Genomic DNA, 68,103 nt, shown 5'->3' on the forward strand with positions numbered 1-68,103 from the left:
TTGTTCCAAACCCATGTATTATCCTTTGTGTATGCAAATGTTAATGGAAAAGCCAATGTAACAGCTTCTAGTATTTTTTACAAACAAAGAAAAAATGATAAGCATCTTCCTGTTTACCGCAAGAGCAATAAGGATTGTCGTCAATGATATTACGTTTGAATAAGTCTTGGTTCAATACACAGTTGTGCCTTAATTTAGTATGAATAATGTAAGTAATACGTTTACCAAACAAAAAATATGTTGGTGCTTTAGAATTATTATCACTTATAATCTTACGAAAAGAATTGACTGAGATGGCTTCCCTTGTATCTGTATTCAATAAATTCCATTTTCTAACAGCATCAGGTACAAAAGATTTGTTAAATATTTCTAACCTGCCCCTTGGGATAGTTAATTGATCCTTATTTCGTGTATTGTATCTTGATGTGTGTTCTCGTTTCTTTGGGACTATATCTTGTATATATTCCGGTACATCACAATTATGAATTTTGAACATTGTAATCATTTTAGATTGGTAACGACGGTTTTTCAAAGGGACCCATCCTGTTTCAAAATAGAGTGATTCTCTTGAAGCTAATATCGGAAGACCAGTAACTATTCTAGCAGCCATTAATTGTACTTTTTCTAGTTTTTCTACATCTGACAAAGAGCAACCATCCCAGACAATTGAAGCATATTCAAGTGTAGGTCTTACAAATGTTGTATACAATAGAGAGAGATTTTTCCTACCGATTGAAAATTTCAATTTTTTTAATAACCCCAATTTCTTATAAGCATTATTAACAATACTATCTATATATTCAGACCAGCTCAGATTTTGTGACAACAATATACCCAAATGGCGATGCGCCGATACAAACTCTAGTGCATTGCCTTGAAAATACAAGTTAGGTAAAACAGGTGTATGTTTCAAAGAAAAAAATACAACCTTTGTTTTTCCTGGATTAAATCTTAAGAGCCATTTACTCGACCATTTATCTAAAACATCAAGATCATGGTTTAACCTGTATTCTATATCTAGTACATTATATGATGCATGTTGCAGTGAATTGTCATCAGCAAATAATCTACACATTGTTAGCATATTTTCAGGAACATCATTAATATATATCAAAAATAAAAGAGGACCAAGAACTGAGCCTTGTGGCACACCTGCATATATACTGAGGTTGGATGATAGCAGATCTTTATATATAACTTTTTGTGATCTATTTCTCAAGTAACTTGTAAACCACATTAAAAGATCACCAGATATTCCATACGTTTGTAATTTGAAAAGAAGACCCGTGTGCCATACTCTGTCGAATGCTTTAGATAGATCGCAAAAAACCATACAACACGATTTGCCTTCATCTATACTTTGTACAATACTATGATAAGTTTCTAGGAGTTGGTACACTGTAGAGTGACCAGGTAAAAAACCCGCTTGATATCGATAAAATAGATTGTTAAAATGAAAATAATTATACACGTGTTTGAAAATAATTCTCTCCATAATTTTGCTAACGCAGCTTAACAACGGCACAGGCCTATAGTTAGACACTAAAGACGGATCATCCTTTTTAAAGAGAGGTAATACATGAGCTACTTTCCACATGGACGGGAAAACACTCTCTGACAGTGATTTATTAAATAACATAGTAAATGGTTTTGAAACAGTAGAAACAGTATTTTTAAGCATTTTGTGACTGATGCAATCGGGACCTGTGGCTTTATTAACAGGAAGTATTGAAATAATGTCAACTACCTCTTGTTCATCAATTATAATATTACTTAGATTATCACTACATGAAGAGTAGATTTGTGGTAGACTATGGTTTTGATCATCAATACAGGAGATGGATGAAAAATAACTGTTGAGTGCTTCAATTTTATCATGATCAGAAAAGGCTAAGCTATTTTTCCCATTATCTGTAGTAATTTGTAATGGAGGGATATCATTGAATGATTTAACATTAAATGTGTCCTTCATTAGTTTCCAATATAATTTGTTGTTGTTTTTGTTTGCGTCTACTAGATGCATTTCTATATTATCATAGTAATTAGCTATAGCATATTTTTTCATGTTATTGAACGTGTTCCGAACTTTTTTGATTTCAGCCCAATCCGAATATTTCTTCGTTCGTAATGCTGTGTTTCGTAATCTATTTCTAAGTCTTAGAGTTTTACGCAGAATGGAGTCCATCCAAGGTTTATCTCGTGGACGAATAGTAATTGTTTTTTTTACAAAAAGATTGTCTAACACAAGAGAGAAATTTATTTGAAAAATTGTCGGTAGCCGAGTCTATATTGTCGGCATGATTGATATATTTATCCCAATCACAATTTTGTATTAAGGAATTTAGTTTGTCAAAGTTACCATTCTTATAATCCCATACCTTTCTTTTGTAAGCGCGATTGTAATTTATATTCTATGCTAGTGCAATATAAGTTGCTTTGTGATCACTAAAAGCTGGGTCAATTTCAAGGACACCCGAATTATGTACCTGAATATAAAGTGAAGTGAAAACTGGGTCAAGAAGCGTGCGTGTATTGTTAGTAATTCTCGTCGGTACGTGGATGTTGTTGACAAGATTGGAATTTGAAACTATTTCACGTATCATGTGTGTTGGAGGAGTATTTAACAGATCTACATTTATATCACCAACAATTACGATTTTACTCGAGGATTCTCCTACAATGAAGCGCATTGAAGTGGTAAAATTTTCCATTGGACGAAACGTTCTGAGTCATGTTTTGAACGTCAATTATAACATAACGACACGCCCATTTCTTTAGAAACGAGAAAGCAATATTCGTCGTAATGTTTTAGGACACTACACTTTCCGCGACAAGCAACACGAGTTACACTGAAATGAAGATTTTTAAATAAGAAAGAGCTATGTATAAAGTTCCCGCTTATGTAAAACACGCATTGCAACGGTTTTGTTCATTTTATGATTTTATCATGTTGATTGGAGTTACTATAACACATGTATCGGTCGAACACGTGCTTACTCGGTGTTTATGTAGACCGTCAATTTCATTGGCTGTTATATTTATAAAATACCTGTTCTACAGGTATTCGATTGAATCATTTGACCGAATTTTCCTTTCTAAAGAATTGGGCGTGTCTAAAGGTAGCTCAAAACGTTCCATCCAAACAGAAAATTTTACCACTTCAATGCGCTTCATTGTACTTTATCAAACTCCATGAAAGTTTAGTCCAGAAACTGGCATCAGCGTTTGGAGGCCGATAAATACAGCAGAGATAGTATTTACAGGTACGGTTTTCGATTTTTAACCAAATACACTCTAAATTAGCTGGTTCATAGTCTTGGCGTCTTGTTACATGTATTTGATTTGATAAATATATCATACAATAAAGCGCATTGAAGTGGTAAAATTTTCCGTTTGAATGAAACTTTCTGAGTCATGTTTTGAACGTCAATTATAACGTAATGACACGTCCATATTTTTAGAAACGAGAAAGAAATATTCGTCGTAATGTTTTAGGACACCCTTTCTTCACGACAAGCAATATGAGTTACACTGAATTGGAGCTTTATAAAGATTAGAAGAGAGAGTGTTAGAGACTCCCCGCTTCTGTAAAACACAAATTGGAACGACTATTTTTGAACTTATCATGTCTATTGAAGTTACCAAAACACATGTTTCGGTCAAACACGTGTTTACTCGGTGTTTATTTAGACCCTCAATTTCATTGGCTATTATATTTATGGAAAACCTGTTCTACAGGTATTCGAATAAACAAATTGATCGTTTTATCAATTTCTAAGGAAATGGGCATGTCATAAGATGACAATAAACGTTCTAAAGATAGCTCAAAACGTTCCATTCGAACGGAAAATTTTACCACTTCAATGCGCTTCATTGTAATACCTCCCCCAAAACAATTTCTATCTTTTCGTATTATATTACTAAAACCATCTAATAATAGATTATCATTCGATATGGTATGGTCAAGATGGGTCTCAGTAAAACACAATATATCGAAGTCATGGACGAATGAGTTCAAATAACCTAGTTTGTTTCTTATACTGCGAATATTTAGGTGCAAAATGTCAAGGACACTTTCGATAGTGGGTCCTGGATTGACCTCAATATCACCACAGGCTAATAATATAAACGTAAAAAACTGCAGGTAAAAGTTAATATACACTAAGTTTTTCTTATACCGTGTCGTACATCTTAATAATGTTTTGATCGTACTGTAAAGAACGCGCAATAGGAATTCACAAACCGAGATATGGAATGAGTAAGACTTGCATACACCTCTACAGGACAGATAGAAAAGACCGATTGCAGCACGGTATTGTTCAACAGAGTCACCCATTGTCTAAAATTTGGTGAAAGTGTACAGTAGGAAACAAAAAAGGTGCTGCAATGGTGTTTTTAGATAAAAGTAACATACAGAAGAATGGGACAAAAAATACAGAGTTTGAGAGATGCAGCGGAATACGCAAAGCATGACAATTGAAATTGTAAGAATTATAAAATGAAACACAAAAAAATAATACAACAAAAAATTGAACAAAGAAACATACATTGAAAATAATAACAAACCAAAGAAACAGAAAACAAGAATATTGTGTGTAGAAAATATATACAAACACTGTGTTGTACACACAATAGTTTTTACAAGTTGATGTAACATCACAGAAGTTTGAGGTTGATTTGACCTCTAAAACTTGAAATGCACAAGTAAGTTGAACTGCACAAAACATAAGACATAGACTGATGCAGTTCATCTTGATTGAGTTCTAAAAAGAAAAAAAAAACTGGTGTGGTAGGAAGGTTCATATTATACAATTTATATTTAAACGCATTTGAGATTACTGTTTTGTTTGTTTGTTTTTTTTTAAACATTTTATTCAATTGCCATTACGTGTCCAAAGGGTACTAGATCTGCCTCTTCTCGAATGAAGTGAGATTTATTGTCCCGATCATATATTTTGATTTTTCCATTAGAGGAAGACACTGATTTTATTCTTTTGTTTCGACATAGTTGTCTGCCCAAGAAGATGATCCTGTCACGATATTTCGTCAGATCCTCAGTGATGGTAATACCAACAGTCTCCTCAATTTCTGCAAACTTTTTTGAATTTTTTACGAGATGGAATTTGAGATCCACAGACCTTAATCTAGCGATTATTTGTCTAGGGCGTGTTCGGTTTGCATCAAGTTTTCCAACACGATGAGAAACAATGATATCCTCCTGCTGGAGAGGAATACCAGCGGCTGTAACGGCACCCATGATTTTGTCTGATGTATTTTCGTTCATTGTTTCAGGAATGCCAGAGACTCGAACCAAGGGTCTACGACCATATTGTTCTAACTCATCAATTTTAAGAAACAGATCTTTGTTTTGTTGTTCTAGATTTTTGATTTTTTCTTGTAGGGGTTCAGTTGCTTTCATTACTTCGCTTTTAACAATGTTTTGTATTTCAGATGTGAGTGATGCTAGGTCGGTATTGAGTAAGGTTTTAACACTTTCTGCAATCTTTTGTATATCTTCACTACAGATTGTGATGGGCCCTGATACAACAAGTTGAGGGGTAGGGTAATGAGGAACATGATTTTGCTCACTTGGATCATCTGTCGCATGTGTAGCACATTTGATATTTTCAGGGGTAGATGTTTGAGTGGGAATAGGCTCCTGTTCATGAAACTGGTCAGATAGTGAGCCATCCCGAGACTTCTTTGTTGACTGGATCACATCACTGAATGATCTTGACATGTCTAGCGAAAGTTCGCTAATACACCTTTTATTTGTCGAGTTTGTCGAGTCTTTGTTACTCATTATGGTTTGATTTGATATGGTTGCAAAGCTAATGATATGGCAAAAAGCAAAGGAAAGCAAAGATAGTGGTGATATTATAAGTATTCAGTTTTTTTTTCAACTGTTCAATGGTGAGTTCATCTCATAAACAAAAACTGCATTTACTGCAAAATGACAGTCCAATATCACCAAATTCCATTCGATAAAGTATTATATATTTACACATAACTTCTGTAACTTACAACCGATAACTTCCATCTGTCCACACTCGTTTTCCTAATATTTTACATCTATCGGCTCTGCTCGATAGAAACACTACCCACCATGACAAGGGCAGGTAACAGGAAGATGCTTATCATTTTTTCTTTGTTTGTAAAAAATACCTTAATGCTCGAAGTAATCTTTTTGACTATCTTTTTCGACTTGATATAGACATCATAAATGTACACCTACTGCTATGGGGCAACGAAAATCTTTCAATTGAAGTAAACAATGGCATTTTTGCCGCTGTTCATAAATTCATAAATGAATCTTGTAGATTTAGCTAGATGTATTATTGACTCTTATTTGTACAAGTTTTTTTTCTTCTACTTTTTGCATGACAATTACTATGTGTTTATGTTAAGGAGAAGAACTAGTAAGTTGTTAGAACTTGTTTCTTATCCTTTTGCTTGTCAATAAAATATGTTCAAAACAAAACAGCTTCTAGTCAATGTGAGCGTGATGTTTTGATTTTCACTTATAATTTGGATTTCTCGGCGTTCAATAATTGTGACGTCAAAATAAAACATTCTTTAACCTTTTGATTCTCTTTCCGAATTATGGTTTTTGAATGCCATAGATTTCCATACGTTTTATATGCAAAATAAATGTGTAATGTAAATGTTGCTTTTCGACAGGGATCGTTAACACAAAAATGTCATTTATTTTAGGAATCGAACTGAAAAAAGCAGATTGTCATGGATTTTCAGTTTGCTGTTGATTGCGCTTCTATTCTATATCATAAGTCTGGCGTCTCCATACTGGGCCCAGGGAGAAATTATTGTTTCCAACAGAGAAGAAAACGTCCACATAGGAATATGGCTTTCCTGCACAACGTTTGATGGGAAATCTCAAACTAGATGTAGAGATGTAGTCGATTATAGACCGTTGACAGAACTTCAGAAGGGTACACATAATATTGATGTCAATTTTTAAACTAAAAAAAAGTGAGCAGTTGAGGCGAGGCGAAATATTGTTTCGGGGTTATTTGATTGAAATCGTTGTATTGAAACAAAGAATTATTGAACACCATTATGATAATTGGAGAAATTTTGGCAGCTACAGTCTTTATCAGAATTCCAACTATATTTTATAACAGACTAGAGATTTTTTTTTTTACTGCATGGGAAGGAAAATCTCATCTCCAACTCTGTTGCACCTCTTTATCATTTCACATCGTGACAGAACGGCACTCTTATTTAACAACTAATTCATAGTATTTTTCTGAATATATACTGAATTACTAATCTAAGTGAATTTGAGTGTTTAGTTTCTTTATAAATTATAATATCAAATTTGAATTTCTGTATCCATTGTGATAATAATATTCTTTTCATACATACTATTTTTAGTAGAAAAAAAACTCAATATACTTTTCCAGGCTTGCTTCGAGGCCTTCAGGGGGGTGCGACTGTAGCGTTGCTTTTATTGATAGCTGCAATCATCACCATTGGCTTCAAAATCCACCGAAAAAGTAACATTCTACTGAAAGCTAGCATGATTCTCAATGGTTTTGCAGGTATGAAAGTGTTAACATTTGACCAATTCAACTTTTATATATACACAGTTCAACATCATTCATTCGTCTTCATTATCTAGAAATGGGTTGTACGACAAATTTTCAACTGAACTGCAAATCTGCTTCTACGATCCGCATATGTGTTCTACATCAATATAACCAACATTTTTTTAAAATTCCGAAGCATAATTATTCCAAGATATATAATAATACCCAGTTATAGGAGTATACAAGAAATGTTATCCTAAAGATGTGCTTTCTCATTCTTGAAGATATCCACTGGTTTGTTTTCTTTAAAATGCTAATTTTCTTTAGTTATAACACATTTTCTCTTGAATTGATTAATAGGTATTGTAAGTTTTTTCTATGTACAAATGATTAATATTTGGGTTTGCTTAGGTTTCCTTCCTAAGAATCACGTTTTTATTGAATCAAAGCAATCGTCAATAACAATCCTGTCATAAGTAGATCAACATGAATAAAACAACATATTAAAATTCACTATATATATATATATATACTTTTTCCTTGTTCCTATCTGGATTTTGATTGTCAAACTAAATAATAACGAACTATAACAAAAGAATTACTAATAACCAAACCAATAATCAAATCTATAACATATCACTGTAGCTGCAGAATGAGTTGTAGAACGAACAATTCCGTTGTTTCCCGACACAGTCTGCAACTACCCAAGAAACACAACCTAAAACCTAAAAAGTCAGCGAGACACCTTTATTTCAAGTCACCAAGAAACAGACTAAAATCACCAAGACACTAGTCACTGAGTCACTAAGGAACTAGATCCCTGAGCTGAGTGGTCTAACAATTCTGTTGTTTCCCGACACAGCCCAAGAGCCTAGCCCAAGACGGCCAAGATGTGTTATTATAGCAATGAGTAACAACCAAGTAACCGGATACTATGTGGGAGACTGTATTTATACCTTTTCTCCGATGCCTCATTACTACTGATTGGTAAATAATTTGTTAACTTTGATTAGTTGTTATTTAAACAATGATTGTTTAAATATAAAATGATTCGATTGGACGACATTTTGATTCACCATGATTATTCTATTTCATTACAGTATACTTAAAAAAGAATAGTGTCTCAACTTGAGTAATAACAATACAATGCACAATGCATTGCAATATTAAGATATATATTCTAAATTCATGTTTATACCCATAAAAATTGACCATGTTCTTGTAATCAAATAAAAATATGATTTTACAACATTCAAAATAAAGATGCATGATTTCACTTTTGTAGATTTATTTTCAGAAAAATATATTTTTTTCCTATGACTTAGAATTTTCGACCATTCCGCTTGTTAATTTGGTAGATATTTTAATATTCCTTCTCTGTGACAACTTACTTAAATTGATTCCAAACCTCAAGTTGATCTTTCGTCGTCCAAATAATTCCACGAAATAAGCAAATGCATTTCTGTAATCAATATATCTATCAGTTTGAAATCATTCTTTCATTGAATCATATCGTTCACATGTTTGTTATCAATGTTTATTAAAGGATATTAAATATTTGTTAATGTTCCTTCAAGAATTTTAACTCATATTGAGATTTCACAACTTGCCAGTGCAGAAGTGCAAAAGGGCATTTGATGATTTCTTCCATGCCAACTGCAGTTTATATGGTCTCATTTTGAGGACCGTCATCCAGATAACACAATAAAATCAAACTCGAGACCTATGGATAAACGCCTTTATCCGGGGCTCTCACAACAAAATTTCTAATGACTGTGCCACGCGGGCGACTTTCAAATTATGAGATAGCAAGCATGCAATGCACATAAAAAAGGTAAAGAACAGAAAGCAATCAATATCATCAGTATTAAAACATAAACTGTTACACAGACTCCTGCGAAAACTTAGGTGGAATTAGGTGCGTAGTAGGAGTGAGCTGCCCCTGTCATATTCGTAGTGAGTCCTATTGCTTGGTAGGCGTGGAAATCCGAAGTAAAATTAAGTAAATATTTTTAATGGTTTGAAATATGTCATTCAACTCAAAGATAAGCTGAATTTGCAAAGAAGGTCATTCTAAGGACAACAGAAACAGAAATATTATGAGATTCATTTCGAGTTTACTGGGATATGGAGTCGACTTGAATGAAAGGATGAAGAGTTTTATTTCTTTCATATTGGAATTTTTGACTTTTTTATTTAATACATCAGGTTCTCGGTCCCTGCGCCGCATTAATCCTGAAACATTGTTTCTTCGTCATACACCCGGCATTAGAGTTAAAAATCACGGCTCTTTGAATTTGACTTTTAAAACGTTAGAATCATTACACGCTATAGGACAGGCGGTGACATGAAATCATCCTCACTGCTCAAAGGCCGTGCTGAGAGTGCGTCTAATTTTTCATTGGTATATTATATATGGGCGTAAAAGAAGCAATCGATAAATCAAGATCTCAAAGTCAGTAACCCTGATATGTCACAAAAACAAGTTTACTATAAATCTTTTAAGATCTCATTATATGTAAGCGACAGATTCAGGTCAAAGTGATCCCTAAATGCCGCTCAGCATGTGACATAATAAGGTTTGCCCCTTTTTGCGATGGCCATATTTGTATCATTCATTTCAAATAACGATTTTTAATGTGTTTTATTTTATATTTAGTTCGAGATGTGGCAAACTAATTTCGATGTGTTTCGACAAAATTAAATTATAGTATTCTGTTCAGAAGATAAAAATTTAAATATCCTTAATGATTTCCTGATTGACTCATTAGATAACTTTCATATAATTTTAAAAAAAAAGGGGGGGTTACACGAGTGTAATTCAAACACGAAGGCGCAGAGAAAAAAGGTTTATTTTTCATGTTGACTAACAGATTTTCTGAAAAGCATGTTTTATTGAACTACAAACTTTGCATACATATAAGTCTTTTTAAAATAAATTTTAACTTCCATTTTAGCCCTCCTCCTTCTTGCTGGTGTATCTGCATACGCTGCACATTTGGACCAAATCAGAGATCATGTTCCAGGTGAAAAGTTATACTTTGCCTATGCATTTTGCGTTGTTACAGTGATTTTTTGTTTTATTGGTGAAGTGTTAATGATCAGAGCAATGTATATCATTCGAATAGCATCTTTGTAAATTGCTTATCTTGGCTGTCTCTGACGATACTGTTTTTTTTCTTTTAGTTTGACGCTGCTTAAACTAAATATAAGGATTATTCAATAATTATGATCATCTGAATTTTTTTTCTTTTCCTGAAAATGAAACACCCGCTGTACCTGCCTATAAAATGTGGCAAATGATAACATTATAATATGGTATATTACTTTGTAAAAATTATACTGGTGATAGGGCTCAAGATATCGAGGGAAGAACGATAGGCATCATTACGTAATTTACAAATGTGAACAAGAATCATAAAAAAATACTAAATTGCTCAATCAAATTAGTTATGTATGCGCAAAGAAAATTTATGTAAAGTCGTCTGAAAGAGTATTATTTATTTATTTTACTCAGACAAGAATGGGTCGTGTAAATTTTATATTAAAGTCACAGGAATTTCATGTAGATTCTTTGTAAGAGACAAAACAGGATATTTGATGTTTTGAAATTTATGTAAAAATTTCAAGAGATTTTAACATAATGTTCATATGAATTTTAATGAAGAACATATAGCATCAATATCGTGGAAATAAAAATTCACATGAAATTTATATTAAAAAAAAACATTATGAATATCATACTGACCAATTCACATGATATTTGCATAAAAAATATGAATTGAATTTTGAAATTTTTTGGCATCGTTTTCAATAAAATGAAATTCACATTGATATCATGAGAGTCATTTTTTATGTATATAAAAATTTGACAAAATATCAAGCTAAAATTTTCAGCATCGCTTAAACATTTGTTTTAGTTTCCTTTAAATCTTAATAGGCATCGTCCATATAGAACTATTTTTTTGGCACATGTCCATTAATTTTGATACCCCTCGTACATGATGATTAAGACAATCAACTTAATTGAATAGTCTGTATATTACTTCAACAATTACCACTTATTGGTATCTCGATTGCTTTTTAATTTGCATAGAACCATTTGCATACTAAATTTCATTGCAATTCATACTGTCAATTAGCATTACCGCAATTCCTATGCCTTGAGGAATGTATAACAAAACTCATAAGTTCATTTCACATTTATTCAACTCGAAAACAGTAGTATTACACCAATTATTATAATCACAACATTTTCGAATACAACGATTGTCAACATTCACTGTAAAGTCACTGTAAAGTCTACGGATAATGGACATAAATGGGGTTACGGCCGAAATACCAACACACAAAGGTGCATAACGGGCATGACGGAGGCCTTGTGTTGAGCACAAGTGCCAGTGAAGTCCCAATGCTTGACAACTAGCATGTGAACGGGAATGGCCTGGGACATATCTGTTTACCCTGTTTCCAGAAGATTGCTCCCTGGTTCGATAGTACTTACTGACACTGAGTACTCCAGACTCTGAGCCTTCCATCCTTTTAAAAGAGGTGAAGGGGGCACCAAGTATGGCTTAAACTTGTAGAACCCCAACTATAAACTACATAAGGGGTAATACTTTCCCCACAAACAACAACTGCCCTCTGTCTTAGTTGACAGATGGGGGAAACACAGGCCAGAAATTCCCGAAACCCCCCTTAGGTCCCCCCAGACCCGCCATAAAACATTGATATAATGTTCCTCCATCTACCTATACAGTAACATACTTAAATCATTGATTTGTATTATAAGAATGGATCTAATGTAGACCTCTATGGAAATTCCGTGGCTGTTTTAGACAAAAATGATGATAGCCCCCCCCCCCCCCCCTGGAGATTATGAAGATACAAATGGTTTCCCGTCTCTGAGAGATGTGTCCCGTCGTATCTGAATAATTCTATAGATTTTGCAGATATGTTATGGTGAGAAATAACAGATCCACCCAGGTCCAAAACAAATGATCTGATTTTTCTGTTTATCTTTTCCCTTTTCTTATCGATTTTGCCTCCGCAGTTGAGTGGAGCCCCATGCCAGTAGAGGCGGGGTAATATAGAAGACCATACTAATTTGGTATTGGGTAATAATGCATTGTAGCGTAGGAATGTGCACTGTATTTCTTCTATGAGTTTTTTACTAGTCAAACCTTCTGTTGTCAAGTCATTTGAACCTAGGTGAATAACTAAAAGTTCAGGGGGTGTGAAGTTTTTCAGCAATTTCAAGATGTGAGGGTCAAGTTGTTGCCAATGCAATCCCCTTATGGCATGCCATTTGATGCAGGCTGGTTAGGTTAAGGTTCCTGCCACCCAGCTGGGTGGCAGCCAGCTCTCCGGCCCAATAAGGGATTGAGGATCCCACTATCCAAATGTTTTTCAGGACACCTGAAAAACTTTGCTTGGATTAGAAGAAAGTTTTTTTTTTGCTTAACTTGTTACAAACTAATTACATTCTGACATAAGAGGAGTAAACTTGCGACTTCCACCTGCCTGAGGCTTTTATGACTTCGTCTGACACCCCATGTAGGGCCATATCTGTTGCCCTCCCTATTCTGAAACTATGGGTACAGAAATGCCCCTGTTTACCTGTAGAGACAAGGGCTTTCTGAAGGACTGTGTTAAATTGATATCTTGTTAAAGGTTTTGAGTTAATGTGAATGAAAAAGGGGTCTGATGGTGATGTTGAGGGGCGAATATTCAAATAACTGACAGCTCGAACTGGACACAAGACAGTGTCCAACTCTTTGTAAATGATGAGTGTTATTTTATGGGCTTTTTGATCTGTCTTTGAGTGAGGGATAGTTACTTTAATGTGTGATTGTGTGTTATGTACTGTTACATTTTGAAATTGTATACAGTGCGAGTACTTCGCTTTGTTTGTGCTGGTAAATTCCTGAGTAAGCCAAAATAAGCAAGTGAAAAAGCAGAGGTGAATAACGTGGCTTCATATGGTGAGGAGCATATTGCGGGTAGAGATAAGATTAACTCTCTAAGCAGAGGGCGGGTGATTGGGGAGCGAGTATCCACTGCTCTACCTATTGTGCGTTTGAGACCTTCAAGTGCTTTGGCTATAAGAAATGACTTAGTGGTGTCTTGTAATCCTTTTAGCTTGTGGTAAAAGGAAAGTGCCTGTACATAGAGTTCGACTGTGTTTGCGGAAAGCCCTTGTATTGACAGATAAGCAATAAAGTTGAGGATTATGTCTGTAGGTATGGGCCAAATTTCTTTGAGATTGTATGATTTCAGAAAGCCATGGAATTTTTTAAGGGCTGCATTATAAACCTGTTTGGAGTTTTGAGAGATAGATTTTTGAATTAGGCGCTCTGATTCGGCTACCAAATATACCATATCTGGGGTGGAAGTTGTGTGGGCCACTGTTCTGCGTCTGGTGCCAGCTGGTGGAATTTTGTCCACTGTGAACGAGAAATACAGTCTGCTATAGAGTTTTGTTTAGTTGGGATATGCTGTGCTTTTATTGTGATATTATACTGTAGAGCAATTCTGGGACAATTTTCATTACTTTGTTAGATTTGGATGTGGAGTTGTTCAAAACCTGTACCACGGCCATATTATCTATGTGGAATAATATATATGCTTGTTTGCTAGAGACTCGTGCCAGATCAGAACTGCAACATATACTGGGAATAATTCCAAAAATGTCATATCTCGGATGATTTCAGATTGCACCCAATCTTGTGGCCATTTTGAATAAGCCCAACTTCAAGAGAAAAAGATTCCGAACCCCCCCCCCCCCCATTTTGCCCCCCAACGCTGTCAGTAAATAGCTGTAAGAAAGTATCTGATGTCCAGATGTTGTTTGATATTACCGTGACTCCATTGTACTTTTGTAGGAATTTCAACCAAACTAGCAAGTCGGCTTTCATTTCTAAAGTGACTCTTAACTTATGATGCGGCTTCCGGATGCCTATGGTTGCATCGATTAGCCTCCTGCAGAATGCTCTCCCAGGTGCCACTACTTTACATGCAAAATTAAGCAGGCCAATGAGGGATTGTAGGGATTGAAGGGTGATCTTTTTGCTAGACAAACAAGTTTGGATGGTATGCTTAAGATTGGCTAACTTGTCTTGTGGGAGTTTCATTACCATTTCTATCGTGTCTAGTTCTATACCCAGGAATATTAAACTTGTGGCTGGGGTTGTAGTTTTTTCATGTGCTATTGGGACCCCCAACTCTTGGCAAATATTTTGAAATACAGATAGAGTGTTTGCACACTGTTGAGAATGCGATTTGCCTGCGAATAAGAAATCGTCAAGGTAGTGTAAGATATTTGGGTTACGAGAGATATTCTGGGTTATCCAGTGCAATGCAGTAGCAAATTTTTCCCAGACTGCACAACTGATAGAGGCACCAAATGGCATCATTTTATCAAAATAATATTCGTCACGAAATTTAAAACCTAGCAAATCAAAATCGGAGGGGGCGACTGGTATGAGTCTGAATGCTGACTTGATGTCTGATTTAGCTAACAATGTACCTTTACTTATAAGGGCGATCATGCCTGCTGCATCGTCAATGTGGGAGTAATGAACTGAACAAGCTAATTGTTCTATGTAATAATTGATGGAGTCATTTTCTGGATATGATAAGTGGTGGATAAGTCTGAAATCCCCATCTTTTTAGGAACTAGTCCTAGAGGTGAAATCTGAAGTGTAGGGAAAGGGCATTGCTGAAAGGGGCCACCTATTCTTTTCAGACCTAATTCTTTGTTGATTTTTGGTGAGCAATATCAGGGTGCTGATATGCACTTTTTAGATTCTTAGCTTCTCTGGGTCTTCTGGGGCCATTGTATTGTAATTGAAAACCAAATTGAAAACCATTTATCAAAAATTCTTTCTCTTTGTATATTTCTAAAAATGTTTGCAGTGGAGTTATTTTGATTGGTATGCTGCCCAATGTGTATACATTGGTGTTAGACGGGACTGGGTAATTAGTGGTTGGACTGTTGTTTTCTGCAGTTGATTGCTGGATGGGTCCCGCTGCACAACCTGCAAGAGTGTTTGAACCTACAATTGGGGGAGAATTGACATTTTTTACCACTGTTATAAATGTTGCAATAATGGGTAGTCATTTGTAAATTTGACCTGTTTTGCTGATTGTAAGGGAGCATACGAGATTGGGTGTTGGCTCTGAATTGTATGTGACAGCAGAATTGGTGATCTGATGTAACCAAAATTCACTATTGATTTGGCCCCATGATGAATGGGGGTCAGAAACCTTTCTTAATCTAAACTGTTCATCGTACCTGAACCAACCCGCAGACCTTGATGCAGCGAGATGAATGTCACGCATGTATTTTAGCAACTCTTGTGTCCTAGTGCGGTATTTCTCCAGTAGAACGCTGGCGAAAATGATAAAGGCAGACATCCACTTGTCTATAGACAAGTATGTATTAGACTTTTGTTTGATTAAGCACATTTTCCCATCCCTAATTTGTAATTCCCCCTTTGAGTCCATCTCATTAGCCAATTCCCCGGCGGATTTTAACAGTAAGGCCAAATCAATGAATTTTTTGTTTCAGTTTAGGTAGAATGTGACCACTAAGTGGGTCAAAAGTAGTTTGAGTTTGAACTGGCTGATATTCATCTACGTCTAGAGGTGTAAATTCTAGAGTCTGAGGTGTTGCTTCCTCAAAAATAGTTGGTAGATTCATTATTGACTCACCGTTTGCGTTGTTGGATTCGTCTGTTGAGTTGGCGAATTCGGGTTGGGCAGCCACATTAACAATGGCTGCGGACGTTGATGTTTGGGAAGCGCCATCCGTTGTTCTCCTTTGATTCCTAGGGGTCGTCCCCTGAATGGTGACACTTGCTGGGTTTCAATCTGTCTTCTTGAGAGTGTCCGTCTTTTTGTTCTTACTGGAGGCATCTTGCCGATGATGGTAAATTTTTAGCTATACTTGGAACTAACAATGTGACTACCTCAGCGGGGAAAATGTGAAGAGGAAGTTGAGGAATTTGTTAAGTTGTACCACAGTTCACTTCTTGTGGGTGTGCTTAAACAAGTTGTACCTAAGTGATTCTTCTTTCCATATGACTTGCGTGTAACTTCCGTCAATTAAGATTGATTATTTGTATATTTCATAATATAGTCTTTATTAATTTTGATACCCCTCGTATATGATGATTAAGACAATCAACTTGATTTAAAAATAAACATTTTCAAAATAAATTCTTTGTATACGAGATATGTTCAAAATATTTTGGAAAGAAAATTCTAATTTTGAATTGTCTTAGATTTGCATATTGTATACTGAATTATTTGCCATCAATGTAAACGTCAGAATTATTTGTTTTGATCATGTCTGTCTCAACTTTTGAATGAAATATATGGAGATAACGATCACCATTCAAGCTCCAAATTCCATTAAACAATACAAAATAAGATCAGAGCAAACAAAGACCTCCAAAACATCAGAAGAGTGATCGGGTGCCATGGAGGAGAGGGCATCCCCTGCCTACCGTTCAACCAACCGTATACTTTTTGTCATGATTTAAGGAATGTTTTTAAGTTTAGTGTGAGTTATTAGTGTGTGAATCACGCAGACTAGTCACGTAGGCATATTTCATGAAATGTGCCAGCGCTTCATGAAAAATACATTTACATTTTCCATGCCTTAAAGCATAAAAAATATACTCAATATTTGAATTTCTTGCTGCCCTATTTCCTAACATTTTTCTAACGTCTCTGTAGCCTCATTGTGAAGTCACATTAGCACACGTTTCTCCGTGTACATTTCTACGCGTAAGTTTACACGAAAATTGTATTCAAATCAGTTTCAATGTTGGCTTAGTATAAAAACACAGCAAATGTAAATATTGGGAAATAACGGAAAAATCCGAGGACATTTGAGAGTTTAAATGTAAATAATGGTCTAACAATAAGCTTAAAACACGTCAGTCAGCATTTGACTTAATGCTAAATTGTTATTGCTGAAAATGTTCATTGTATCGACCAAAGAACCTACGAAATGATGACTTTAAACGAGTCTATTGATATTCTTGTTTCAGCAACTTGTTTGTCAATAATTAACTTACCTCGTTTGTTTCATTGATTTATTTATTAAATGTTATTTAACGTCCCTCTAAGAATTTTTCACTCATAAGGAGACGCCACCACTTGCTCGTGGAGAGCTGCAATTTTTGTCCTATACTAAGCACTCAGGGCCATTGTGCAAGGAGAAATCTTTTTCATGCCAGCACCCACAGTGGGATTCGAACCCGCGACGTAAGTATCGACTCCTTACTTCGCGACTCTAGAGATTTACGTACTTTAAAAACTGTTTGTCCATAATCTTATCAGAACAACTTATGAACGGTAAGGACCAAGACTTTTATTTTTCACATATGTAATCCTTGTGAGAAGACCTTTCATTGGATACCAACGACTCTGATCCTTTCAGCTTGATCTTGGAGTTTGACCTAATTTTAAAAAACAAACTTTGACCATAACTCTTGAAGGTTTAGGACTACGGCTTTCATACTTTATATACTAGTATTTAATCCTAGTTACAAGATCTTTCATTGGATACCAACAACTTCCATCATTTGACCTTGACCTTGGAGTTTTACCTACATTTTATACTCTTTAATCTTGGCTATAACTTTTGAACAGTGAGGTCTAGGGCTTTCATACTTCACATATGAAATCCTTGTGACAAGACCTTTCATTGAATACCAATAAATGTTACCCTTTGACCTCAATCCTGGAGTTTTACCTACCTTTCAGAAAGTTATCCTTGGCCATAAGGGGCATTAGTGTTTCACGAACACATCTTGTTTTGTATTATGTTATTGTCAGTCATATATAAAGGGATTTAAGAGGCAATAATGTTATTTATGCATGGTAAGTTTTAGTTGACAATAATAGGTCCGATTATATCAAAGCACAAAGTGTTCATTTGTTTTACATTTTTTCTTTTATCGATAGAATAGCTATTGGTTTTTTGCCTAACAATAAATGACGCTTGACAAATTCATTTTTGAAGAGAAACTTCCTTGTTTTCATCGTAGTGCAAGGATTTCAAAAGAGAGAATTATTGAAACTAGAGATGGCAAGTAAAGGGTAATGTTTTGAAATTAAAACTTTTTTATTTGCAATTTGATCAAAAATATTAATTAGTTCAACTAATGTATATTCATATATCTTAATTAAAAAAAAATCTTTTTGTGTTCCTTTAACTTTTTAAAAATATACTAGATTCCTTAAGCGCTTTTAAAATCATTTTCAAAATTAACGAGTTTTTTTCTTTATCAAGAATGAAATATATGTAGATAACGAAAAGTAATCAGGCTCAAAAGTCCATTAAACAATATGAAATTAGAGCAGAATAAACACGCACCTCCAAAACATCAGAGGTAGGATTAGGTGCCATGGAGGAGTAAGCATCCCCTGCCGTCCGGTCACACCCACCGTGTGCTCCTTGTCATGATCGGTAAATTACGGAAAAATCCGTCGTCAATTTAGTGTGTAAATAATGGACTAATAATTAGTATCAAGATTGTTAGTCAACATTTGACTTAATGATAAATTGTATTTGCAGAGTGACATAGCCTTTGTATCGACCATAAAACTTACGAAATGATGACTATAAACTACTTATATTCTTATTTCATCAATTTGTTTGTTAATAATTTATCTCGGTCTAGACATTCTACATACGTACAGCGTGCTCTTGCGTATCGAATCAACTGAGAGATATAAACTCAGTATGCAGGTGATGAAGGTATATTGCTGCATAGGTTTACAAGGGAAGTTAACGATTGAAAAGTTAAAGCCATTACGTTTATCATAGAGCTTGGTTGTTAGATTGCCATTAACGTATTTTTCAAGTAAAATATCCAAATGTGATACAGATATGTCAGACTCTGTGGTATCTTTTATCTCAAGCTCGCCGGGATATACCGTACAAGTATCGGCATAAGAATGGAAATAACCATTGTTAATTGACAATACGTCGTCTATATATCTAAATGTTGAGTTGAAGACCACAGCAAGTGTTTTCTTCTGTTCACGCAACAACAATTATTAGAATAATAATTGTATTTATGTATTTAATGCGATAATTTGTTTGGAGGTTTTCGGAAACATTTACGTTGGTTAATTGTGAAAATTCTCAGATCCACGCCTTGCCTAATTGTAATGGAATGTGTAAGGTCACGTGGTCAGCTCAGCGAGTCATTCACACTCGCGCGCTCACCACCGCTAACATGAAGCACGTCTATTTTGAAGAAGGCTTTAATGTCAAAGAAGTAAAAACAAATATACAATTGGAGATCAGGACCCATTCTTTGCCGGGAATCCAATTTTGGCGTCATAGAGGTTTCTGGCATGACCTAAACTATCTGGGTCCTGATGGTGTAAATCTGTGCTGCACCCCCTCGCACGACCAACCTATGCGGAAGTTCCTTTGAAGTATAAGGGATGCAGTTATTCAATCGCCAAGCTTATTAAGGCCAGTATAACTTTATGTCTCATTCTACATGAATTGCACACTGGGGTGCTTATGTTTGTGGTAGGCTACCAAGTTTTAAGGTCATAAGAGAGAATTAATTGCTCTGTCAGTCAGTGCTGTTCGTTAAAGGCTAGTTGATGACTTGATGGCTGTTTGCTGTTAGGCAATAAAATCAATGTTCGAAATATTTAGAATCATGCATGCATGTTAGGTGAACTTGTTACTGACGAGACATATTCAGGACCAGGTGGCTCATAATGACAATGGTTTCGTCTTATGAAGCAGTTATTTATCTGGGCATTGTTTCGCATTATCTCGTTTCTTTATTGTTTATTCTTTCGTACAATATAGGTAGGAAACTAGAAGTCAAAGTATATATTCTGTCTGATTATTAATTACAATCGGTATGACGTTTAGGTCTTATGTACTTATCGTTTGGAAGTAGAGGTACACAGTCAACATATGAACCTACCCACGTGTTAAGCAATAGTACAGAGTAGGCCGCATATAAGTACTCATTGTATGGGAGTCTAGGTGCAAAGTTTATCTGTGCTTACCCATGTTTAACAATGGTACGGAGTAGGCCGCATATAAGTACTCATTGTATGGGAGTCTAGGTGCAAAGTTTATCTGTGCTTACCCATGTTTAACAATGGTACGGAGTAGGCCGCATATAAGTACTCATTGTATGGGAGTCTAGGTGCAAAGTTTATCTGTGCTTACCCATGTTTAACAATGGTACGGAGTAGGCCGCATATAAGTACTCATTGTATGGGAGTCTAGGTGCAAAGTTTATCTGTGCCTACCCATGTTTAACAATGGTACGGAGTAGGCCGCATATATGTACTCAGTGTATGGGAGTCTAGGTGCAAAGTTTATCTGTGCCTACCCATGTTTAACAATGGTACGGAGTAGGCCGCATATATGTACTCATTGTATGGGAGTCTAGGTGCAAAGTTTATCTGTGCTTACCCATGTTTAACAATGGTACAGAGTTAAGGCCGCATATATGTACTCATTGTATGGGAGTTTTTAGGTACAAAGTTTATATGTGCCTACCCATGTTTAACATTGGTACGGAGTAGGCCGCATATATGTACTTATTGTGTGGGAGTTTAGGTTCAAAGTTGTTATGTACCTATCTATCCAAGTATTAAATAATAGTACAGAATTGTAGTCTTCCTTCATGTTTTTTTTTCACCAGTCGCACTTGATTAAATGGTTTTGTCTATCAAGTTTCTAAACTGTGCTTATGTTTATGGTTTGTGCCTAGGGATAAACATTGGATTTATAAGTTCTATATTGTTTTATTGCTAATGATTGTTTGAGGAAGTTCAATTGCGATTGCACTGTGTGCTTCACTTAAGTAATTGTTGATACGTTACCCAGTGTTTAGTGGAATTAAATTTTTCATTAATTTGCACATATCGTAAGGCGACAAGATATATAAAGTGATTGTTGGGTAACAGGTAAACATTATAATCAAGATTCCATCATTTTGGTATGTTTTACACGATTTTAGTATTGTTTTCAGTTAGCAATAGTACAGAGTATGCCGCATATATAATATGTACTAATTGTGTGGGAGTTTTTGGGTACAAGTTTATCTGTGCCTACCCACAGTTTTAAGCAATAGTACAGAGTAGGCCGCATATATGTACTTATTGTGTGGGAGTTTTGGGTACAAAGTTTATCTGTGCCTACGCACGGTGTTTATCAATAGCACAGAGTAAGCCGCGTACATGTTCTTATTGTGTGGGAGTCTAGGGTTCATTATTTATTTGTACCTATCCACATGTATAAGATAAGAACAAGGCTAAGGGTTTCTTTATACCAGTAACAGTTTATGTCGTGTTATATTTTTTTGATTTGGAGATTTTTTAAGTTAATTGTGGTCGAAGAAATGAAATTTCTCAAGATCAATGGCTTTAATTCGTTGTGCATATGCATACCTATGTTCAAGGAGTTTGTTCCTGGTATCCTTGTAGATTTTACATATATACCAATAAGAGGTAGTTATCCATTTGTTTGCACTTTATGACATTTGCGTCTAATGTGGCAGGATTTCATTTAGTGTAGAGTTATCCGTACGCTTGATGTTCATGTTTTGTGCGGAGTTTATATGTATGCATATGGGTCGAAGTTATCCATACTTTCACTGTTTGGTTTTAAAGTATATATGCCCTATTACATCTAAACATAGTGGCAACTTCATTTCATGTTCATTGCAGTCAATTGCAAGAAAGAGTATCACAATACTTCTTAGTTGCTACAATGCACGTGTTACAAATAGTGGTATCTCCTATACATGTGACATTTTATTCTTTTGTGATGGAGTTAACATATTTATTCTGATTTATCGACATTTCTCTAATTTGCTATTTGATAAAATTGGTAGAATCATGGAATATGTAGAATTTCGTCAAAGCGAATCCTCTCAGCAGAGAATTAATCGATTATTATCAGTATGATTGTAATACAATATATATTTGCTATAACGGTTAGTCTACAGGAGGAAATTTACTCTTTCTGTTCAATGTTGCTACATTTAGTGTTTCTATGAGCATGATAATGTACATGATGTATCACTTTGTTTACAACTCAGTTGTTGGTTTTTGGCGTCCTTTCTTTAAATGACACCTTAGACTTAAAAGTATTCATATAATTTTCATGTTTAAGTTGCAGATGCCTTTTGATGAATTTGCCAGTGTGCAAATTTGCTACATCCTAGCAGCCCGAGTGAAGAGGAAGCGTAGCTATAACTGTTAATAGCCCAGAGAGCCTAGCAGAATTGTGCCGGATGCCATGAATGTTAATGACACAGGTTTGAACTGTTTAACAAATATTGACTCAGCGAGCGGTTCTATCTAACAAATTGCATAAGATACCAACAACCGCACCGCCGATGCTTGCATAATGTCCTAAACCAGCCCGTCCACTAGTGTTTTCTAAATACATTTTGCGTTGAATTTCTCGATAAGATGAGATGTGATTTTGACTGAGATATTCGTTAAAAGAGAATGACATTAAGTTTTCCTTCAATGAATTTAAAGTTTCTCATTTTTATCACGATTTTCTGAACATCTTTTGTTCAATATGGCTTATAAAAATACCCCCTCCTTTCAAGACGTAAAGCATGACAAAAAATAGCATTTTGGCCGCATTGCGACCCCTTATTACGTAAGATATGGCCAAAATTTTATATTATATTGTTGCAAGTCGTTAAGATGTATATCTTTGCTTCTGTAATGTATCACAAAATATTGATCATTAAAGAGGTACAGATGCAAGACTTTTGGCCCCTTTAAGCCCCTATTTTAAGGTGTCAGCCCCTTTTTCTTGATATCAAATGAAAGGTCTTGTAATTTCAAAGACTTTTTGTTCAACACCTATTCAGAGATTTCTTTTCGTTGTGGAGATATGCTTCATATAGATATTTAGGGGCCACCCCTACAAGTCCTTAATGGGGCCATTTTTCAAAAATTCAAAGTATGCATATTGTTTAGAATATTATTCTGACCATCTTTTGTTCAATATTGCTTATCAAAATATTCCCCATTTTCAAGATATGAATCGTCAAATATTTAGCATTCTGGCCCTTTGTGACCCCTAATTACGTAACATATGATCCAAATTCTATCATATATTGTTGCATATTGTTAAGATGAATACCTTTGCTTCTATAATGTATCACAAAATATTGATCATTTAAGAGTTAAAGATGAAAGACTTTTGGCCCCTCTGAGCCCCTAATTTGAGGGGTCAGCCCCTTTTTCTTGATATCAAATGAAAGGTCTTGTGATTTCAAAGACTTTTTGTTCAACACCTATTCAGAGATTTCTTTTCATGATGGAGATATGATTCATATAAATATTTAGGGGCCACCCCTACAAGTCCTTAATGGGGCCATTTTACAAAAATTCAAAGTATGCATATTGTTGAGAACATTATTCTGACCAACTTTTGTTCAATATTGCTTATCAAAATATTCCCCCTTTTTGAGATATAAAGCGTCAAAGATCTGACATTCTGGCCCCTTTTGACCCCTAATTACGTAACATATGGTCCTAATTGTATCATATATTGTTGCAAATCGTTAAGATGAATACCTTTGCTTCTATAATGTATCACAAAATATTGATCATTTAAGAGTTAAAGATGAAAGACTTTTGGCCCCTCTGAGCCCCTAATTTGAGGGGTCAGCCCCTTTTTCTTGATATCAAATGAAAGGTCTTGTGATTTCAAAGACTTTTTGTTCAACACCTATTCAGAGATTTCTTTTCGTTTGGAAGATATGCTGAATGGAAATATTAAGGGGCCACCCCTACAAGTCCTTAATGGGGCCATTTTACAAAAATTCAAAGTATGCATATTGTTTAGAATATTATTCTGACCATCTTTTGTTCAATATTGCTTATCAAAATATTCCCTCTTTTCAAGATATGAAGCGTCAAAGATTTAGCATTCTGGCCCCTTGTGACCCCTTATTACGTAAGATATACTTAAAAGTTGAAAATATGTTGTTGCAAATGGTCTAAAATTAATAAAAATCGAAAAATCGAGCAGAAAAAGTAATAAAATTTTTTGGACACACGGGGGATCGAACCCGGGTCGCCCGCGTGACAATCCAACGCGCTAACCATTCGGCCATCGGGATCGCCGCTTCGCGTTTTCAAATGCAAATATCTCGAGATTGGCTTTTTCGATTTTCAAACAAATTACATATTTGGCTTCTGCAAAAGGGTCTCTATTCAATTCTAAAACAAAAATATTAAAAAAGAAAAGTTGAAAAAATACGTTTTTTAAATTCGCTTCCGGTTTCGACCGGAAGTACTGACGTCGCACGAAAAGGCGATTCTGCAACGCTATAAGTCATGAACTATCATCTCCAATTAATCTTCAGTTCATATCTAAAGCAGTTTTCGCTACTAAATCAAGACAAAATTGCATTTTAAAATCAGAAAATTGTCCATATCTCACGACCGGAAGTGACGTCATCAACGAAAAAAATTTCCAATAAGGTTCAGATCAGTACCTATCAGATGTTAAAGTTTCATGAGAATCGGTCCAGTAGTTTACGAGAAATCGCGTGCACAAAATCGGTAAGAATAATAATAATAATAATAATAATAATAACTAGAAACGATCTCGTTGCTAGCAACGAGAGGTCTTCCGTCCGATTCAGGAAAAGAAATCTCGTATAATCGAGCTGAAAAGTTATTCAAAATTTTTTTCGCAAAGAGGATTGAACCCATGTCGCCTTTTCTGTTTTGTTTTATCCCCAACGCGCAAACCATAAAGCTTTTGGGAGTACTGCTCTCAATATACTTGTGTCTATACTTTTGCAACAGTACACCTGTCTAAGACTCATAAAAGGCGGGTCACTATCAATAATTTGCGCCAAACGCCACGAGTAAATATTCGTGCATTTTCATACATTTTATTTGCTAAAAACTCGACTCTGCAGAACCAGAGAAGGTTTTCAGAACATTTTGTCCATTCCCCATCACTTATCAAAATACCTTACCTGCACATTGGCACCATGTGTATTACCCGCGCAGCCTATTTATGAGAAAATGAAATGAATATTTTTTAGTGTTTAAGAAAACGTTGAACCTACGCTTGCGAAAGTTCTAAGACATTCAAAGATATTTAATTTCTTCTTTAACAAATCAAGAAACTGATTATACGTTAAATCAGCAAATAGGGGCCTTTACAATGCCATGAATATCACAGAAAAAGATTCAAAATTTTGGTCGCAAAGAGGATTGAACCCATGTCGCCTTTTTCTGTTTTATCCCCAACGCGCAAACCATTAAGCTTTTGGGAGTACTGCTCTAAATATACTTGTGTGTATACTTTTGCAACAGTACACCTGTCTAAGAATCATAAAAGGCGGGTCACTATTAATAATTTGTGCCAAACGCCAGGAGTAAATATTCGCGCATTTTCTTTGAACTTTTATGAAATAAAATAAATAAAACGTTCTAATCGCCTTTATTTTATTTCGACGTTTAAAAAGTCTTTGTACACATTACATATATCGTATCTAGCCCAGTTACACTTAAGTAGTGAATCGGAAATTAAGTGTAAAGATCGACACTGAATTGCAACGTACTACTACGTGAAAGTCCAAGTAGTTTTGTTTACATTTCATGCATTCGTATGTCAGAATGGTTTAATCAAACGCTCAGCTGCCTCCATAAACCCCAATTGCGAAATGGCGGAATTGACAAAGACAGCTGCCATCTGGGGCCCGCTTCAGATTTTCAAATATTAATATCTAGAATTCAGATAAGCCAATTTTCAAACAACTTAGATAGTTATAATCTAATTGTTAAGATGAATACTTTTGATCAATAATGTATAACAAAGAATTGATCATTAGAGAGTTATACGTAAAAAACTTTTGGCCCCTCTTAGCCCCTAATTTGAAGGGTCAGCCCTATTTTTTTAATATCAAATGAAAGGTCTTGCGATATTGAATATTTTGTCTTCAATATGTTTTAACAAATTATGAACAGGAGTGAAGATATGAGACAAAATGCGTCAAATTTTGTGAGATATTTCTGAGACATTTTTTCGGCCCTACCGAACTTCGGTGCCTTTTGCGCTAGAAAGATTTGGAGACCCAATTACAACTCACCAAACCTTCCTCTATTTTCCTTGAAAATCTCAAGTCCATATGTTAAGTCGTTTCGGAGGAGTTTCCCGGACAAGCCGACCCTCTGAAAATCAGAAAATCGTCCATATCTCACGACCGGAAGTGAGATAATCAAAAAGGAAAAAAACCTATCAAGATCAATTGAATATCTTTCAGATCTGAAAGTTTGGTAGAAATCGGACGAGCCATCTCTGAGAAATCGCTTGCACAAAATCGGTTGGAAGAATAATAATAATAATAGGGAAAAAGAAACCGAACGAAAACAAGAAGGTCTTCCGTTGGAGACGGAAGACCTTAATGAGATCTCGTTGCGAGCAACGAGTAGGTCTTCCGTTGAATTTCTCGATAAGATGAGATGTGATTTTGACTGAGATATTCGTTAAAAGAGAATGACATTAAGTTTTCCTTCAATGAATTTAAAGTTTCTCATTTTTATCACGATTTTCTGAACATCTTTTGTTCAATATGGCTTATAAAAATACCCCCTCCTTTCAAGACGTAAAGCATGACAAAAAATAGCATTTTGGCCGCATTGCGACCCCTTATTACGTAAGATATGGCCAAAATTTTATATTATATTGTTGCAAGTCGTTAAGTTAAGATGTATATCTTTGCTTCTGTAATGTATCACAAAATATTGATCATTAAAGAGGTACAGATGCAAGACTTTTGGCCCCTTTAAGCCCCTATTTTAAGGTGTCAGCCCCTTTTTCTTGATATCAAATGAAAGGTCTTGTAATTTCAAAGACTTTTTGTTCAACACCTATTCAGAGATTTCTTTTCGTTGTGGAGATATGCTTCATATAGATATTTAGGGGCCACCCCTACAAGTCCTTAATGGGGCCATTTTTCAAAAATTCAAAGTATGCATATTGTTTAGAATATTATTCTGACCATCTTTTGTTCAATATTGCTTATCAAAATATTCCCCATTTTCAAGATATGAATCGTCAAATATTTAGCATTCTGGCCCTTTGTGACCCCTAATTACGTAACATATGATCCAAATTCTATCATATATTGTTGCATATTGTTAAGATGAATACCTTTGCTTCTATAATGTATCACAAAATATTGATCATTTAAGAGTTAAAGATGAAAGACTTTTGGCCCCTCTGAGCCCCTAATTTGAGGGGTCAGCCCCTTTTTCTTGATATCAAATGAAAGGTCTTGTGATTTCAAAGACTTTTTGTTCAACACCTATTCAGAGATTTCTTTTCGTTGTGGAGATATGATTCATATAAATATTTAGGGGCCACCCCTACAAGTCCTTAATGGGGCCATTTTACAAAAATTCAAAGTATGCATATTGTTGAGAACATTATTCTGACAAACTTTTGTTCAATATTGCTTATCAAAATATTCCCCCTTTTTGAGATATAAAGCGTCAAAGATTTGACATTCTGGCCCCTTGTGACCCCTAATTACGTAACATATGGTCCTAATTGTATCATATATTGTTGCAAATCGTTAAGATGAATACCTTTGCTTCTATAATGTATCACAAAATATTGATCATTTAAGAGTTAAAGATGAAAGACTTTTGGCCCCTCTGAGCCCCTAATTTGAGGGGTCAGCCCCTTTTTCTTGATATCAAATGAAAGGTCTTGTGATTTCAAAGACTTTTTGTTCAACACCTATTCAGAGATTTCTTTTCGTTTGGAAGATATGCTGAATGGAAATATTAAGGGGCCACCCCTACAAGTCCTTAATGGGGCCATTTTACAAAAATTCAAAGTATGCATATTGTTTAGAATATTATTCTGACCATCTTTTGTTCAATATTGCTTATCAAAATATTCCCTCTTTTCAAGATATGAAGCGTCAAAGATTTAGCATTCTGGCCCCTTGTGACCCCTTATTACGTAAGATATACTTAAAAGTTGAAAATATGTTGTTGCAAATGGTCTAAAATTAATAAAAATTGAAAAATCGAGCAGAAAAAGTGATAAAATTTTTTGGACACACGGGGGATCGAACCCGGGTCGCCCGCGTGACAATCCAACGCGCTAACCATTCGGCCATCGGGATCGCCGCTTCGCGTTTTCAAATGCAAATATCTCGAGATTGGCTTTTTCGATTTTCAAACAAATTACATATGTGGCTTCTGCAAAAGGGTCTCTATTCAATTCTAAAACAAAAATATTAAAAAAGAAAAGTTGAAAAAATACGTTTTTTAAATTCGCTTCCGGTTTCGACCGGAAGTACTGACGTCGCACGAAAAGGCGATTCTGCAACGCTATAAGTCATGAACTATCATCTCCAATTAATCTTCAGTTCATATCTAAAGCAGTTTTCGCTACTAAATCAAGACAAAATTGCATTTTAAAATCAGAAAATTGTCCATATCTCACGACCGGAAGTGACGTCATCAACGAAAAAAATTTCCAATAAGGTTCAGATCAGTACCTATCAGATGTTAAAGTTTCATGAGAATCGGTCCAGTAGTTTACGAGAAATCGCGTGCACAAAATCGGTAAGAATAATAATAATAATAATAATAATAATAATAATCGAAGTAAGAATAACCTTATAGTATTTCATTCTTGACATCTCTTTCCTGTCTGACGATAGCAATGTTATAAACTCATTCTTGTTATCAAATTTATGGTTAGATCCTAGGATTGCGTTCTTTGAATTTGCTATGCTTAGCTCTACCTAACAGTGTGGTAAATTAATGTCTTACGGATTCCCTATGCTCATGAAATTTTCTATCCTTAATTTTAATTGGCCGGTCAGTTTGAAAGTAGGCAGAGTTGTCAAAGAACCGATTTGTGAGTTTGTAAGGAAGGCAATCTAGGAACATTATTGTGTTATTCAGTTTTGTATTCTATCTACGAAATTTGTTCCAAATTTGTGAAATTTAGATTTTTATACTTACAATAAATTCTGAACTTTAGAACCAACTTTTCAATTGACACAATATTACATGGTGAATTTAGTATAATCTAGGAATGTTACACTCTATTCAAAACGCTTAGGAACATAATGATCGATTAACCTTCATGTGTAAAACTTCTTTATACTTTTTGGAATAGAAGTATGGTAGATTCCGCCATGAAAAGGGCATACTTCATGGAATTAATGGATACAACCTCTTGGGTCCGACAGTTCCAAGAGAAAGGGCTGTTATGCAAATATTTTGGGGTTGTTTATATTTGTTGAATTTCTGATACAAATTTTTGAAAAATTGCAATTTGGAAGATACTCTTAAAACTGGTTAAAAATAATAAAAAAAAAATAAATAAATAAATAAAATAAACACTCGCATAGATATAAAGTTAAATAATTCAAGGTTGTAATAAGTAGAATGATATCTGACCGTGTGTCCTACTCATGAGCAATCTCCGCATGATTCTCTTTCAATCTTCATAATTCTCTCAATATCAATTTATTATACCTGTTTTGTGGAACTAAAGTATGTACAGTAATTTAATTGTACGTTGATCTCAAATGGAGAGAACTACAATATAGGTCCGAAGATCAAATATTGGTCAATGTTAATTATTGTTTTTTTTTCCACTTAAAAAAAAAATAAATAAATGAATAAAAAATAAATAAATAATTATAAATGAATAAAAATAATAATAATAATAATAATCTAGCATTTAATTGCTGTGTTTGTTCTACCCCCATTAGTTCGATTCTAGAATTTAGTTTAATTGCGAGTCGGTGTTTAACTGCAGTTCTGTTCTATTCATGATAAATAGTTAGATACTGTGATGTAGTTTAAATACAGGTCAGTGATTTAACTGCTGTTTTGTTCTACTCGTAAAAATTAGTAAGATATTAGGATGTAATTTAAATGCAGGTCAGTGATTTAACTGCTGTTTTGTTATTCTCACGATAAATATTTTGATACTCACTAAGTATGTAGTGTAAATACAGGTCAGTGATTTAACTGCTGTTTTGTTCTAGTCATGATAAATAGTTAAATATTAGGATGTAGTTTAAATACAGGTCAGTGTTTTAACTGCTGTTTTGTTCTACTCTTACAATTAAAAATACCGTAAGGAACATGTTCATTCCCACATTGACAGGTCAATGAATAACTGCTGTTAGATATCTAAATACTCCTCGTCTGACTTTGCTTACTTGCTGGCTCAATAAACAATATTTTTCGATATGTCATTTTCTCTGAAATTAGTTTTCTTCCATACTTACATGTATTACTCAATATTGTTATTTATTAACATTGCTCGGATATTATATTAATACCGGTATTTCCTCCATTATTTGACCTGTAACTACATTTTAGTGATAACTGGTAATGGAATAATTAATGAAAGGTAGATTTTTGTTTTTCATTTCATTACTTTAAGATGTTTGGAGAGGCCAGTGATTAACTGCCTTCATATAGAGTTGATGTGTGCAAGCTCACCTTGGATGGCACGGATGTGATTTGCATGTCACATCTTACATGGATGTGACCTGCATATCACATCTTGTGGCCTATTTTATTTTGATGTGCCATCTATTTGCTAACTTTTTAATATGATGTTTTGATTGTCTTGTCTTACAGATACTTTTTTCTAGTCAGTTTTGGGGGATCAGACATTATCATATTTTACGTAACTGATAAGCAAAGCTTGTGAATCTGATCCCCCTTCTTGTTTGTTAAATTGTTCACATTTATACCGTCATTTTAATAAATGACATTTTTCATCAACATCAAAGTGTTTTATTTGACTTTTACAAAATTAGCAAAAACAAGCTGCGGTGATCTTGCCTATAAGCATTAGAAGACATAAAACAACAATTATTAGAATAATAATTGTATTTATGTATTTAATGCGATAATTTGTTTGGAGGTTTTCGGAAACATTTACGTTGGTTAATTGTGAAAATTCTCAGATCCACGCCTTGCCTAATTGTAATGGAATGTGTAAGGTCACGTGGTCAGCTCAGCGAGTCATTCACACTCGCGCGCTCACCACCGCTAACATGAAGCACGTCTATTTTGAAGACCCACCTCCACCCCAACATTCCTATCCCTTAATATGATCATTAATGTGTCATGTAAAATTTATATTATATTATAGTTTTTACTCGATTGTTTTACGCTTTCATGTATTTGGTTTTGATTATGATCTTTTTGCAAACTTTTTCTTCTGAGGTTTTGATTGTGTCTTTGATGTACCATCTTTTTGCCAACTTTTTCTTGTGATGTTTGCCTATTTTATTTTGATGTGCCATCTATTTGCTAACTTTTTAATATGATGTTTTGATTGTCTTGTCTTACAAATACTTTTTTCTAGTCAGTTTTGGGGGATCAGACATTATCATATTTTACGTAACTGATAAGCAAAGCTTGTGAATCTGATCCCCCTTCTTGTTTGTTAAATTGTTCACATTTATACCGTCATTTTAATAAATGACATTTTTCATCAACATCAAAGTGTTTTATTTGACTTTTACAAAATTAGCAAAAACAAGCTGCGGTGATCTTGCCTATAAGCATTAGAAGACATAAATAAGATTTTGTGCAAATTCTGCTTCATATGAATACAAAAAAGGTCTGCTAATAACGGGGTGCAATTAGTACCCATTGGAATTCCAATAGATTGTTGGAAGATCTGGTCTCCAAAACCACATAGATACTGTCAATCAGAAACTCGAGCAACTTTTTGAGTACTTGTATGCACAATCAGAATGTTTTAACAAAATAATTGTTAATAACCATTAATTGACGAAAATATCAGTATCTATTTCACGAGACATCATTTTTATCTCATTAATACAACATGTATGTGATTAAAATCCAAAGCAGAACATCTTATCGGTGACTTATTAAATAATTTATGTTGACAAAAAAGTGATGAAGCAAGAATAAAAAATAAATATTTTGTGGGTTATCATAGAGTTTTTGATAACGTGCAAGTCAAAATAAAAAAAATAGTTCCCATATTTTACGTGCAATGTACTTATTTGGTAATGTTTGTTATTTGATAACATTCGCGCAGCTTTTATTATTTTTAAAGTTTATTCATTTTTTTTTTTTTTTTTGCAAAAAAAGTTTTTATAACTTTAATGATTTCAATTGCATAATGTAGTAATTTTCATGATTATTAATATTAACTTCATATGAATTATTAAAATTCAGTTATATGAGTATTAATATTATACTTACCTTTTCGTTCATTTTCGTGCATTATTAATAAATTATGATATATTATATTTTATTATATTATGCATCTATATTAGTTCACCTTATTTCTTATGTAGGATTTAAATCAAATTTAGATTGAAATATTCATTTCTGAAGATAAATCAAACGTAAAACTTTTGTAAATTGTCATTTTATGAAAGCTTGTCCGAAACTAAAATTTACCAACTCGTGTCAATACATACATCATGAATATGTATAATAATGACTTTTTGTGCTAGTTCGTATTATTATACAAAAAAAAATATGCTTATAAAGTGAAATTTTAAAAATTTCACAGGAGTAGGCATCAACTTTGAATACGATTTTTTGGCAATTATTTTTTAGGATATTCATTAGCAAAATAGACTTTGAATTTGGTATTTCAGTTATCAATTTTTAATATATTCATAACGGAATTTATAATAGCTATATCCATACACATAATCTACTTTGAACATCAGAAAATTTATCTTTCTTATTGATACAATCTAGGTTTATTTGATTTGAGGAATTCTTTACCTGATCATAACATCTTCAGATTCAGTGTACGAGAATCAATACTTGAAAAAAAAAAATTCTTGTAATTAAAAATGAATGAAATTTTCACAGAATGAAGAAGACAATATAAGAAAAATATCGAATGTTAAATGTAAAGAGAGGAAAAAACAACATATTAGTATTACAAACTTTAATATCTCCAAAGTACATAGTTTATTTAAAAGAACTGCATGTTTCTGACTAGATGAAATATTCAAAATATGTTTGCTTATACATGTATAGTTTTTTTATTTAGATGTAAAAGATTAAAAAGATCATATATTTCTTTTCTCGTCATTATTGCACAACGTTAAATAGAAAATTAATGGTAAACTGGGTTTGAGATCTAGCAAGAACTATATTTTTGCAGGCTGGCGGCGTCATGAAAATATCTCATATTCAATGCATGTCTTTTTCATTCATCATTAAGCGAAGTAAAATTGTCAAGTACTAGTATTAATCATCCGTGACCTTGGTGTATTCAGTGTCATAAATAGGTGTAATGAGTTTATATTATCAATACTTTATCAAAACTTCTTAGCGTTAAACATGTTAAAATGCTGCTTTTCCATTGTAGACTTGTTCAATGAGTACTCAGTATAACCATACTGTTATCATGCTATGAGAACTATACTATTATCTATTATCCCTCTGATTGCAGAGCTGTGGAAAATGGTTATTGAGAAGTTTTGTTTTGATGTGGGTAGCCCTTACGCTGCTGAGTGTTGCTTTTTGTATACCTGACTGGGCGACTGGAAGTGTAACTGAGGGTAATACAACAAAAACAGTCAGAATCGGGCTCTGGAATTACTGCGAAAATTACTACGATGAAGGATCCCCAACCCAATGTAAGAGAGTACTTGACTACCCATTACTGATCGAGGAACAAGAAGGTAATTTGCATCATGACTTGTTAACATAATTATCAAAATGAAGTAAATAAAATTATGTTTCTGCTTAAATTTGATATGGTTGCTTAACATGTTTTCATTTTAACAAAAAAATGCATAAAGTTCTGATAAATCTATATTAGGCATGTAGACAGACATAGTAAAAACATATTGTTTCCAAATCCCTTTTACAGATTATGTTATGTTAAACCTTTTTATTGAGTTTCCTATGAAGCCGGTGTAAAGACGAATAATGACCCCCATCGAATAATGACCGGGGGTCATTTTTCAACGACAAAAAATGACCCCCTGTCCGTAGAAAAAAATCATTTCTTGTAGAAAAAGTGTCATAGGGGTCATTATTTTATATGTTAGTCCTATAAAAAATTGACCCCCATTGAAAAATGACCCCCTTTAAAGTGAAAAGCGATTCTTTAATTGTCAAGTAATAAAATTTCTTTTTAATATTCCTCCTTATAGTGTTTGCTTAAAGAATGATATTCCACTTGTTTTTAGAAACCAAACCATGCAACAATCAGGTTCCAATACTCTTTAATTTAAAAGAAATTTTTCCCTCATTTCAACTTTTAGCTTATATAAGTTTGGCAAATCCTATTTGACAATGAAAGAGGAGGAAATTTTTACCCCCCCCCCCCCCCAAAAAAAAATACGTTAAATCAAAACAAAATAAAAATAAATGAATGAAAAGCAAAAATATAAATAAAACTCTATACCTTTCAATAATACTGAAAGAGGCTCTAGATAAAATATTGAAATGAAGTTAAGCCTTCACACAAGTTCTATCATGTTATAATTTACTTCGCCATGATTAAAGCATACTTTAAATGTTGGTGGGGGTATACTTGAAAGTATTGTGGCAAAGTAACAGTTGAAAATTAGTAGAATAGTAGATTATTTTATTTATTTATTTTATTATTTTTAGTCCCTCCTTATAGAAAAATAAAGGTAGGGTAGTTTTTTTTGTTGCTTTTGTTGATAATCGACTTCCTCCTAATTAAGTAAGGGGGTGGGGTGGGTATAACACCTAAAACATGCTCTGTAAAGCTATGGGCTAGTGTAAAATACACATTCTAATGCAAAAACTATACATGTAGACATAACCTTTTGATTTAGCACACAGTATTCATTACATTTCTTAATTCTTGTTTTACTCCACCCTTTTACCCAGTTCTGAGTATATTTTTCAGAGAATTTAATATGAAAATCAGAACAAACATTTTCATTTTTGTAACTTCTTCTTCATACTGTATCATAATATGAAAAGTTAATTGAAGACCATTTCTTTTTATTTATTGTAATCGAAGATTCGGGGGTATATAGTTTTATCGTGTCCGTCTGCATGTATGTCTGTCTGTCTATCTGGCGGTCTGTTTCTCCGCAAAAACTTTAACCTTGACATAACTTTTCATTTATTGTAGCTATGCCTTTCATATTCAATATGTGTATATTCCTTGTGACAAGACCTTACTTTGGGTACCACCAAATTTGACCTTTTGACCTTTACCTTGGAGTGTGTCCCATTTTACAAAAGATATGCCAAATTATTAATTTACTTTGGTTATAACTTTTAAACGGTAGATACTAATACTCTCATACTTCACAAATGTTATCCTTGTTACATTAAGCATTTCTTAAGAAACCATCAACTTTGACCCTTTGACCTTTCAGTTTGACCTACCTTTCAAACACTTATCCTTAGCCATTAATTTTGAACAAGTGGTGCTAGGGCTTTCCTATTTTGAAATTGTATTTCTTGTGAAAAGACCCTACATTGGGTACCATTATATTTAAATTGCATTTAAGAAAAGTTTAATCTTTGCTATGTTGCCATACAGGGGCATAGCTGTTTCACAAACTCATCTTTTTATATATAAGAGGAGTTGCGGATAACAGATAGATACCCCAAAGCGCAACAGACGGACATCCCTATCACTGTGTACCCTCCCGCTTTTCAAGCGGAGGATATAATAATATATGATACTGCTGATTTTTTCTGTCAGTACAATGATTTTTACCATCGAAAAACAATGTTTACCTAACCCTTTAGGCTCGATAAATCTTTACTCCTTTAGATTCTGAATTATCGCATTGACCTTAAAATATAGCTATAATCATATGTTATGAGATCAATTTATCATCAATTTATTCCAAATAAGCTCAGGTGAGCATTTTGGCCAATATACGTCTTTATCTATTGTTTTTTGCCCCTAAAAATTTCAGCTTTAATCCATAGGGAGTCATTTTTCTACGGGGGTCATTTTTCTTCACGTGGGTTCTGCAAATTTTTAGGCTGGTGACACTTTTTCTACGGGCAAAAGGGTCATTTTTCTACGTCGAATAATGACCGGGGGTCATTTTTCCCTGTCGCAAAATGACCCCCGGTCATCATTCGATGGGGGTCATTATTCGTCTTTACACCGGTAGTCGGGAAGACTAGATTTACCGCGTGCACGTTTGTTAAGTTTTTATCGCTTGTCGTGTTTTTATGTACGTTTGTTCTGCAAAGATGATTGATGGTTTTGCATTCATATATTTTTGTTACGTACGTGGTCGTTGGTTTTGCTTTAAGGTATATTTGTTCTTCGAAAACGTCTGTTGATTATGCATTGTATATCATTTGTTTAAGTTTTTATGGTTATTGAAATTAAAATAATTGTTTGTTTTCTCATTATGATAATTTTTGCCCTATCCGCTGCCCATAGTTTCCATTCAATGTAAAATTAATTAGCAAAAAAAATTAAGTTTACAAGTGTATGTTAGAATTTTGCATTAAGCAAATGAGGTACAAATTAAATGAAACCAACTATCGTTCTTTATTCAGTAATTCAGTAGTGCAAATGAATAAGATAGATTACACAATCCGTATATATAGGTCCCTGCTTACAAAGCAGGTAACTACATTGTCTTTCTTTGTGGGGCTTGTAAGGAACTTGCATTGAATTCTACTAGTGGCAGTCCAACTTATACTCTTATATACCTTTCTAACGAGGAAATTCTTCAAAATCATATATCTCAGTTGATTCGATACGCAAGAGCATGCTCTACGTATGAACAATTTCTAAAACGAGGTAAATTCGTGACAAACAAGTTGATAAAACAAGAATATCAACAGTCTCGTTTAAAGTAATAATTTCGTAAATTCTTTGGTCGATACAATGACGTTGTCAGCAAATACAATTTATCATTGAGTCAAATGCTGACTGACGTTTTTTATACTAAGTGTTAGTCCATTGTTTTTACTAAATTGAAGACAGATTTTTCCGTTTTTATTTCCCTATCATGACAATGAGAACACGGCAGGTGTGACCGGTCAGCGGGGGATGCTCCTCCATGGCACCTGATCCCACCTCTTAGGTCTGCTCCTGTTTTGTATTGTTTTAAGGACTTTGATATTGCATACTGTTCGTTATCTCCTTATCCGTCAATTTGAATTTTTGAAAACTTTGTATTGTTTTATGGACATATCCTTCATGACAGCTTTGAATAATAAGGATAAGACATGGATTTTGAAATATGTCACATTCGCAGCTAGGACAGACAGTTTAAAAACTGTATATATAAGCAATGAATTATTATTATTTTTAAGATAAAGTGTCATAACATCATCGATGCATGCAAACTTTTTTCATAACACGGTAACGCGGGTTACTCATTTGTTTGCAAATAAACCGTTGCAGTTACGAGACTATATCTTTAAAAAAAATAAAGATTCAATGCTTAAATATTTCGAGAAAATACAACTTAATTTGCTGAAGTTTGTGTTTCAGGCTTACTGTGGAGCATTTATGCTTTGATGCTACTTGTTCTATTTTGTCTCATTCTGGCCATCTTTACTCTTGGACTCAAAATGTTCCTTTTGAAAAGTAGAGGCATTTTGTTGCCAGTCAGCATTCTACTCAATAGTACTACAGGTAAGATAAAAGTGCAGTTATTAGTTATTTTGTGCTTCATTTAGGAAAAGTAGCTAAAATATTAAAATCAAAGGCCGTTGTAAAATTCTATTTCAAAAAAGAATGATTTATCTGAAAAACTTTACTCATTTAATTTTATGATAAAACGTCAGGTTTTCTAACCTGGGAAAAAATTCGGTATTCGAGAGCTTGCAGCGATTCATTAAAAAACTAACTATATTAATTAAATAAAAATATTTTTTTTCAGTTATGTCCCTCCTGGTTGTTTTGCTTCTTATCGGTGGAAATCTGGACCAGATTCAGAGAAATGTACAAGGAGCCAATTTGCACTTTTCCTTTGTATTATCTACACTTGCAGAATTGGCTTGTTTTTTGGCAGATGTAATGATAGGAATAGAAAAGTTATTATATTGATAATTTTGACATACATGTATATCATTTTACTTTAAGGTCTATAGTGCTCAAAACGATGATCTATTATTTTGCTTTTATCTTTAAATCACCACATGACTGTAGGCATTATTCCCCAAAGTTGTTTTTAGTTTAGATTGAATAGTTGCTTGTTTGTTCCATTCGAGAAATTTTCGACCATACGGAGACGTCTTGTTATTCCGGTGAAGGGCTTTAAATTTAGAACTATATAAGGTACTCAAACCATTGAGCAGTGAGAGTTATTTGCCTTGCCTACGCCTATCATGACAATTTAAGGGACCCTAGTTTATAAGGTCTTATCTCAAGGACCCATAACTTTCACTTCGCGAAGGAGCACTACAATATATTAGGTAACCCAGGTTTAAAGTCTTAGGTTTGATGCAGTTTGGAATCCGGACCTCCCAGTCACAAAGCGAATCATCAATGTTGATTTGTCTGTCTATTTATTTACATACAATATAATATTTGTTTGCCCTCTTCGGACTCAGGATGAGAAAATTATGCTGGTAGGTGTGTTAGATATTTTCCCTCAGAAAATTTTAACACAAAGGCTGATTTTTCAAAATCTATTTTCCGAATTCTTAAAATATCCATTTCCTGGGGGTTGAAATAAGTTTCGAGTCGGTCAAAGGGCAACCAAATAATTTTTGAAAGATTGCATGAACTGCATTTTTTAAAATTAAAGCACATCTTATTTAACATGTACTAGTACGAAGGAAATGAACAATTTTAAAATGTTTGATTGGTTTTTTTTTATGTAACGTCCTTTTCGCGAAATTTTCACTCATATTTAGACGACACCCTTTCTGTAAAGCGAGAGTTGTAGAGTTGTAGTCGACTCTGGGGGCCAATGAGAAGTGAGTGGCATTTTTCGTGCCAGCACCTACTGCTCCTCGGGATCTCGGTTAATACGGTCTCATTCTGGTCTCTACGTCCCGCAGTAGGATTCGAATCCGCGACGCAAGGATCATCTTACTCTGCGACTCAAGAGCAAATGCTATAACCACTGCGCCAAGCCTCCGACAATCTTTGAATGATACATATGGATATAACAAACAGTATTCAAAAGTCAATAAAATAATACAAAATATGAGCAGAGCGACCTCCAAAACATCAGAGGCGGGATCAGGTGCCATGGATGAGTATCCCCTGCCGACCGGTCACACACGCTGTGTGCTCCTTGTCATGATCGGGAAATAACGGGAAAATGCGTCTTCAATTTAGTGTTTAAATAATGGACTAAAAATTAGTATGAAAAATGTCAGTCTGCATTTGACTCAATGATAAAATGTATTTGCTGACAAGTTTATTGTATCGACCATAGAACTTACAAAATGATGATGACTTAAAGTGAAACCACGTTGCGAGGGAATAATAATTCATGCTCCACTTCCATCCGAGTCTCCTACATGTATGTCAGACCAATAATAGTAACGATACAGGATGTGATATGAAAAAAGGGTATGTATTTTTTCTATATGTAACATTGCCAATAACCGTGTTCAATTTTAGTTTTTTGTCATATTTGGGATTTGCATTTCAAATAACCTTTTTCTGTCCTAAGAATGCACTTTTGCTCATAATAAAATAAACCTTCTATTTAACCATTAACCGCCATATCCTCTATCCAGAATCCACAGAAGGAAAACAATACACTAATTACCCGAAAATCTTTATTTATATGTTGACCAGCAACATTACAAAAACACACTTATATACATGTATTACAATTTATCACAATATTTATCACAATACGATACCAAAATACGTAATCATCATATGTTTTAAATATGTCAGAGTTAGAAATAAAACATATTTGCTACCAATTGAATTGATTCTGTGTGTGCATTTGGAAAAATATCAGATATCAATAGAAGGGGTTTATAAGACAATCTTTAAAAAATCAAACTTTTTTGAAATCGTAAAATAAAACATATGCTAAAATGCTATGCCCAATTAAATGTCCTTAATTATTAGTTCAACAATTTCAATCACATAATGCCTCCAAGCAGCACTGGAATGCAAACTCGAATCTCTTCTTTTATCAAGGTCTTGTGTAAACTATACGGAATATTTCTTCTTTTTAAATTAAGTTTCAAGTTTTTTAAGTTAACTGGCTCATCCGAGTATTCACACATGATAATTCATTATAAGAAAAAGATAAAATATAAATATAAAATAAAAAGAGAGTGAACGTAAAAAACACATACAAGAAAATACTATACAATTTTATTTTTTCTTTACATTGTAGCAGTATTAAAAATTTTGCCCAGATTTAAGAGATCTTTAATAATTACATTAGCATTTAACAGTTGAATATAGCTTTCAAATGTTTCCATTGTTAAAAGGAAAAGAAATGAAATGTAAAATGTGAGGATCAACACAATTGCACATTGAGTATACGCACATTATTTGATATGTTGCTGATTAATGAAGAAATTCATTCATTCTTCAAGACAAAATTCACAAGCATTTCAAACAAATAATACAAATTAAACATGATATGGGTTCGTTTCATGATAATGACCCGAAAACGAGTTTGTTCTTTATGAAAAATACATTATCCTTGTGTATATTTGATCATATAATGAAACACTAGTTACTGAAAGGAAAAAAGAAAATAGAAATAAAAAATAGCAAACATTGATCGACTTAAAAAAACCCAAACAATACAGATCTGTGAACAAATAATAAACCAATTAACTTGCAATTAATTATAGCAAGATAATATTACCATTTTTTCAGTAATTTTCACCAATTTTTCTTTAAGTACAGGCACTTTACAAAAACAAAATAAATGCAAAAATGTTTATTGATCAGGTTTTCCAATGGTAATGTGTATCTAAAGTTTGCCCAAAAATTCAAATTCACTTGGACCTTTGCATCTTATGACTTTTATAATACTTATTTTTATACATCCAATAGTTCCGAGTAAAAAAAACAAGAAATGTCCTTCGATTTCATCTACCTAAATAGATAAATCAAATCCAGAAGCCTGCATTACCTCATCCTCCTCCGGACCAGAATTATTCTTCGAAGGTATACAAATTTACACCTGAGAGACTTTTTGAGCAAGTTAATTTAAATTATTTCGTAAAAACTGAAATCCCACCCTCTAAACATACAAAACAAATAGAATATAAACATTTATTAACATGTCATCTTCTGTACAAAATTCAACATTTTTATTTAGAAAATTTGACTTTGGTGGAGAGATTAAAGGAATTTATTTTTTTATAGTTATTTTTTACAATGACACAACCAACTTTCCCACTTACAAGCGATACCTGGAATATCAAATACTAGAGCTATAAAAGATTGTGATTTTCAACATCATCAATCTAGATGGAACAATCAGACTCCAGCTCCAAAAATCACCAAAGAGGGATCCTTTAACATGGATTACATTATTAGAATTATAATAACCTAGGATACAAGTTTATTGCTCAAAACATTATAAAATAAATATTAGAATATAAGATAAAAAAATCAAAAAATAAATACTAGTAAATAAATAAAATAAATTAATAAAACAAAATTTCAATAGGAATTGGATTTTAGAAATAAAGAGTGTTTTTTTTTAACAAAATACTTGTACTTTTTAGAGATACTATTTATAATGGCTTTCTGCTAAAAGGAATGATTTTCATTATCAACGCTAATGGAATTTTAATGATGAAAACTACAAAAGATAAAAACATCGTACTTTAAAATACTAGAGGTAATGGAAACACTTCAATATAATTAATACCCATTGCTGCCTTTATTAAGTACCATTTTATTTAAATGGTGTACATGTGACATTGAACTTTAAACAAAGATCTTTAAAGACACATCCTCTGGTTATGCATTATCTTTTAGTAATATGTGGACTAATAACAATCTTTCTCCACAAGAAAGACTTTTTAAAGCAGTTATCTTAAACTTGCAGGAATGACTAAGATCAAAGTCTTGACACCTCCTAAAGATATATCAAACTATGTCCAAAATCTGTCCTTATAAAAAATATTTTTGATAAATCAAAGTAAAAAATAATTTTAAAAATATATAGCTTCTAGTCTTATTAAAACTATTCAGATCCAAAACTATTCACTGTGAAATTACTATTTTTATTGTAGAGGTATACTAGTAACTTTCGTCGTTTTCGAAGTATGGAGAGACCCAAGGTTTTAAGCAGCCCAGCAGGAAATGTAAATTTGATATGCATTACTAGAATACATAAACCAAAAAATCAAATCTCCAATAAACATTATTTTTTTTTCAAACCTCAAAAAATTAACCCCATGAAAATGTGTGATTTTACAGTATTTTCACCTGAATCCTGGAATGTATTCGAATGGTCATCAATTTAACTTAACCCTAAGTGTTCCACTCTTTACTAAATTGCACAGTATGATTGATGTACAAGATATTACACATTTATGGAAAAAGAAAGTAAAATCATCCAAAAACAACCGTAGAATATAAGAAATAACATCAACATTTTTTTCAATAATTAAATCATTATGGCAATTCAATTACTGGTATCAGTTTGGCCATACTTGTAGACTTTAACTTTAGCGGATTTATTTTGCCCAGATTGTCCAATAAAAAGTTTTCCCTTCCCGTCTGAATAAAGGGCACGTGGGCTATTCAGAGGCGAACTTTCTAGTGCGAAAGATAAACATTTAAGGAAATTCCCTTTCTTGTCAAGGATTTCGATCTCATTTGAGCAGTAATTTGAAACTAATATGTGACCAAATCTGTCTATGCATATTCCAGATGGATAAAAATTACTGGAATTTCCACTAAGACGAGGGTAAGTGAAAATGACATTACCTTTTTTATCAAACCCCACAACAGTACATTTTTTTTTATCCATCACGAATATATCACCTTCCTCGTTTTCTGTTATTTCATTCGGATGCTGAAACAAGACTTGTTCCGTACTTGTCCCTTGAATTTCGTTCTCAACCACACCAATATTGTTGTACCTAACAATTTTTGCGTTGTTTTCTTTTATTTGACCAACATGTATACTCTCATCAAAATGTGACAAGTAAATACATGTGGGTTCCCAGTCCTTAGTTAAAATAAAAACATATGAAAATTCGTCAAATATATTCAATTTTTTGTAAATCCCCCTCTGCTTCTGGTTGGTATAAAGCAGTTCGTTCGCCCTTGTAATTGCGTGACAGATCCTTGCACCCGAAGTGTCTACAGGTAAACGGCTGAAAATGGTTCCCCACATGTCGATGTGTAAAAGGCTGCCTCTGTCGTCGCTAATCCACAGTGTATCGTTTACGGAAACAGAAATATGAGAAACGCAGTCTATTTTTGGTATATTTAACGTTAACATCTTAAAAGCATTTGGAAGTGAATCCCACTGGATATTACCTAAAAGTGAGTTTGAAATATTGATTTCTTTGAATGGATTAAAACATAGTTTATATGCATTGTGTACAATGGAGCAAACATAGCCATGCGCGGATCCAGGGATATCTTCTAAAAGGGATGGGGTTGGAGAAGTCCACATCAACTTGTCCGACTCGGTAGTTCTTTGCCAATCAAAGATTTATTAATAAACACGTACACAACTTGCATGAACCTGTGAAACCTGGAGTAGGGTTGGAGAGTCGCTTCAACGTCTTTTACTTAAGAAAGATGATATCCCTAAGTATTTTAAGTATTTTAAAAAGGGTGCTTTTTGAAATGGTCCAAAGTAATTCTTTGTCTTTTACAAGAGACAGGGTCAAAGAATGAGTGCATTTAAGTACGTCATTTGGAACCTACTCGGCTACCCATTATAAGCTTAATATTACAATATATCGCTAAATTAATCCATGATTAATGTGCAAGCATATGCTTTTGATATTTATATCTAGAATTTTTTGTCATACATATTTCTATAATTACAGACAATGTAATTGAAAAAAAAACATGTAAAAGCCTTGAATTCCGGAAAGAACAAGTCTCAATAAGCCATTATCTGTGGTCCCCGGTTACTCGTCAATTTTTTAACTTTCGTTAAAACCTTAAAAATTACATTATATTATTCTCTTATGTCTGTAGTATATGCGCCAGGGTTTAAAAATATCAAATAATTGCAATAGACGACACGCGAATCTGTGTTGTGAAGGTGGGGTCCTTTGATTTTCATGAATATCAAAAGAAATTTGTGACAGGTACACACTTCACAGCTTCCGTAGACATCGAGCGCAAGTTTGTTTAAAGTCGAGATCGAAATATAATGTGTATATTACATTAATAAAGGTTGTGTGAAAATATCTTTGTTGAACAACCTTGCGCTCTATGTTTTCTACTTAAAAGTATAATGATTTTAAATCTGTTCGGTGAATACATTTACATCTATTAGGATTAACCTCTTGTTGACCTACTAAAAATAGATAATATGTCACGTGAATCCATAATGTCACAGGTGAATACCTCTGGAAAGCGTGTTTACTTTCTGAAGCAACACATGTAGCTTGTATTTGAAAACTACAATCAACCACTTTCATTTTTTAAAATTTAAAACAAAGTTCTCACTAGACTTCGATGAATATCATTTATGTTATACCGTGGGCTTTGATGATTCTCCAGGACATGTTTTAATTCTTATGCGTGTAATCGCAATTTTCCTAATCATTGTCATTGCAAAGAGCACACGTATCAATATAGTAGTAGATTTATATAAATACACAGTTAAACATTTTCTTGCGAAAAAAAAACCCCAAACCCCTCCCCCCCCCCAAAAAAAAAACAAACAAACAAAAACACACGAATCAATATAGTAGTAGATTTATAGAAATACACATTTTAACATTTTCTTGCGAAAAAAAAAAACAAACAAAAAAAAAACAAGCAAACGATTCCAAAGAAGTTACAATTTCTTCACATTTAATCTAAACAAATAAATGTACACTATACTAAGTAACCACTTGAATATCCAAAAAAACTTCACACTCTATCCACGTTTTGGACTCATATAAACTCGGAAAAATTATTCGAATGTGTTAACAGAATGCAACAATGAAGATGATTATTGAGTTTGGATTTCATCTCCCAATCTTGTGAACTTCATTATGAAACAAAAAGAATCCGTGTAAAATATAATACATGTAATAATTAATGTTTCTTTATTCCAACAACTGTATTTGAAGTGTATAATTATGTATTTGTACACGTCATGTATTGATCAACTATCGATAAGTAAATCAGAATATTCATTACAGCATTTAGCGCGAAATTCAGAAATACATAACATGTCAGGAAGGTAGTATCAGGGGGAGGGGTGACACCTTGTTCCCCCCTAAAAAAAATCTGTCACGCCTTTACGCTGTTACGATATGAATAAATACACATCAATGTTAGTGTTAATTTTTTTCTAATCAAAATGAGTAAAAGTTTGACTCCCACTCCTACATAATCGATTTTTTTTTCGAGTTTGGAAACTGGGTTCCTCTTTTTCTTTCGCTTTATCAAACTTTTGTGTATGTATCTATTCTTGTCTATTCCCCCCCCTTTATAAACGAAGGGAGGGAGTGTATTACTGTGTGTATTTGCCGTAAATTAATGTTCGCTCGTTTGTACTTTTTGGATGATGATATATATATATAAGAAAAAAATTAATATAGTGGTAAAAATACTTTGACATTTGAATTTACAATGATAGATAAAAAAAAATTCAGTAAAACGTGATTAGGGGATTTTCAAAACGACTAAAAATACCTCAAGAACGAAATGAAGATCCCCACCCACTCCAAGTTAAGAAGAATACGAATAATATGCAAAAAAAAAAATTACCAACCATCAATATTTTTATATTTATCTTATCTCACGCTACAGCTCACAATGTCTTTCTTTATATAGTACCTGATTTAAATGTCATTTTCATGTATTAAAGAAACTGTACTCTGTTCGAAAGAAAATGTTCCGGAATTTGTATGAGCGGTAGGTGTTGGAAATTGACTTGTATTTCTTGATATTCAAATTTAGTGGTAATGATTGCACAACATTTTAATTAGAAATACTATGTTATACATCATAAAAATAAAATAATTCCGTATCCTCAGGTATATTCTGTAAAATAAGGGCGAAAAAAAGGGACCAAACTACTATACTTAAGTGGAATACTCCTTTGAACGGGACCACTTTCAAATCTAAGGTATCCGCAAATAGGCGGAGACATTTAAATCGCATGGTTGTGGAATGTAAACATTAGCACATTTTTTTTTGCACTACGAATTTAAATGGAGATCATGTTGATTTTATGGTGTACAATTAATAAATATTCCAATGTTTAGGGATGGGGTAGATGTCTCGCCCTGCAGACCATAATACAGAGGCGACATAAACCTGTACATGTACTTACTATTTACAAGTGTTAATACCAGAATTCTTTCAAAACAACCCTATAATGAAAAGCATAAAGTTAAATAAGTGACATATTATCTTCAAACCCTATTAAACTTTGCGCAAAAAACTTCCATAGTCTGAAGCTGGAAGTACGATAGATACTGTCACAACAGAAATTTAAAAACAATGAAATGTTCAATGAAAGCGTTAGCGTATCGAACAGCAAATTGGTTTGTCACGTGAGTAAGGTGATTATAATATCAATCGTTGGTGCTCAGTGACCGGTTAATTTAGTAGCTATCTCGACCTTTGTTTCAGGGGACATTTTTTAAAAAAATTAGATATGAGCCGCAACTTGGCCAACATTGTTCTTTGGATATGTATAAGTTTAAATTACAATACATATTCTGTGCAAATGAGATCAATGGTCAAGTTGCGGCTCGATGTAAACAATGTCATTGAAAACTATTATGCATATGAATAACAATAGAAATGTGACAAAACTGTTAGACCCCGTCTCAAAAGCTAGTGTCTCTCAGCATTATTTAATAATTCCATGATATATAATATACCAAAACCTGCTCTTTAGACATTGTTTAATTACCTATAAAACATAAATTTAATGAATTTTGGAATTTAATTTTGCGCAAAACATTGGGATCCAACTCTCATAGCTTAAGTGCAGTCATTCTTTTATTTTTCCCTACATAGAATTTCATTACTTTGAATATCCCAACCCACGACTCCCTCTTGATCCGCGCATGATAACCTAGGTAAAATTTCTTTTATTCATTCTCTAACATTAAGTACCTTGCGTATTCGTGTGATTTCTTTGTGTAGGTAAAACTGAAGGGAAACTCAGTGATTCTGATGTCCTTTCAATATCTGTAATAAAAAATCAAAATGTATTCTTTTCAATTTTAAATATTTCAATTTAATCTGTTTATAATTCATGCATATTTTTTCCTGCCAGGAATGTATCACTTATTAGTTATAAATTTTAAAGACTCACCTTCTTTTATACTTAGGAAAGCAGGCTTACTTATACCTTCTCCGAGTTCGTTGCTAACAACCATTTTATAAAAACCACCATCAGAAGACCTGGCTAAATTTTTAACTAATCCAGCATGCTTGTCATCAATAAATTCCTGAAATCCCTTTTCTTTAATTTCTATTTCTGTATATTCTCCAAATTCTTCTTTGCAAAACAGCCATTTTACACTTGAAGGCGATGGAAATGAATTTAAATCACCGTATATTGTTACTTCATTGTCTTCATAGCCTTCATACTTCCTTTTCAATTTGGGATGTGGTATGTCTAAAAAAAATATAAGTATGCATGAATTACTTTCATAACGTTTACAACAAAAAATTTACAAACATTAACAACAAATACGGTAGTTTACATACTCTGAATTAAAAATATGCAATTGCAAAATATTAGGACAACATTACCTCCAAGAACAGAAACTTCAACGTCATTGCTGGTAATACGCTCATCAGCTAGATAACCCACAAGTCTGTATTTTATAGCATCATCGAGTTTCGTATCGTTAATTACTAGGCAAGGTTTTGAAGGGTCGATAATGCTTCCGATGTACTTGGAGTTATCAATTGATATCCTTTCAAACTTTTTGCTCCGTTTTGAGACTGTCTGCCACTCAAGGCCTTGGATTTGGAAATTACTATTCACTTTTCCAGTGATCGTTGTTTTCTCACCAAATTTGGAAACACTGTTGGTCACTTTGATGGATAGGATTTCTGTAAATGAAAACAATATGTCTTGATTATATATGTGCAGCAGCATGAGATATGTAATACTGACACAACTCGTACGTGTATTTAAGCCATTTTTTTTTTTATTTAAGAAGGATAGAATTTAAAAAAAAGTGAAATTTGACGGGTTTGACAGTTCTGACTTCAATTCTGTAGAATTAAAATCATAATCATAAATCAAATCTTTAACATGGACAGAGCGGCTTTTACAAATAGCATTTTAGTTCACTCAAAAAGTTTTACTTATATGTCAAAAGGATGAAATTTGATTCTTCCACCATGCTGGAGCAATGCAAAATTGTTGATGTCAGTTAATTTTCTATTTTCATTTTACTACATATCATCAATTCATTTATTTTTATACTGATTTATCTAAAATAAAATTAAGAAAAAATATTGTTCGGTCGACAGATGATACTTATTCCTGTTCAAGGTAAATGTATTTGCCAAAATGATTTGATCTTAATTCTGATGTTTTCTAATTGTTGTATTGTTTATTTTTTTCCATAATGGAAGATTAAGGGGAATTAATATTTTTGTGTGTTTGTCCGTAGATCTACATAGCTGTCTTTGTTAATCTGTTTGCATATTATTAATAATGTAATTATTATATAATATAATTTGTATTAATAATTGATATTTATTGCTGTGACAGGACCTTTAGTATCCTAGAGTTGGACATACTTTTGCAAAATTTAATTTTACCAAATTTTGTCAAACTAAACAGGTTGTCTATTGGCTATTTCACTTCACATGTTTGAAACCTTTCTTTTTGTAGTTACATTTATTTAGCTTTTGACCCTGGAATTTGACCTACTTCTAATACACTTCAACCGTGACCACTACATTTGGTCGCAGGTTGTAGGAGTTGACCCAGGGGCCCTGGTTTTAGGGCGGGACTCTTATGATTATATAGTGAAAATGTATGAATTCTTTGAAAATCTTTCCCTTTGCTCCTCGGTATTATTCCAATGATCTGTTTACATATTTTATGATGAAGAAAGGTGTTTCTTCCAAAATGGTTATTTCCAGGACCCCAGGGTCAGGAGTACGGGGGTGGGGGGGGGGGGTAACAAAGTCTGAAAATAAATTGTTTTGTAATCTGCTCTTTGGTTTTTCTTTAAATTAAAAATGGAGACAACGAACAAATTTGTTTTGCCAAAGGTGAACATGTTTACAACCGCTCCAGAACTATGTGGTTTATAAAGTTTAAAACATTTTACATTTTATAAATCATTGATTAACAGATAAAAATTACAGACTGTTGATATCCTTGTTTGATCATCTTTTTCGTGAATAGATTGTCTCGTTTAAAAATCATCATACTTAGAGCATGCTCTTGAGTACTGAATGAAACATATGGAGATAACAAACAGTATTCAAGATCAAACGTCTATAAAACGATACAAAATAGGAGCAGAGCAAACACGGACCTCCAAACCATCAGAGGTGGGATCAGGTGCCATGGAGGAGTGAGCATCCCCTGCCGACCGGTACACCCTCCGTGTGCTCTTTGTCATGATAGGGAAATAACGGAAAATTCTGCTTAAATTCAGAAATATGTAATTACAGTCAAATGATTTAACTGCTTGTTATATCTTAAATGTAAAAAAAAAAATGACATTTTTAAAATGCAAAAAGGTCAAATAATTGAATATGCGAAGTAATCTGAAAAATTTTTCTTGTTGTTACAAATCTTGAAGAGCCTATATTCAAGACGAATAAAAGACTGTGTTTGTGACCATAATTTATTTCGATAAAACTATGAGAGGAAATCTTTTAAAAATTGATTTATTTGTTAGATGTAATTACAGTGCAAAAAGGTCATATTAAATGATCCGTAGTGTCGAAAGACGCGCATTGACCCCCTTTTTTTGTTTTAATTTTTATAATTAAATTATTTAACAGGATCTAACTTCCTTTAGGAACCAAATAAGGTATTCAAATTACTTTTTTCCATGTTATCCATTGTAAGTAACTTTCTATGATCCTCAGGATACTTCTTACGATCATTCAATTTTTCTGTACTTGTTTTAAAATGTTGCTCGCTTTTGCAAGAATTAGAAGTATCAGTTGAATGTGTTTCTTCACGGCTTTCTGATTCCGGTGTAGGTAAACCTATAAAAATATAACTTAATTAATTTTTTAATGATTCTTCATATAAATAAAGGGTGTTAAGAAAGTTCTTCTACATTTTTCTTCTATTTTCGAAAAGAAATTCGACGAGAAGATATTTACAATTTGTGATATTTCATGTCTACAGAGTCCATTCTTGCTACTGATTAGGTTTTAACTGTCTTTTGTTGAATCCATAAAAGGAGGGCAGGTATTAAAACAGATTATGTCTGTTCAGAAAAACTAGGGATGACGCATATCTATGACATATATTAAGCACACAGGTCAAAACATCCTTTCAAATACTATGCAAAAATTATCAGATCTGTGAAAAATTTCAAAATGACAAACCTATTCTTTTGAAAAGTGATTTATCGTTCTTATGCATACGCTCATCACCGTGTCTGATGCAAGATTCCCCATTTTCAAAAGTTGAGTTATTTCCCCTGAAAAGAACTCTTTTACTGTGTTTAATACAGAGAGCTACAGCAGCTACCAATCTAATTAAAATCAGACTTCTTAGATCCGCGCCGTATACACTCTTACGCAGAGTGTATATACGGCGCGGATCTAAGAAGTCTGATTTTAATTAGATTGCAGCAGCTACATATACATCGGTAGTTCGTCTTCTGCTACCGATACCAAGGAACTGCGTTTTTGCTCGATTGTATGTCATAACATAGAACTTTTACTTACAGACCTATTTTATTTGAATTAACCGTGTTTCCAGAATTTTTTATTTGTAAAATAATTGATTCACTGTATAGTATTAAAACTTTGAATGGAATTCTAAATGAATAATTTAATCTCATGTGCTCATGTAACGAAGAAAGACTAATTAAAATACAATAGTACATGTTTTCATTTTTATAAGTTATTCTTTTTTTTTTGGCAAAGTGTGTAAAAAACAATATCTCAGAGAGAGAGAGAGAGGGGGGGGGGAGGGAGAGAGAGAGACTCATGAAACCCCGTGTAACTGACATACATGTACATCTGTGAAAAAATATATGTACCGTAATTATATTGAATTCACAATTAATATTTCTAATAATTTTTAATTTCCACAACTTTGGTTTATATTCAACTCCCAACCCATTTACACATTCGTTCTCTGTACCTGTACGCACGAAACCCTCGTGCGTCACCTCAGTGTCAATCAAATTCGCATGAAAGTTGATTTGAAACATTCTTTCAGTTCTGAGTTCAAGTGTGTAACACACTAAACTGACAACCAGCGAAATTCATCTTCCCATTTTCATCACAACGCTTATCAAAAACTTACATGTACGTGTATTTTCTAAATTATCTTTTTTTAAGACATAAATAAGATGTATCCCGTTGATTATACATGTAAGATTAAAAAAAAAATTACAAAAACGTACCATAAAATTGCAAATTTCTGATGAAGTTGTTTACCAGCTAACAGGCAAGTAGCAACGGAGGGGGGAGGGGCAAGGGGCCTAGCCCCACCCCCACTTTTTTCCCAACATTACTTTTTTGATTGAAAATGTTCATTGAAAGACATGTTGCCATCCCCCCCCCCCCTCGCCACACACACAGAGTTTATACTACGGTAAAGTTATATAAGGGAAATGTAGTATTGTATGCCAAGGAACTGGTACTGAAATAAGTAGCTTTTTCGGCTTTGGGCAAGGTTTTTCTTTGCTTGTCAACTTTTCTAGGTAAGAAAAAAAACAATTTCTTTGGCTGCCACCCCCCCCCCCCTCATTTTAAAGACGATGCTACGTGCCTGGCTAATTCGTATAGCTTTCTAGAAATGGGGGGGGGGGGGTAACAGACCCTTTATAAAATCGCTTATTATCTAAAAAAATTGCAAACCGTTTCTTTCTTTTAAAATTTTTAAATGCAGCGTGTAAGTTGTTCACAGTTGTTGGATTAATTCTAATGCGTAGTCCGCGGAAGTTATGCTAGTGTAGAAGAGTTCCGATTTTGAGGGGAGATAACTCAAGAATCAAGGGTAAATTATCCTTTTTTTTCACTCAAAATGACCAGCATTTCTATCATTCGGGTACTTTTTAAGATGTTATATATATATATATATTTCATATGGAAGAAAAATCCTATAAGTTCCTGCTAGAAATGAATTGCTATAAATCTAAAGCACACTCTTGTGATTTTGTAAGACTTGAAAATTCATCTCTTTAGTTAAGCACTACTTTGAAATTTTTGAAAATATTTCATCCTGGAACGAACTTTCTTAACACCCCTTACATACAGAAATATAAATAAAGGGATTGATTAAATGTTAATGAAACATTTTCTAGTAAGAAATTTTAAAAAAATTACGGGTTTGAAACTCAAACTTATTTCAAAATTTAAAACTTACTTTGATGCCGTCTTTTTTTTAAATACAGGATTAATGCAAAAATGAAACATAATGTTGCAGCTGGCACTAGGATGACTATGTACTCCGATGGAAAGGTGTCACCACTTCTCGTTGTTGGCTCTGTAGTTGAGCTGACATTTAAATTAAAGAAAGGACATTATTTCTATAGGACTTTTGCGAGAAGCTCTGACTTTTACAGTTCACTGTTTACTTGGCCATTTAAACCTGTGTCATGAACGGAGGTACGGAATTGATAGAACCATTTCCAGCTTAGTTTGGACTTTCACTAAGGCGTGGCATTTTCGGCGCTACATGTTTATCGCCTGTCAAATGGGAATAGATTCTCATTGGTTAAGAAATTAATTACATCGGGAACTTAAAATTGTTGTTGACAACGATGAGGCGACTTAAGCTCCACATTTTTGCAGGAGGAAACAATGTAACTGGTTATTCGATACACTAATTGGCATTTGCCCGAATATTTATCCCATAGTGAAGAAAAGCTATGTACATTTCAAAAGATAATTATGTAACGTCGAGAATGTCACGCCTTCCTGAAAGTCCAAACTAAGTTGGAAATTAGTCCTAATAGATAAGAAAACCTTTCTATTGGTCATACGTATGGTATTAGGGGCACTAAACATGCGAAGGCTGGAGTTGCGGGTAGGGTGGTGGTTGTCGTTTTCTTCAAGGGCAACTTGTCTATTACGCTGCTATAAAATCGTGGCCTTTAAAGGTGCTTAGACACAGATTTGAAGAGAATATTTTTACAAATTTTCTGTATAATATCGCGACTTATATATTGCAATAGCATTTCACACTGAAATATTATAAAAATCTTATTTTCTCTTGAAGTAATTGAAATTTGGACTGGTTTGATTGACACATCCTTGTACGTTCACAAATTTTAGTCTTAATACTTAAGAAAAGTGGCAATTTTCTTGCGTATTAATGAAAAATATTAAAACTAAAATCCAGAAATTTAGAGTAGAAATGTTGGAAAGCAAAGCCTCTTCACTAGTATCGTCAGCCCGTGCTCAGTGTTATGTACAGAGTTTAACAAATTGAATACTCTCTTGAAACGTACACGGTCTTTGTAAACAGGGCACAGGTTCTGTTGTTGTTAATGTTTACGTTTCTACGAATGTGTTCAATTGTTAAACTCTGCACACACTGATGAGATGGTTTTGTTTTCGCACTTAAGTATGAAGGATAAAGTTAAAAATTGTGAATGTGCAAGGAAGTGTCAATCAAACGCCTCTAGAAACTCAAAGTTTCAATAACTTCCAGAAAAAAATAAGATTTGTCTTATTATATTTTCGTTTGAAATTCTACAGCAACATATAAGTCATGATATTATACAGAAAATTTGAGAAAATTAACACCAAATTTATGTCTAAGCACCTTTAAAGCCTATCCGCATTGACTTTTTTGCGTGCAAAATCTACTATGAAAGAACATCTCCTGATGTTTTGTTAAATCTTAATGTTATAACCTTCTCTTGATAAACTTTATTATTTTGTGCACGTAAAGGCTGGTATACACGATGAGATTTGTAGTACAATACAAGTATTATAATACTTTCTTGTACACACGCTAATACATATCTTATAAGATTGTAAATAAACTATTTATTCCCACGTGTTTTCTCCTGCCATAATTCTCTCTCTGTCAAAAATATAAAAATGATAATAATAAGCTCTGCTTCTAGCATCATTCTTGTGGTGGTAGCTACTGCTTGATATATTCCACAAGTCCTTTTCCCCTTTCCATAAAACCACGAGTTTTTCGCTGTCTTTACTTGTAAAGTTGGTCATTATTAGTCCTAGAAAAGACCTAAGTAAGCGGGCAAATGGGTAACAGTTTCCTATGTAAAACTTTGTCACATTGTTACCCCAAACTAGCCCCCAGGTCATGATTTGAAAAAAAAAATCTTTACTACACAAGGATAATTCCAAAAATGTTCACCAAACTTGGCTTTACTGATCTTGAGAAGAATTTTTAGATTTTGTTTTTTTACCGCAAAATTTGATCGACCATTGTGGCCCAATTGGACCTCAAGGAATCATGATTTGAAGAACCTTAAATCTACACCATGTCAGGAAGCTTTTACGTAAGTTTCATTTTCTTTTACACCAGTGGGTCTTGAGAAGAGGATTTTAAAATGACACCACCTAATTTTTACTTTTTCTTAAATATCTCTCCTTTTAAAAGTATTCACTATTTGTCCTTTCATTTGAACAAACTCGAGCTCCCTTTCCCACGTAGCAGTAGGTGCTTACAAGAAAAATATTTCTTACTGCTCTATGGCCCTGGTTGCCAAGTATTGGTCAAAATTTGCTGTCATCCCCGGCAATTGATGATGTCTCAATATGAGTGGAATTATAAGAACGCAGGAAAAAGGAGTTAACATTTATATTTTTTTCTTTTTTGTTACATATCTTATGCTAAAATTGGTACATTTTTTTCAAAGAGATGAGTTGTGAATTGGTTTATAGATTTAATTTGCAACAAGGATTTATTTTAAAACTGTACATCCATTTGAGGAATAAAAGTCGCTCTAGCCCAAAGAGTATAAACTAGTATTTAAGTAAATGATTTGTATTATTATACCCACCGCTTGAAAAGCGGGAGGGTATATAGTAATCGTTAATTCCGTCCGTCTGTACGTCCGTCCGTCCGTCCGTCCGTCCGTCCGTCTGTCTGTCCGTCCGTCCGTCTGTTACGCTTTGGGGTACCCATCTCTTATCCGCAACTCCTCTCATACCACTGAATGAAATTTGGTGAAACTTTCACAGAATCTTTCTTACATATTGCCATTGTGCACCTCCTATTTTACTTTTTGATCCGACACATATTTTGGGTTTCCCGGCCACAGCAAAACATGGACTTTGCCATTATAACTATATGGAGGCGGGGGGTATCATTTAGTGAGCTCATCGCTCACAGTACCTCTAGTTTGTATATCTTTAAGTTGGAGACATATTCGGTACTTGCCTCACAAAAGTGTCAATATAAATATATAGGTTCTACGAAATACTATGTATCAATTTTTAAAAGAAAATATTGGTTTAAGAGCTCTACCTTGACGTAAGTTTGCAATCTTCCTCTGCCAAGAAACAACCTCTTTCAACATCTATCTGGAGACAGGCTGGATCTGGGTAAAAAACCGTTCTGAAAATTACTCAATGAGAGAACAACGATAGTAAATTACTGATTCCGCATGTCACCATCATTTGTTCAATATACTACATACAAGAATAGTTGTTGGGGCCCGTTTTACAAGAGAAGTTACGACTAAGATCAAAATATTTATCTGCTTATAAAACTTTGCAAAATTTATGATTCTAATTAAAATTGCCAGCGTAATTTATCTTAATGCAATCCTTTTAAAAAGATTAAAATCATTTCAATGTAATGTAAATTAGAAGATTAGAAATAGATGAAAATTTTGGTCTTAGTCGTTATAAAGTTCTTTTGTAAAACGCACCCCAGAACTGTAACGTTTTACTTTTTATATATCCCATAATGCAAATATGGTGCATTTTCAACCTTCCATTCCCTATTTCTAAACATATTCTTTAATAATTTAATTCTGGTTGTAACGCTTTATTTGATTGGATAAAAAATTTACTTCATATCGTATAAAATGGGTTGCCTACGTCACAATGACTTGCGTCAAAAACGTATCAATCCGCCTGACGTTACATTCAAAATTTGTACAAATTGAAGTAATTTTGTTAGAACAATTATCTTTTTTTTCTCACATCAATTGAATATTAATGAAAATTAAATTATAAGCAATGAATTTAATAGCTACCCATTTTATACGGTATAAACTGGGTTGGAACAGTTTACGCTTTTTTATAAACCGCTTCGCGGTTTATAAAGCGTAAACTGCCCCAACCCAGTTTATACCGTATAAAATGGGTAGCTATTAAATTCATTCCTTAAATCAACCTGTATAAAATATTGACGCTACATTTCTCAAGCTAATAAATGATTATCCAAATGACGAATGTGGGACCAAGAAATTTTTTTCTTCGAGAGCATCATTAATGAGACATAAAAGAAAGGTAACTTAAAGATGCATCACAGGCACCTGAAGTATGGATAATACGCCCCCCCCCTTTTTTTGTTAATGAAAAAAATGTAAGAGTGTATATCTCAAAAATATAAAATCTCCCCGTCAAACACATCTATATGTCGTTATATGCAAGCAGATTGTACTTTTTCTCACGTTTAAAGGATGACCCTATTCGGTATAACAAAATGTGTATTTTTATTATACCGAATAGGGTCATTCTTTAAACGTGAGAAAAAGTACAATCTGCTTGCATATAACGACATATAGATGTGTTTGACAGGGAAATTTTATATTTTTGAGATATTACACACTCTTACATTTTTTTCATTAACAAAAGGGGGGGGGGGGTATTATCCATACTTCAGGTGCCTGTGGATGCATTGCTTCTTACAGAATATAAATATTAATTTTTATTTTTGATTTTACATTTACTTACATAATTTCTTTTTATTACATTCGTATAAATTAACATGAAATAGTACGTCGACTCCTTTTCTACAGTGTAGTAATTGAAATTTTAATGAGCATTTTTTCGCAATCACGAAAACTTACATTTGAATATTTCTTCACTTTTGTAGTCTTTATTTGGGCATCCTTTTATAAATCCTTTGCAGTTAACGTAATTCAGATATCCCCTTCCTCCTAGTTCCAAGCAATTACCTTAAAAAAAAACAACAAAAGGGTCATGAGCCCGCCAGCTGGGTAATGCATAATTATATAAATGTATTTAGCTTTTGACGTCGGGTAATGTCATGGATTTTCGTTTTAGTGCTCCGGGTATGTGTGTCAGTTTTAATCTGATAAAAAAAAAAATTATTTGTGCCTTGTTTTTGTTTAAAACTTGCATATTAGTAAAATGAAACATGAATTAAATGAAAATAATAGTTTCGTATATTTTTTTTTAATGTTCATCAGTTATAATCAATGTTGTCCATTAACTTCACGGACAACCCTCTTACATATTTAAAAGAAGCTATTTGGTCGCTTGTATTCGTCTGTAATGTAATTTTTGCGTAATTAATACATTTACATGTAACATTCCTGAATTTTCAGTTTAGCTATTAGTATCAGTTACAACCTTTTAGTTTACTGTATTATTCATCATTTAAGAATAACAAATAGGGATAAGCTCTCTTTGAATCTTAAACAAATTTTCACACATGAGCACAATAGAGTCCCACATCCTATTTCCAGAACCCTGTACCTCAGGAATCCTAGCAAGCAAAAAAAAAAAAAAAAATCAAATATTATCGGAATATTTTTCTAGAAAAAAAAAATCATTACTTGTATTATTTGTTAAACTTAATTTAACTTTAAATGAATGTGGCTTTAAAGTTCATTTACAAATCATTTGTAAAATGAGTCAAAGAGCCATATAAAAGTCATCAGTATATTACCATGTTCTGTCATTTTACTATATTCATTATAGCAGAACTCCACAAGCATGTTTCTCTTTGGTGTGGGCAGGCAGTGGTACTGGTTGACTGGTGGGTCATTATCAATTGAACAGTTCATTTGGTTAGAGACAGCCCTCCACTCACTCTCAGTTTTGGGACACCTCTGAGTCATGAAAACCTTAATTGTCTCTTTGTATCCCGGAAGTGGTATCCGTATCTAATGAAAGCCAAAACATCGTAACATAAACATAAACAAACATCTCTTAAAATAATTTTAAAACCCCGCTACGAAGGGTTGTTACCCGCGTAGCGAGAAACGCTTTATTTAAAAAAAATCGTTGGGTTAACCCTTTAGCTTAATTGGTAGAGCACTGGATTGGCAAGCCAGAGCAGTGGGCCCAATCCTCAGCAGAGGCAATAAATGTCTCTGTTACATTTGGTGTCCATGTAGGGACCTGTGTGTTCTCTGGCGGGTGAGTGTGACTGCCCCCAGAACTTCGCCCCTTTGACATAATTATGTCGACATTCCAAAAGAGATGAGGAAATCTCATTCTCTGAAGGGGGACAATGTAGTCATTTGCTTGACGCACTGCTGTCTAGAAATAATTTAAATGAATTTCGTGCCATTGCTGGTTGAATAGATGTTTAACTGTAATGACTTGTAATCGGTCGTAGTCTTTTTGATAAAATATAGCGGTAATGATCACTCGAAATTTTAAAAATGTGACGGTAATGAATTGAGACTATGTACGTAGCGGTAATGTTGATCTAATCCTCTAGTAATATATATATATATATATATATATATATATATATATATATATATATATATATATATATATATATATATATATATGTAGCGATTAAGCAGAAATGACATTCTGAAACCTTACATATTTATATTTTCCAGTAATCAATTTATTCTGGATTTATATATCCCTGTAATCCATTCATGAGAAGTTTCAATGAAATTATTGTAACGAACCTAATATGTACATGTAATTTATATATTCCAGTAATCTATATATGCGAAAGTTGTAATAAAAAAAATTCTCTATTGTTTTCCTAAGCAGTAATGAAATAAACATTTTCTTGGTTCGATCACAGGGGCTTGTGTAGAGAAAATAAATCAGTTTAAAAAATTAGTACTTCGGAGAGAAAAATACACATCCGAGGTACTAATTTTTTAAACTGATTTATTTTCTCTACACAAGCCCCTGTGGTTCGATTACAGTAATCCGAAAGCGAAAATGACTATTCTGGAAAATCACATCTATTTATATATCCCTGTAATCAATTCATGCAGAAGTTTCAATGAAATTATTGTAACGAACCTAATACGTACATGTAATATTTATTTCCTCATAATTAATTAAACAAATTAATTGAACATATACCTGGCTTGATCTTGCTGATAAGAGAAAGTAAAAAAAGGCCGCAACGAAGTAAAAGCCTTCCACAGATCTATTGCTCATTTTCCAAGGTATTTCCCTGCAAATCGTTTAAAATAAAATAAGATAATTCAAATAAATATTTCAACAAGTCAAAAAATGCTTTAAATGTTATTTTAATTGCTCAGTGTTAAATGGACAAAATCCTACAAAACGCTTCTTTCAGGGTTCTCCATTCTTTCGGATAAAGTCTTATTTTTATTTCTATTTACGATAATTGCAAAATTATTAGAAGTCAAAGAAAATAATTAAATGTGTCACTTAATAAAAATTAAAAAATCTCGTTAAAAAAAATATAATACCTGTGTATTGCAAAAATAATCCACAATGCGTAAATTAAGGTGACCATATATAAGCATAGTACTGAAGCTTCTGTAGTGGATAATCTAAAACTCGGAATGGAACAATACACGGAAAACAAGAAAATTTCTGCTCTGAAAATCGGCCACTTTTGTAATTTTTTATTTCATATGAGACTTTGATTTCATATGAGACATACATGTATTCAGTCCCTCAAAAGTTGCAGGTTGCAGCCAAGGTAGATCCAAATATTCTTGTTTCCTGATAGTTTTTATAGTTGATTCATCAACTTCTTTATCAAAAACTTGCCTTGTTTCAGAAATTGTTTGAATATTGAGTATACTTTTGTGTATCGAATCAAATGGAAAACTTAAACCCCACATGTAGGTGATAAGGACATATTGCTACATAAGTAAGGGAACATTGAAATCATCACGTTTATCATAATGTTTTGTTGTGAGATTACCATAAATGTATACCCCGGTATTACAGTAATTGTTTTCTCCTTGCCATATGTAAATGTTTTTGACTAAATTCTGCTTCATAGTGTACTAATGGGAATTCCAACAGATTGTTTAAAGACCTGATCCCCAAAATCTGTCAATCAGAAACACAAGCATTTTTTGATAACAACCTCGAACTACTTGTGTGTACTAACAGAATGTTTTTACGAAACAATTTTGCAATTGATGACCAATGACAATGTACGTTTTATTTAATGTAGATAAGATATAATGTGAGTGAGGATGTAACTGACATTTAAACTTAGCTTTTCAGCACTTGGTCGAATGCGAAAGGCAAGTAGCATTGATCGGGGATGGGGGTAGGTGTTCAGTCCCCCTTTTTTCCAGACATGATTTTGTCTAAAGGGAAGGCTCATTGAAAGTCTGAAGTCTGGTTGCCCCCTCCCCTCCCCCCACTTTTGGTTGCAGTAATGTCAAATAGGGGTATTATGGGAGTAATGCGGTGTTTTAGTAAAATTTTGTGTACTTAAAGAAGTTAGAACCTAACCCCCCCCCCCCCCCCCTCTAGGAATAGGGTTTTCGCGTTTGGGCATTTTTTCCTTCTTTAATTTTATTTGCTTGTCCAGCTTTTTCAGAAAGTTTTTTTCCAACCCCCCCCCCTTTTTCAAAACGATGCTACATTACTGGGTGTAAAACAGTACATCGACAATCAATGAAAAAGTCTTAAAAATTATTTCAGAAAAACATGTAGGTATGGTCAATAGTCATAGAAAATTATCTTCAACCGAATATCCATTTTAGATCATTGTTCTTTTAATGTCATATTCCATTCCGTCTTTTACCAATGGCAATGCATGTGATCTATTTTTTATTTTTCCTTCCGCATTCTTGTAGCTTCAGTGTGCAATAAATATAGAAAGACGTGGACTTAAATGTAGGTCAAATGTACTGCTTCAGTCGTGAACGTATTAACAGGGGACCAAGTGGGCACCTTTTTCCACACATTACTTTTGTTATTAGAAATGCTCGATAAATGGCCGGTTGGTCCCCGATTTAAGCTGCAGTAAAGTCAAATAATAGTGAAATAAGCAAATGTTTTTGATATAGTGTTTGAATAAAAATAAGTACTGAAAGAAGTTGGAACCCATCCCCTCCTATCCCCTCCCATGAAACAATTTTTGAGTTTGGTCAATTTTCACAGGACCCTCTCCCATCTTTTTTTTTCATGTAGAGATGTTTTCCTTAATAAATTGAATTTTTTTCTGGTCTCCCGCTACCTGGTGTGACTTTCAAAAACGACACTTAAAATGTCCTTGTTGGCAAATTACCATGTCTGACGAAGTTTTACTTGGGAAAGGGAGGGTTTGAGGGATCAGTAATTGCATTACGCCAATGAGTCGGGTAGCTTAAGGATCACTTTTTTCTCTCAGAAACTAAGGGCCAAAACTAGCCAGCTTAAGTACTAGTTCAATCTGTTTTACTGAGAAATTTGTTGTCGAAAATAACAAAAAATAAAGACTAACAATGACTACTGTTACCTTTGATTTTTCTTAAAGGGGCTAGGGGTTGTAACCATATGCATTTTCAGACTATTCTGTCCTCCTTTAGAAGAAGGGCTCCATATAAAGATATACAAAAATAATCAAATTTTAAAACAAATATGTATGAAAGTTTTCTTTGCCAAATGATAGTTGACAGCTTAAGATGTCATATGTAAATCAACTAATTTACATGAAAGTATAATATTAAGTATCATCTTCTTTTTCACATATAAGATTGCGGATAAATTCTGCTTGATATGAATACAAAAAAGATCTAATAATAGGGCGCAATAGGCACTCATGGAATTCTAATAGATTGTCGAATACATTTTATCAATCAGAAACTCAAGCATCTTTCTTAATATTATACTTTCATGTAAATTAGTTGAATCTGATTGGTCGAGAAACATTTGTTAAAAAACACTATTACCCGCTGAATAATGAAGCCACGCCTTCCAGCGTAGCAACAGTCAACAGTGCTTGACGACGAGTGATATTCCAAAAAAATAGCGAGTACGCAGAATTTATGCGCGCACGGTTCACTGTTATAAGTATTTGTTTAAGACATTCAGTATATAATATAATAAATATTGCAACTACATGCAATATTTATATAATATCAACTTCAGAGTAGTTGTTTATGCATGCAAGCAAGATAAGAATGTTTTTAACAAAGCAATTTTGCAAAGTACGTAAATTTACGTGTTCCATTTTCAATTGCAAAAGCATCTTTTAATGATGTAAAAAAGTGGATTTTTTATCGTGGGAAATGTTTGTTTATAAAGTTAAGAACTCGTAAGTGTTATACTGTTGATTTTAGTAAAATTTTGTGATTTCAAATCTTAATTCCAAAAGTTCCCTGGAATTTCTAAGTATCCACATCTGAATTAAAACATTGCTGTGATGTCATTCCTTTGTTCTTGCAGTCTAAAAATTTACCTGTGGCAGTCCGATATTAGTGAGCAGTCTGATATTAATCGTAATATCAGACTGTCTCAGTACTGATATCCTTCAAATTTGGACTGCTTCTGAACAAAAGAAATAAAAAGTGTGATAATTTAACAAACAACAATTTAAATTTCTCACATGATGATTTAGAAACATTGCACTTACAGAATTGCAAAAAAAAAAAAATTAAATTTTCATTTACATCGAATATAGTGGGATAGGAAGAAGAACATGCGGCAGACCAGATAATGCAAAGTAAGAACAAACATAAAAAAACACAAAAAACGGGAAAACTTCTAATAAACTTATTAAAATTGGAAAAGTGTTTCAACCCCTTTCTCATGTTTTTGAAAAAGAGTGGGCAAACTGGGGGTCACCAGAGAAGCAAATAAACTTTCAAAGCCCAAAAAATAAATTCATAATAAAACACAAATTTCATTTTTCTTTTAAAAAGGAAAATGCATATAGATGCAAAATCAAGGTAACTAGGCCTAGTATATTATAATTAATACTCAATTTGAAAGATTCGCAGCAAATTTTGAAAGAAATTTGAAGTTTTTCAACGTTTCCCTCAAAACTCCTTGATTATTGATTATACTGAGTATTTGTTTTTTCTGTATTATGAAACATTAAAAACAGAGGTATATGTAGACGCTTATCATAAAAAATGAAATGGACTAGTGTACCTTTAGCATCTGCATAATTTTCTGTAAATATTCTTCATATCGTCAATTTCCCTTCATTCCAAATTCATCATTCACTAGATTGTATGATAATTCGTTGCACTGATTTAATTTCCTTGTATGTTTTAAGGAAGAAAAATTTTGTCCCCACTCTCCTTTTCAAATTCTTTCAAACACTTTCTTCGGTGTAGCCAAATCCATAAATACTGAGTACTTTTCATTTAAGCCTGCTGCTTCAGTGGTCATTAACTTTTGTTCTGATATCGGACTGTCTCAGGTAACTCAAAAGCAATGTTTTAAGTACGATATAAGCCTCATACAATTCTGTATTAAAAAATATCAGACAGTTTTCGGCCCTAACGGGTCTCAAACTGTCTGATATGTATTCGGCATACTAGTATATCCAATACGGACCATGTTTTGAACAGTTTAGAATGAATGCTTTATCAGATAGCCTTCATATAAGCCTTCTACTCCCCAATTGTAGACATATTTTGTAGCCAACTTTTATATTTTATCCACCTCCAAACATTTTATGGCTGTCTCTCTAGACCATTTAAGTCATTTGTTGTGATTTTTGTCGGGTGGTAGAAAATTAAAAAAGGAGTTTATTGGGCTGTGCAGATAATTGCAAAGGGCAAGAAGGTGGAAAAAATGCACAGTGTGGTTTGAAAATATGTCTACATCAGGGGAGCAAAAGGTAAAACGTTGTTTTCGAAGTATAGAGAGACCCAAGAATTTATAACCACCACGAAATGCAAAATTTCATAGACATTACTGCGAAAAAAATTTCCAACCACGAAATCAAATCCCCACAAACCAATTTTTCTTTCTCAAACATTGAAAATTTGATCCCACAAAAATATGGGATTTTACACATTTTTTGTACGTATTATGGGATCTGTAGCGTTATGGTCAAAGACTATGATATATATATAAACCATAACGCTACGTAAATCCACCGGGAATGACTGCATATATATGCTGAAAACAGATATAACTATAACGTCATCAAAAGCGCTATAATTATTAGACTAATATTCAAACACATACGGGAAAATGAAACAATACCACATGACTAGTGTAAAGGACTCGTCGTAAAGCTTCCAGAGAAGAAAGATCTTCATTTTTTGTCTCAACTGGAGAGGCAAAACACTACTCCCAGTCCCCAGCAAGGTGTTCGATAAAAGACTGAATATTGTGCAAAATAGACAGAGCAATAAAAAAGAAAGGGAGGGAGGAGCATGCTGATTGAAGAACAGGAAGAGGATTATAGACCTAATTTTTGACATTTGTAACATTATAGAAAAGTGTTTTGAATGACAAATGCCACTGTACGTCAAGTTTGTAATTGTTTTTTTTAAAAGAAAGCATTTGAAAGTGTGCACAGAGAAACACTTTTGAAAATAGTAAGACCATATGGAATACCAGCAAAGATCTGCAACATCATATAAGCATTCTATTCAAACTTCGAATGTAGTCTCATTCTGGAAAATGGAATATAGGACTCCTTCCGTGTAAAATCTGGCGTAAGGCAAGGATGCAAACTACACGTATCACCAATCTCTTCCTCAAAGAAACGCCATACATGATAAAATGGGGCGTATTCAATAGACAATGTTCAGTCACATAGAAGATCGGGACTTTGCAGACGATCTGGCAGAAGTATCAGGAAACATCCATCACTTATAAGAAAAGAATTAAACTCCTTTGCCAAACAAATTTGGTTCAATTAACAGCAGTGCCAAGAAGACCGTTAGGTAATGACAATCAATGCACCAGTAGAAACTGACACATTAAATGGAGAGCCACTAGAGGAAGTCGAGGACTTTACCTTGGTAGCAAGTACTAAGTAAGGACAATTGCACTGGAAAAGACATAAGATCACGGCTCAATAAAACACAGACAGCATTTGCCCAACTTCAGCCCATCTGGAAGTCAAACAATGCTCCTGTGTGGGTCTGAATGCTGGGGTCTGTTTTACAGTAGAACTTACGATTAAAACCAAAAACTTCGACTGATTGTATAATTTCGCAAAATCAATGATTTGGTTTAAAATTGCTAGCGTAATTTAACTTTCTACAAAACTTTAAAAAGATTAAACCCATATTTTTTATTTATTATGAATAAGAAAGTGACAAGCAAAATTAAATGGTTTTGTAAAATGGACCTGGTATGATGTTGACAGCGACAAGACAAAGAAGATGCATTTAATAACTGTCTTTGGAATATCCACCTTTTCTTCTGGTCGAACAAGATCATAACAACTGAAATCAAGCAAGGGAGATTGATGTGGCTGGAACAAGTGATAAGAATGCCCCAGAGTAGAATATCACCTAAAACAGCCCAGCAACATTTAGACACCATCTAGAGGAAGCGAGGTAGACCACGAACAACATGGAGAAGAACCATAACATCACAGCTAAAAGAAATGGGCTACTCATGGGGACAGGCACATGTGGCAAAAGTCAGAGGAAGAAGGAGACGGCTCGTTGAAGCCTTATGTCCCATAGGGGACGAAAGGGATAAGTAAGAAACAGCAATTAACACTGTTCAAAATTTTTCTCGACCATTCTGGATCAAAAGTTAATCCAAACAAAACACAATGTATACTTTAGGAAGTCTCAGAGAAATTAAAGGTACTCAAGTAAGTGTTGTATTAATATTACGAATGACGTAGTTCATTGTTGAGGTGTTTTATTGGTCATAATAAAGACCAACACAACAATTTAAATTGGATTAAAATCTATGATCTTGAAAAATTCTTTAAAAACTGCAGAAAATTTTCAGCTTTTTTCACTATTTTGCATAACCCCTAATCTCTGATCCAAATTTCAAATACATTGTAGAACTTTTTCGTAAGATTATCCCTGTAGTTTTTTTTTTTTTTTTTTTAATTGGGAATGGGCTTCTTTTTTATTTTATGTTGAAGGTACTTACAAATATTTTAAATTTTCAGGGACCTAGTAATTTCAGTTTTTTTTTTCATTACCTGGACTCTCAGAGGAAAGCAAAACTACTTTACATTGATGTTTGAAATAGGCCATAGAGACTTGGTCAGTTAATTGGTATACGTGCAGGGCCATTTTTTGAATGAAGTGACTGAATGTAACTCTTTAAAACATACATAAAAGATTTCTAATAAGAAATCTTTAATAATATTCCATGATAAAAATAATATATATGCAATATTAATGAATTTGTTCAAAATCACATACAGCAGAATAAGACTCAAAGAAAATTTGCTTTATATCCAATTTTATTGTCACAATTTTCCATCTTTGTATAGTTTTAAGAAAAAGCAAATTAAGTCTAACATTAATATTTCGCAAACATTAAGTAAAAAATTTAATGCAGGAAATAATTATTCTTTTTCAGCATTAATTTACTTTTCACAGTTAAAAAAGTATACATATCATGAATCATTTAATTTGAACGTACTTTAAAAACCAAGAGTCCATGAACATTTTTCACTTTCAAATTTTACAATGGCATTTAATCAGATAAGGAAAACATCAATTTACAAAATAAGAAGACAAATTATGTAAAATAAATGTAATGATGTACATTTTAAATAGAATTTATGAAGATAAATATTTACAACAGTTTCCAACTGTCCAGTGTAAAAACATTAACTTTTTATACTATGATACACAAAGGATATTAAAATGAAGGTGAAAGCACATTGATGAATGATAACAGGACAGTCAAGTACTGTTTTAAATATTTTTTATGGATACTGATGCAAGTTGTCATAGGAACCATATTCACAAGTATGTCTAGCTAGAATTAAATTAAATATGTATATTCATGACATAAAAACTGAGATTCTCCATTATTTCTTCAGGAATCGTCGTCGCAGAATACAGGGATACAAATACATGTCAATAAATTCCCAGGCTCTAACAACCTGGAAATATATTACATTTTGAATAAACATTTTTTTACATCTTCATTTGAGGGAACAAGTAATTTTCCTTATATATATAACATTTCAAA

The 68,103-nt window shown here is 33.5% G+C and overlaps 2 protein-coding genes across 2 annotated transcripts; both read right to left on the bottom strand.

Annotated features, from left to right (window-relative positions):
• Window positions 1-15,339: 15,339 nt before the first annotated feature.
• LOC134240086 (uncharacterized) lies at window positions 15,340-16,549 on the bottom strand. The gene is made up of 2 exons (XM_062722192.1): window positions 16,266-16,549; window positions 15,340-15,607 (listed from the first exon to the last, which is right to left on the bottom strand). Exons 1-2 carry the CDS (start codon window positions 16,467-16,469, stop codon window positions 15,473-15,475), a joined length of 339 nt encoding a protein of 112 aa, XP_062578176.1. The 5' UTR covers window positions 16,470-16,549; the 3' UTR covers window positions 15,340-15,472.
• A 31,248-nt stretch (window positions 16,550-47,797) lies between these two features.
• Window positions 47,798-60,512, bottom strand: LOC134240084 (uncharacterized). The gene is made up of 10 exons (XM_062722190.1): window positions 60,471-60,512; window positions 60,115-60,208; window positions 58,718-58,934; window positions 57,873-57,980; window positions 56,318-56,390; window positions 53,234-53,364; window positions 50,722-50,889; window positions 48,451-48,756; window positions 48,008-48,313; window positions 47,798-47,880 (listed from the first exon to the last, which is right to left on the bottom strand). The coding sequence occupies exons 2-10, from the start codon at window positions 60,190-60,192 to the stop codon at window positions 47,798-47,800; spliced, it is 1,470 nt and encodes a 489-aa protein (XP_062578174.1). The 5' UTR covers window positions 60,193-60,208; window positions 60,471-60,512.
• Window positions 60,513-68,103: the final 7,591 nt, after the last annotated feature.

Source organism: Saccostrea cucullata, unplaced genomic scaffold, assembly GCF_032062105.1.
Source record: "Saccostrea cucullata isolate Sc308-1 unplaced genomic scaffold, CSIRO_AGI_Scuc_v1 ctg4470, whole genome shotgun sequence".
Classification (NCBI taxonomy): Eukaryota; Metazoa; Mollusca; class Bivalvia; order Ostreida; family Ostreidae; genus Saccostrea; species Saccostrea cuccullata.

Bases quoted from the DNA above. Each gene is read 5' to 3' on its own strand.
- LOC134240084 (XM_062722190.1), bottom strand. From the start codon at position 60,192: ATGAGCAATAGATCTGTGGAAGGCTTTTACTTCGTTGCGGCCTTTTTT. The intron at 57,981-58,717 runs GTAATATACTGA...TTTTTTTTTAAG, and splicing joins TAGTAAAATGACAGAACATG to GTAATTGCTTGGAACTAGGA. The intron at 50,890-53,233 runs GTAAGTTTTAAA...ATATTTTTATAG, and splicing joins AAAAAAAAGACGGCATCAAA to GTTTACCTACACCGGAATCA.
- LOC134240086 (XM_062722192.1), bottom strand. From the start codon at position 16,469: ATGCCTCCAGTAAGAACAAAAAGACGGACACTCTCAAGAAGACAGATT. The intron at 15,608-16,265 runs GTGAGTCAATAA...CCCCAATTGTAG, and splicing joins CGAATCCAACAACGCAAACG to GTTCAAACACTCTTGCAGGT.